The sequence below is a fragment of the Oncorhynchus mykiss genome, chromosome 15 (assembly GCF_057628025.1).
Source record: "Oncorhynchus mykiss isolate SJ-2025 chromosome 15, ASM5762802v1, whole genome shotgun sequence".
NCBI classification, from domain to species: domain Eukaryota; kingdom Metazoa; phylum Chordata; class Actinopteri; order Salmoniformes; family Salmonidae; genus Oncorhynchus; species Oncorhynchus mykiss.
The window spans coordinates 20,719,351-20,791,439 of NC_143036.1; the positions used below are offsets into that span (position 1 = coordinate 20,719,351).

A 72,089-nucleotide genomic window follows, 5' to 3' on the forward strand; every position below is an offset into this window, starting at 1 on the left:
CACTGTCAGAGCCGTGTTACTCTGTTTTGCTATGATAGGTGAAATAAACAATGGAATAGTGGACAAACTGATAAATATAATGTGACTGAAAATGAATGCTTTTCTAGAGGTACGTTTTGAAAATAATTATAGGAGAGTCAATATTTTCTTTGTTAGATTAGCCATTTTAAATGATTTATATTGGGTCGGGAAACTGGCTCCTGTATTCCTTGTATTGGAAAACGTTACTGTGAATTTCAATTTGTGTATCACAAACCCTTGTGGATTGAGAAACAAACAACCGGTATACATTATCTCAGTACAGTTCCACTTCATGCCAAGGACGGTATAATTATTTGGATGACCAATGATGTGATTTTTACAAAATAGTGGTTTAAAGCTAGAGCCCTTAATTGAAACAAAAACAAAGTCGTCACCTCACCTTCGTTTCGGGTAAAAGCTGAGGAATGGGCCTGGAGAAATGTAACCACTTTCAAATTCATAGACAATCTATGATATCAAAATTAAGTGTTTGTTTACATTTGCATTGTTTAAAAACAAACGTAGGTTGGGTTTTGATGGGGTACGACATTTGAACTAAGCACATGAGGCATTTATAAGTTATATTCTTCAAGAATCCATGGGTAGGCCTACCTATCATTAATTTAGAAGCCAAAAAATTATGTAGCAACTAAAGATTCTAAGGACTCAGCTATTGCGATGAGCGAGGTGCAATACCTCGCTTTCACATAGTATCTGCGCATGTGCATGGATTCGCTTTAAGCTGTAGGGCGTGGTGGGTACTGCACCAAAACAGCTGAGAAGTTTTGCCTTGCGCGTCAACGTTCTTTAGTTGTTGGTGCATTGCCGCGTTGAAAACAACTGGGAACTCGGAAATCTCTGACTTCCGACTTCAGTGTGTTCAAGACACATGGAACTCAGAAAAAAACGAGCACCAACTGGGAAACATCGTTTTCAGCGTTTACTACAATTAGGAAGCTGTGTTTTAAAATTTAGAAAAGTAAATCATCATTGCTTTCAAAACGGTTTTCGAAAAACATATGAAAAATAAGGTGCATGTCTGCATATCAGAGAAATAATATTTCAAATAAAAAATATACACTTACTGTAGCAGTTTTGCACAGATCCACAAGCGGCATGCCTTCAGTTGATGCACTACACTTCCTCCCCAGTTACACTTACACACAGGTGTTCGGAGAATGTTAGATCGCTAATTAACACAGGTGGCCGCCACTGAGGAGGTCTACATGCCCACTAATAATTAGATATCGAACTGACTATGGCAGTAGACAGATGATGCAATAGTCATGTAAATGCCTTTCTCTTTCTGAGCAATCTTTAGAATCATTAAAACAGTAAACACCTTAATCGGTGTTCCAGAAGTGTATTTGATCTGCGCATGTGCTAGCTAGCACCAGCCGAGCTAGCCTCCCTCTTTAGCTGTGTTCGGAACAGCTGAATGTATGCGTTTTATAAGTCATTTTCACACACAAACTTTATATGTCCGAACTCCGAAACAAATATACTTCAAAAAAATAAAATTTTCGCTGTGGTAGAATGTTTATTTTGATTGGTGATTTTCTGCATTTATCAGGTTGCCTGATTTCAGAGGTGTCCGTGTAAACAGGATTATTGGGGAAATTGTTATTCTTGCAAAGCATTTAAACGTTTTAAATGGAACTATTATATTAATCTGACAATCATCACATTATTGTGTGGAGGAAACCGCACTCTGTCTTCCATCTGTATTCAGTAAACAAGCCATGTAACATGGAGATATGACCCTGTGGGAAGACTAACATTATAAAAGGTGTGTAGTAGTTTAACCTTTTGTTGAAAAAAAATATTTATTGCTGATCTGAAATATGTTCCTTATGTTTCCAAAAACGTACAGAAAATGATGTTAATGTTTAGAGCCAGTGTTAGGGCTTTTAACAAAACTCCCCAGGTCAGGAGATAATTTCATCAATATGCACTAAAGAAGTTAGCCTCTAATGCAGTAGCATCTTTCTAAAGCTCCAAAGATCACTGACGTCATGATTTGACCTCGTTTTTCCCTCGTTCCCAGTTGTCTTGAAAGCACCAATTGACCCTCCGGAAACTCGGAAGAAAAGGAGCTCCGAAGGGGAAAAAATAGTTTTGAGCTGTCATCCAACTCGGAATTCCAATTCGGATATTCGGGCATCTTTCTAAAGGTCTGACCTGAAGATCACTGGCGCCATGATTTTACCCCGTTTTTTTCTCCATAGTTCCAAGTTGTCTTGAAAATGCCAATATAAATTTTAAAATTATTATTAAAAATCATTCAAACGTCGGGAACGAACTACACTTTTGTGCGAAATGGCTGGCAAACACTTACCTGAGGGAACCGAAGGCGCAGAGATAAGCCTGAAAGGTTGCCTAGGTATGCTGCTCTGTGGGTGACAAAATATGTAAAGAATAATAGCGCCATCTGGTGGCAGCGGGGCTATGATGAGGACTATTTTACTGGTATTTGGTTGACTACTTGTGTACTGTGTGCCATGCTAACGCAAATATAGAAGCCTGTGGTTTCGTCGGCCCCTGGTTAGCCTTGGTGGTAGGCCTCGACTCTGAAGACACACTCAGGCACGCGACAATAAGTCCCACAAACCATTGCGTTTCCACCCGACATCGTTGGTCTGTGTACGTTGCCAAGGAGAAGCGCCACACACCTTATCGGAACACTAAGGACGCCACTTGCATTTTATCTCAAGAAACTTCAGCGCTATCTACAAGCTCAGAAAACAGTGGGAGGAACAACACCCTAAAATGGTGAGTTCCGATAAAATATTTTTTAAAGACAGGCAGCCAAGAAGAAACGTTTTGGCCAAGAAAGAGGGACAGTTGAGAGGACTGTTATTATGGGCATATGTCAACACATGTCCACACATGACAGAACATATAACGTAACTGTTGTGTAGGTTAATTCTAAGCCAAAAATAGGCCTGTATAATAGGCTATAATAATTAAGAGACAGAAGTTTGTCAAATATAATATTATTCAAGGCATGAATATTCTTTATTTTTTAGAAATGTGAAACACTTGGTATCAGCATAGCTTCAATTTAAGGTTAGGTTCTAATATAATTTGAGTTTTATTCATTTGAAATGCAAGGCATCTTGACATATTGTGCCTGTGTCCAATTTTATCATGTCAGTGACAGTAGTTTTTTACCCAGAAAATACTGTCTCTCAATTCAAATCTCTAATTCCCTTGTGGTTGTTAGGTTATCCTAGCACTTTTGGTATCATAAAACGTGTGCATATTTCAGCTTCATCATCGACCTTCAGGAGCTTCTTAATGTCATGTGCCTTTAATACATCTTTGTAATTCCTCCTAAACCCCTCTCTAACAGATTACAATACTGCGAAAGCTTAGTGGACTCCAGCAATCTGTTACAGAGGCCCTTCCTTGCTCACCATTCCCTGCCTATTTTAGAGGCATATGGAAAGGGAGTTTTGCTATAGACTGGAGCAAGCAATTAAAATCATAGAGAAGATAGAACATAATACTTTTATGCAGTTTTCTCTGTTTTCAGTTATTTTATAAAGTGATTTAGGGCAGACTTTTGTCTACTACAAGAAGAGTGCAAAGTATTTTCAAAATATTATTTTCATATTTGATGGAGAGCAGTCTCTTTCCTGTCTTGAAATTCAATTGAGTAGACCAGTCTTATTTAATCCTAGAGAATAATCTAATTCCGTGGCTTTGAATCGACTAGCCTAAATACAGACAGTATACACATATAGTGGTATTATTATTTACCCTAGATGTGCCCATTTTTTTGTTCAAATATGGCTGTTTAGAAAGCTGTTGGCGATATGACTATTCAAATTTCCACTCAACAATGATCACCTATAACTGCATCTGAAATCAGAATTAGCCAAAGAGACCAAATGGCTTTGTCAATCCTACAGTGTCTAATTCAGATAAGAAATCTGGTTTGAGATGTCCATTTTAGTCTCCTTTATTGAACAAACTCTAGATTGAGGTAGACTTATATAGCCTCTCTGTCATTTTAGTCTTTTGATAATGGTTTGCTATATTTAGACTATATTGTATCGTCCCCTCAGAATATAACACAAAGCAACTGGGGTCATAGCCTACATGGGCAATGCTGTGTCTCTGTCGTAAGCATGACATGACATGTTTACCTTAAACAAACCTCTGTACTATAGCAGCCAACACTCTGATTACTGTTGCTGTGCCCCTTGAAATCCAATTGCCAGTCATGCAGGGTTGGGAGTTGGGAGCTTGGGATAGAGTGAGTGCTGGTAAGTGAGCATGGTGGTGATGTAATGCCCTATTTATATCCCAGTGGACCTAATCACCGGCAGGCCACGCCTGGCCACGGATGTGTCATGTCCCTGGGTAGTGTGACGACGGCGTCAGCTCAGGCTCAAGCCCTGCTGTCACACACTTAATCCACCTCCTCAACCTCTTTCTCAATGAGGAGGAAGAGAGGACGTTCTCTACTTCTTTACTTTCATTTAACAGCCCTTTCATTGAGATATTTAGGACTATAATTTGGGAGCTTCCACTACTGAAAGTCCTGTTTTGTTGTTGTCTTATGATTTCCTGTAGGCGACTGGTTACCTTAAAGTTGACAGTATTGTATTTTTTCCTGTGTTGTTGAAGATATGCCAGCATCAGGAAGGAGTGTAACATTTGGCTGACCTCCAGTGTGGCGATCAGGAGAGAGCAATGGCACCGTTCCTGTGTGACCTGTTGTGAATCCCACCAATGAAGAACATCACATATTGACATAGTGAGCGAGAAAGAGAGGACTGGTAGAACTATCATTTAGGAGAGAGAAGCACCCTGCAACTCCCCCAAGCCGATGATTCTGAGACAATGAATCGCTACACGCAGCTGAAGCAGTTGGGAGATGGCACCTATGGCAGCGTGCTGATGGGGAAAAGCAACGAGTCGGGAGAACTGGTGGCCATCAAGAGGTACGTATAGTCCTACACTGGTGGCCATCAACAGGTACGTATAGTCCTACACTGGTGGCCATCAACAGGTACGTGCGTATAGTACTAATAAACTAGTCAAGGGTCTGGGTGGTTTGTTTACTCACATGGCTTTGTTCTGAGAGGCTAAAGGTGTCAGTATGCTTCAGTTTGGCTTCAGCTAGGCGAAACCGAACGAGTGTGCTCACATACTCCCTTAAAAGACTTTTGCTTGAAAAACAAGAAAAAAGCAGCAATAGTACTGTTTGTCAATTTTGAAACGCCATAGCCAGTATACACTTCCTCAAAATAGTCAGAATTCATCTAATATAACTCAAGAAATCTGTCATTAATTTTGACGTTTTTGCAGAGGAGATCTTAGTCATGTAATTTTACATTAAATGTATGGTGCAGTATTTCTCAATTAAAAAATGTGCATGAAAACGAGTTGTCTCTTGTTGAAAGACTTAATTGAAGAATCCTTACTGTTGACCTATCATTGACGAAGGGGTGTCGACTTTGGCTACCGACTTCGGCTTGCCTCGAGAAAAAATGTTGTGTGCCCAAACAGCTGAAAAAACCCTTACCGAAGTCTAAAACTAACAAAAACATCACAAAATGTCACAAACTCTTCCGTACTGTTTCGGGAGGGAGGCATGCAGACTCCTTAAGTGTTCTCACAAGCGGCCATTTTGAAGCACATAAGTGCACTACCATCCTAAAATACACCTTCATGAGTCATGATGACTTAAACACCATGCCTGGCACAACGTAGTAACAAGGAAGTATATATTCAGCTGACAGAAAGGGAAGGGTTAAGCATAGGGATCAATATTGGTTAAGTTCAGGATTAATGTTAGGCTTAAGGTTAGGTTTAAGGTAACCACACTCCGGAACCATACACATTCTCTGGTTGTATAATGCCTAACTACAAACAAATCCGGCTGAAGTCTCACTTTAGGTTTCCCCATGACTAAGGCAAGCCAGCTTACAACTCTGCCTTTCATCATGGAGGGTAGGTTGAATAATGGATACGGGGAGGGGGGGGGGGGTTGAACGCTTCGTTACCATGCAAAGTGATAGCCATGGTGACGGTGAAAGGAGTGAAAGTAGTCTGCAGTGTTGTGTTGCTGCGGAGAGAGGCATTGACGGATGCACGGGAGGAGGAGGAGTGTGATATCTGCAGGTCCCAGTGTCCAGTTACATAATATCAGGTGGGAGTGTCAGAATAAAGGTCCTCGACGGATTAGGTTGTACTAGAGTGTCAGTTATACCAGGTGGTGGACCTACTATCTACCAAGCATAGCAACATGTATTAGCTGACACGTAATGGACACCTCCAATGTTAATTGGGAATAAGGTTTAATTTCATGTACAGTACATCTGTAAATGACGCCCCGACGATGCACTAACGCCTTGTTTTACAGTCCTTTTTCAGTTAGTGTTTACCTAGCATTTATTGAAAAGATGTGGTCACTATATAGATAGATACATTTTTGGCACTTTAACTGAAATAATTAGGCCTAATAATAATTAATATCTTAGCATTACAAATTTAGTAGGTGTGCTTGTATAGATTACAGAGAAACTGAAATGTAACGATTAGGATATTCTTATGCTATATATTAGTGTGGGATTTCTATGTAAATACTGGGCTGCAGAGTAAATAATAAATATAGTATGTTCCTGTAGAGTGAGAAAATGGTATTGAAACTGTAAACACCATGTTGTTTGTCTCGTTTTACAGAATGAAGAGGAAGTTTTATTCGTGGGAAGAGTGCATGAATCTGAGAGAAGTAAAGGTAAAGATTGGTACACAACACATGATTAACAGAATGTTTTAGGTACATTTCATGTTTCATACAGGATGGTATCAGCACCAACTGGAAGTGCTTACAATTATCACTAACAACAATGACATCCGTGTCTTGCTTATGGAATTTAATGATTCAATTTCAGTTGATATTTTATGATGATTATATTCTAGAGAATGTTTGTCACTATATTTCATTTAAAGACATAATCATACTTCATCATCTTGGTCCATCCCATGATGTATTTCCACAGTCCCTGAAGAAGCTGAATCATGCCAACGTGGTGAAGTTAAAGGAAGTCATCAGAGAAAACGACCACCTGTACTTTGTCTTTGAATACATGAAAGAAAATCTCTATCAGCTCATGAAGGACAGGTAAGGGCGTTTCATTTCAAACGACGAAACCCTGAAAATGGTTTAATAGATAATGCTTGTTGGGGAAGTAATTTATTTAAGAGTGGGAATCAACAGGATTGTGTTCATTTGGCACCAAACTGAAGAAATGTGAAAAAAGCTGTATTTTCGTTTTCCGTTACAAAACGTTTAAAAATGTTTTTCGTTCTGTGCCCTTATGAACACAACCCAACATTTACTTGAAGTTTCATATAGAGTCTTATCAGTTGACAATTCTATCAATTCTTCATTTGCAGAAATAAATTGTTCCCTGAATCAGCGATCAGAAACATAAGCTTTCAGATATTACAAGGCCTATCATTTATCCATAAACATGGTAGGTCTCCCGCATAAGAACCACTTGACTCTGTCCTCTGACACACCAAGGACAACTGGGGCTACAGAGGTCTCTGCTGTCACGGGCACTCCCATCATTCATAGAGTTGGCTATTGTCTGTAAACACTGACAAATATTTAGCCTTTCACACGCTAGCTAGCTAGCACCTGGCTGGCTGTCACCCTTGGTTAGACCTCCGTTGTCTTGCTGTTTCGGTGAACGGACATGTGGATACCTCACTTGTGCAACCCAGCGTTGAAAAGCACTTTAAACTTTGAGGTAAACAGGTTTCTAGTCCATCTGGCCTGTTAGAGCGTGAGTGACTTAGCAAGAGTTGTTCTTTTCTCACACCACGCTAACTCAGTCTGTGTTTGTCCAACACGGCCACGGTTTCCACTAGTCCTATGGGCTGCATGCATCCTGGGGGCTGTTTCCCTATCTCATCTCTCTCTCTTCTTATTTTGTCTCTTTTCTCCTCCCTCCTTTCTTTTTTTCCTCTTGTGTGCCTTTCCTTTGCGCTGCCAGGGAAAATAAGATGTTCACTGAGAATGAAATTAGGAACATCATGTTCCAAGTGCTGTCTGGTATGGCATTTGTGCACAAGCATGGTAAGATGCTTTGTCCTCCTGCTGCTCTTTTGTCTATTGTTTGCGTGACATTGCTTTTTGTAAATTAGCATACTACTCCATGTCGCAAAACCCCATATGATGCATATTAAAGGGATGGTTCACTCCATTGTCTTGGGATTAAAGGGATGGTTGGTTCAAAGTTAGTCTGATATTTTCCTCAAAAGTGGTCTCAAGTCAAGCAAAATCCTTATTGTATGCTTGTTGTGTGTAGATCCCAGTATATTAGAATCCATCTATAGATGTCAATCCCAAATAAATGTACTGAACTATCAATTTAAAGCCATTTGAATCTATTTTGACTGAATGATTCATGTACAACTAAAATCCATTACAGTAATCAAGTATGAAATGTGGTCTTCACCTAAACACTCCATGGTCAATATAAATATTTAAAACGTCCTTCTGGATGACCTGTGAAGAGGTTGAGCTGAGTGTTCTCCATGACCCCTTGTGTAGGATTCTTCCACCGGGATATGAAACCTGAAAACCTGCTCTGCATGGGCCCAGAGCTAGTCAAGATAGCCGACTTTGGATTGGCCAGAGAGATCCGCTCCCGCCCCCCATACACGGACTACGTGTCCACAAGATGGTGAGGTACCCTCCATAGTCTAGTGGGGACTTTTGGTCCCCTCTTATTTTAACAATGCATAACGAAGTTGAAAAAACGCTGCGCTGTCGTCGTGTCCAGGTATCGCGCCCCAGAGGTGCTGCTCAGGTCGTCCATCTACAGCTCTCCCATAGACATGTGGGCAGTGGGCTGCATCATGGCTGAGCTCTACACACTTAGGCCTCTATTCCCCGGGAACAGCGAGGTGGACGAGATCTTCAAGATCTGCCAGGTTCTGGGGACAGTCAAGAAGGTAAGAGAGGGAAGAGCAACCAATCCTCTGTCTACAGAGAGATATAGTACTAGTGTGTTATAGTTTAAATGATGGCCTGGTGAAAATGTGTGTGTTGGAAGTAATCCAGTAAACCAGCTATTCATGCTCATTTAAACTGATTAGAATAATACTGTTTTCTATTGACATTTGTGTAATGGGATCTGTTTATATTCCAAATCTATTACAATTAGCTCTAATGGGTTTGAATAGTTGACATACTGTATTGCTTCCAATATACACAGATATTGTGAAGCATTGAGAGAGTTAATGAAACGTCATGCAGTATTATTTCTCTAAAATAACTTTCCTCTCCTGTTCTACCAGTCTGACTGGCCGGAGGGATACCAGCTGGCCTCGGCCATGAACTTCCGCTTCCCTCAGTGTGTGCCCACCCACCTGAAGACCCTCATCCCCAACGCCAGCACAGAGGCCATCACCCTGATGAAGGACCTGCTCATGTGGGACCCTAAGAAAAGACCCACGGCCGTGCAGGTATTCAGTCATCACAGTGCTGTAGCCTGCTCCCAGATCTGTTTCAACTCCTATATGTAACTGATGGGGTATGATAAAAACTCATTCCTCAGCTTGAAATGTCTCTCCACGCCACCAAATTTCTAGCTATTTGGTGGCATAGCTGGCTAAGATGTTGTCAAAAGACTGAGGTTCTGAGTTCCAGTGTCTGTGTTAGCTGGTGAGGGAGGAAGAGGTACGGTTAAGCAGCACTGTAATGCCTGTTACATAGTCGTTGGCTAGGTGTGCAGTGAGTCATGCCCACTAAGACTGATTACCCCAAGAGCCTCATGGGGCTCTTCTGTGTGCTGCTTACGCAATGCCTGTTTATGGCTGGTCAACATATGTCCTTTATGTTCTGGAGTCATTAATGATAAGTAATTCATCCTATTCATATCCCCATTCTGTGTTCTAGGCTCTGCGGTACCCTTACTTCCAGGTGGGTCAGGTGTTGGGGCCTCGGCCCGGGAGTGAGATACGCAAGGCCACGGTGAGGACTCAATCCCGAGGCTCATCAGAGCCCAAAGGTGAGCTGCAGTCCTCTTCAGGAGACTCCTCTGCCCGGACGTCTCAGGGCAACCACCCCAAAGCTTCAAGCAGACACCACCAGGCCCCCCAACAGCCCCTCCAGCAGACAGACCATCAGATTGACCAGACATCTCCACATGGCCAAGTCATTAACTCCAATACGGTGGGTGGCAGGACTGTGTCCATGCAAAGAGATGTGAGGAAACATGGAATAGCTGCTAAACATGTTAAAAACAGTAGCAGTTATATAACAATTGTAACATTATTACACAGTCCCCCCTTGAAATCAAACTCAGAGACATCTGGGTATCTATTTGGACTTGGACATGTACAGTTGAAGTCGGAAGTTTGCATACACTTAGGTTGGAGTCATTAAAACTCGTTTTTCAACCACTCCACAAATGTATTGTTAACAAACTATAGTTTTGGCAAGTCGGTTAGGACATCTACTTTGTGCATGACACAAGTCATTTTTCCAACAATTGTTTACAGACAGATTATTTAATTTACAATTCACTGTATCACAATTCCAGTTTAAATACACTAAATTGACTGTGCCTTTAAACAGCTTGGAAAATTCCCGAAATGATGTCATGGCTTTAGAAGCTTCTGATAGGCTAATTGACATAATTTGAGTCAATTGGAGGTGTACCTGTGGATATATTTCATGGTCTACCTTCAAACTCAGTGCCTTTTTGCTTGACATCATAGGAAAATCGAAAGAAATCAGCCAAGACCTCAGAAAAACAAATGTAGACCTCCACAAGTCTGGTTCATCCTTGGGAGCAATTTCCAAATGCTGGAGGAAACAGGTACAAAAGTATCACTTCACAAAATAGATGGCTTCATGGGGGAGGAAAATTATGTGGATATATTGAAGCAACATCTCAAGACATCAGTCAGGATGTTAAAGCTTGATTGCAAATGAGTCTTCCAAATGGACAATGACCCCAAGCATACTTCCAAAGTTGTGGCAAAATGGCTGAAGGACAACAAAGTCAAGGTATTGGAGTGGCCATCACAAAGCCCTGACCTCAATCCCATAGAAAATGTGTGGGCAGAACTGAAAAAGCAGGTGCGAGCAAGGAGGCCTAGAAACCTGACTCAGTTACACCAGCTCTGTCAGGAGGAATGGGCCAAAATTCACCCAACTTATCATGGGAGGCTTGTGGAAGGCTTCCCAAAATGTTTGACCCAAGTTAAACAATTTAAAGGCAATGCTATCAAATACTAATTGAGTGCATGTAAACTTCTGACCCACTGGGAATGTGATGAAAGAAATAAAAGCTGAAATAAATCATTCTCTCTACTCTTATTCTGACATTTCACATTCTTAAAATAAAGTGGTGTTTCTAACTGACCTAAGACAGGGAATTTTTACTATGATTAAATGTCAGTAATTGTGAAAAACTGAGTTTAAATATATTTGGCTAAGGTGTATGTAAACTTCTGACTTCAACTGTAACTGAATTACTTATGTCCTATGAAATGTATTGCGTTTGGCAGAAGCCATCTGTCGTGGTGGGGACTGGGAGTGAGAACAGTGCAGCGGTGGGTGTGAAGAGCGGGCGGAGGCGCTGGGGCCAGACAGTGGTAAAGACAACAGAGAGCTGGGATGAGTCAGAACCTTCTGAGACCTCTGTGTCCCACTCCAAGAAACCCAGCCTTGGATCAGAGGAGGAGAAGGGCCCTAAGGACCATAGTAATGCGCAGTAAGATCAATGATTATATTACAGCAGGGGACCATTCTCCCCTTCCTCCCTGCATAGATGTCTCCTTGTATTGATTTACCTGTAACCTTATGTTTACATTTCATGTATTATGGCACAAACCAATTCCATTTCTGTGACAACCGTTATACTATTTGTGCAAACGATGAGAAAGAAAAGTGGCCTTTACAGTTAGCTACCCTGTTATAGGTTGATTTACCTGTAGGAGGTTCATATTCAATCTAACTGAAATATTTCATTGGCTGAGATTAATCGTCTTGAGTTGTTCCTACTGTTTGATTTTCTGCCTTTCTTATCTATCAGATCCAAAGAGCAAAAACCGATATACTCCTTCAGCACTGTTACTAAGTTACCAAGCAATATTAAGAAGGGCCAAATGGACTCCAGTCTCCCGGGCTCCTCAGCAAGACAACATTACCTTAGTCAATCAAGATATCTGCCTGGTAAGACCAATTGAAAATTAGCTTATTTGTTTGTTTGTTTTAAACAAGAAGAATGTGAGATAAGCAAGTCATTTGTAGGAAGTATATTTTCTCATGTATCAACTGGTCCTCTTATGTCCGTTTCAGCCATCCACATTTTCAGACCCAGATCTTCTTTCCTTTCAGGGTTGATCGGCAAGAACTCTGTAGACAAGGAGCCCAGTGGGCCGACACTCCGAGATCTGTGGGACAACTCCACCAATGTCAACAGTAAACCCCTCGGCCCCATTGGAGCTGGTTTGTCCGTCACCAGAGTCAACGCAGGTAACCCTTTGTCGCTTTATATTACACGCTTGCCCTCCTACTCTTATGCCCCGATATCACAAAGGGCCTACACGTCATATGCTTTAGTTCTACAATGCTCATTTTCTGATTCGCCCTGATCTTTTAGTGTTGGCTCGGCACAAAAAAGGCAACTGTTTGGAGTATGCTACTGTGCTTAAGCGTCTGGGCCACTTTGGAGACGGGAGCCTCCATTATTCATTTGTCATGTAGACAGACACACAATATGTGCCTCTGTGCTCTCTCTCTGCCCCCCACTTTCCTTATTCATGAGATTAGAGGACTATTAAGACAGTTGCTTAGGATCAAGTGTCTCCAAGCCCACCCTCCCACCCTGCATCTTGAGTTTATGGACTAGATGGCCCAATTTCTCGCAGAAATCTACAGTAGCCTTCCTCATCTTCATCTCTATTTCTGACTTATATTTCACTGTGCTTCTCTAATGGCTCGATAAATTGTTGCATCATTTCACCAATTTCTCTCCTTTCCGCTCTCTCTTTTCCCTCTGCTTTCATGTGTGTATTGTCTTATCCCCCTGTCATTAACTGTGGGAGCAGAAGACACTGATAACCCTTCTGATAAATCTACAGATAAATCTGTTCTAAAAGAAAGAATACCTGATTCAGCTAAAGGTACTTTAATTGTAAAGGCTTTTAGAATTGAATGTTCATGTCTTTGTATGTTCATGGATTCCTGCTGTTGACCTCTAAGATCTATAGTAAAAATGAATTGAAGTGGTTTATTATTAAGTATAATCATTAGCAATAATGCCCAATTTTCATAAACATTTAGTAACATGTTATTATGTATTTGTTTTATGCTGGATATACTAAAGTGAAATAAGTGTTTCTGCTTATGCAACCATTTTCCTAATACTGTGGGTGTGGGTTAACATGTTGATGAGCCCAGCCAATTATGACACAGCAGGAGAGGGAGCCCAAACACACAGTGCTACACGAGAACCACGCTCCAGATTACTAAATAGATTAAGGTTGCTGGAACCATGGTCATTTTTATGACCAAACTCTAAATAACAAATGAACTGCTGCTAAAGATGTACAAGTGAAGCGTTATTTGTTATGAATAAAGTTTGTCTGTATTAAATCATTCTTATGAATAACATTTGTCAACATTTAAATCAATTCGTTTTTTTGTCTTTCAGGAAACTTTGTCAGTACAAAGTACAATCTGTCTGGAGGTTATGTTCCCTCCTTTCAGAAGAAAGAGGTTGGCTCTGTGGGTCAAAGGATCCAGCTTGCTCCTCTTGCCGGCCAGCACACAAGTAAGATCCTATAGTTACCATTTTAATTGGCATAAAAATGCTCTGGTCTTTGGACTAGATGGCACAGCAGACACAGATAAGGCCACTTGGAAGGGATTTATACCATTACATGCTCTCTTTTTCTGACATTTCGTCATTTTTTACTCATTTTCTATTATTTATTTTTTTGCATTAAACTCATCTCTTGCTGTCCCTCTCAGTTGATCTTGCTACTCCTGATAACAAAAATGTCAAACCAAAACCTTCAAAGACAAAGTCCACTTCCACCACGCCCATGAGTGAAAACACTGAAGGTAATGCAGATGGTCTCCCAGGGATATCTGTCTCAAGCAGACAAGGGAGACAGTTACATTGAGGCTGGGCTAGACACGCTATATCCCTGTCCAGAAACAACCCCGTCATACCAGTAGACACTATATCCCTGTCCAGAAACAACCCCTTCATACCAGTAGACACACTATATCCCTGTCCAGAAACAACTCCCTCATACCAGTAGACACTATATCCCTGTCCAGAAACAACTCCCTCATACCAGTAGACACTATATCTCTGTTCAGAAACAACCTCCTCATGCCAGGGCACTTGCCTAGATCTGAAAGGATTGGACAGGTATAAAAATATCTGTTGCTCCACCCTGCCAACTGATAAATTGCGTAGAATATTGCATATACCTGCACAACACTCTGATCTACACACGTGCCTATATGGGTGGTAGGGGTGTTGTTTCAGGATTGTACCTGGGTGTCTGTTAATAGAGGGAGTCCTGTAAATATGGAATAGTAAATTCAGCACATGGAGGTGTCACTCACATAGATCTTTTTTCTTTTCAGATTACGACGGCTGGAAAAGGAGGGCGGACAAGCCTCAAATGAAAGGCCAGGACTATTCTGCCCTGGGGAAAACCTCTGGCAACCTTCTGACTAGAGGTCCACCTGTACAGCCAGTCCATGGGAGGGTAGACTGGGCATCCAAGTATGGAGGCAATCGGTAGTGCATCAAGAGATGCTATTAAACCAACTCACAGGTTTAGCCAGTCTTTGCGCTAAGGAAAACCTTTTGTTGCTCTGCTCTGAATTTAACTACCCTCAGTGTATGTACTTCTGAAAGACCTCCAATACATTATTACAACTAAGTAGCACATGTACTGGGATGTTCAAGGAGATATATACATGTTTGTTTTATACTGGCATCATTGGGTGATGTATGAAGGAAAGACATACGCCAGGAGGCCTGATCCCTGTAACTTCAACAGAAGACCCGGAGTCATCTATCGCAGTGTTTTCCAACTCCAGTCCTTCAGTAACCTCAACAGTACATACTGTTGTTGTAGCCCCGGACAAAAATACCTGATTCAACTTGAATCAGGTGTGCTAGTCTTGGGCCACAACAAATATGTACTTGAGGACCAGAGTTGGGAAACACTGATCTACTGTATGGTAATTGATGATAGACTGGCTGATAGGGCTGCTCTAAAGTATCCCTCAAAGATAACCATGTCCTGAAGCCCATTGGGTGTTGTCTGGATTGAGTCTGATGCCGAAAAATGACATTAGTCTTACAATCGGTTTTATGATACGATTAGAACCAATAATGGTGGATTTTGTATTTTAGATTTTTATAATGTTATATTCTGTTTCTATTTTTTAACTTTTGTTTACATTACTCAACTCCAATGAAATTATAAGGAAATGTTTCCTATCACTCATTGTAATCTCTTGAATAGGCACTTACTGTATCAGTGGCTAAAGAAGTGTTGACTTCAGTTATGTATTATGACAATCCACGCTTAAGATGCAGCTATTAAACACTGGCCATTTTTTTAAACCTTTTACACAACTTAACGGTTCATTCATGTAATGACAATCTGTGTAACAATATGAACAAAAACACATGCCATCCTTGTCATTTTATAAAGAAGATAAAATCCGTGTTCAATTATACATTTTTACAAAATAACATCCACATATGACTGATGACCGGTTGTGCCTGAATAATATAAGACAATGGAAAAGAAAGAGGATAATGATTTTTACATCAGTGTATTATGACTCCTGGGGCTTCTGCAGCAGCATTCCAACACTGAGCTTTCCCACCATAAGGATACTACAGAAAGTAGAGAAAATAAACACGTTAAGTACTGTAAGATCATGTACTGTATCATCTACATGCATACCTATGACCTATTCCTGAAATGCAGGAGTTGGTCATCTCAGCTACCTTGCTGCTGCCATCATTCCAGCAGGCATAATCTTCCTGGAGCCGTAGAATCTCTTTCCCATCACACCTGCCAGGGCTCCTGATGTGACTGATACAGGGGGAAATGACTCTCAGTACAGTATAGTAGGCCTATTGTAGACCTAATCAATAGGGGACCATCATGCTTGGCTGGTGCGTAAAACCCACAAATTCTGACAAACCTAATGGGTCCACACTCAAAGATGTTGCACGTCTGTGTATGCTATCCCCGACGCAGTGAAAATTACAATTGAAAAGGGAAGTAAGCTTTATGTAACATCTTTGAGTGCGGACCCATTACATCTTTTGTCTATTGTAAACCTAATCATCATGAGTATCTAGTTAGCGGTGATCAAAAGAGGTCTGGGCGATGGGAGGCCTGTTGCAAGTGTAACCGATGTGAAATGGCTAGCTAGTTAGCGGTGGTGCGCGCTAATAGTGTTTCAGTCGGTGACGTCACTCGCTCTGAGACCTGAAGTAGTTGTTCCTTGCTCTGCAAGGGCCGCAGCTTTTGTGGCGCGATGGGTAACGATGCTTCATGGGTGTCAGTTGTCGATGTGTGCAGAGGGTCCCTGGTTCGAACCCAGGTAGGGGAGAGGGAAGGAAGCTCAAAATACTGTTACATTGGTGCCGTGACTCTGATCACTGGTTGCTGCGGAAAAGGAGGTCAAAGGGTGGTGAGCGCTAATAGCATTTCAATTGGGTGACATCACTCGTTCTGGGACCTGAAGTAGTGTTCCCTTTGCTCTGCAAGGGTCGTGGCTTTTGTGGCGCGATGGGTAACGATGCTTCGTGAGTGACTGTTGTCGGTGTGTGCAGAGGGTCCCTGGTTCGGGGCGAGGAGAGGGAAGGAAGCTATACTATTACACAAGCATGCTTTCACATTCATAAAACAGTAAGGGCCAACACCTAAGTTCACCAACCTAGTGACACCCAAATATTTTTGGGATCTTGTGATATCTGGTAGGCACCAACCCCAGCTAGGCCTCCAAATAGAAGACCTGCTGCCAAAGAGGGGACACTGCCTGGGGACATAAAAATAAGTACAGGGTGAGTGGTAACTTGGTTACCAGTTCATTATCAAGTATGGGCAAGCACAAGAGTAGAAATATGATAGAATAAATTAAACTCACCTGTAAATGGCTGCATAACTATATAATTGAGTAAACCTGGATGGCACAATAATAAACTTACCTGCTTTGACATAGCCCATCGCTCCCCCGGATGCAATTAGGGCTGCATACCCATATCCAGCCCAATCAGTCATCTAGATTAGAACACATAACGAAGTAAATTAGGGAGAACGTTACTATCGCCATTCCCCACACACCCACTGCAGAACAATTGGCAGTGGGCACGTGCAGACGATACAAATGTAGCAAATTAGTAATAGAAGATTAAACGATCATTTTGTTGCGCTGTGCCTGTCATTTTTTTACATAGTTGCAAAACACATAAATGACTGTACATACAGTATGAATGTGGTAAAAAACAAAACGTGGGCAAATAAATGGTATCTGCAGCTAAACTGTTCTTCCATACAATAGCCTATCCTAGTTCAGCTGAATTCCTCAGGGGAACACGGTGGTTCATTTCCCCAACGTTGATCACATATTTGACTTTCTTCGGTACATTTTGTGTGTCGGTTGGGTAACTAGTAGGCTAAGCCAGTCCCACAAGAGTAAGTCAGAGCAACATAGCCTAGCATCAATGTTACGAGAGCAGTACACCACAGTAGCCTACATGCATACTAGAATCTCGACTAGCATGTATGTTTGCTACCGATATTAATTTATATGCAGATACGTTATCAAACTCTGAAAACATTTGGATACTAAAACACTCGTTTGTGTACAACCTTGCTGCTTTCGATACGTCCTTTACCGCTGCTTCGTAGTGACAACCGAGCCACCAATGATGGCGCACACAACGTAAATCGTAGCAATGACTCATTGCCAAATAACTGATGGGAAGTGGAGTTTTTCTCAACATGGCAGCCAGTATACCATCAGCTGTCTGGCACACAACTAGAACTCGTATCCCATTTAACCAAACCCAAAACGTTTTAAAAGTGACAACATAGAGAATTATAGAGGCCTCTGGTTGCCAAAAGGCCGATTTAGCATGGGCAGCGCCATTGAGGGCATCCACCATGCTTCCGCCATTTTAAAGTAGTCAAAGTAGTCAACTGGGTGAAGATTCTTGTGGGTTGTAGCCTCAATGGAGCTGCCCATGCTGTCACAGCCGCTATAATGGCACAGATATAAAGATGATGCTGCGTTCACGTGCTAGTCTGAACTAGGAAACTCTGAAAATTCACTGAAAATAAGGTTCCACATATATCTTCACTATCAGTTGTTTTTCAGCAATTAATTACAGTCCTTTCATTGTAGGGTTTCACAATTCATTGTAGACTTTTAACAGTCTCGTGTGACTTTAATGCTATTGGGCGCATTCCGGCAGATCACTTTTGTCAAGTCGGTGACATGGTCGGACTACTGCATTTGCGCCCACCCATAGTGAAGAGAGAGAAATGTGCAGTTTTATGATGCTATTCTACACATTTTGTCATAAGGCTAAGAGAAAATGTTGCAGTTTAAAATAAAATTTCCGCAATTCTACACTTTTTGCCATGGGGCAGGTATTTTTTGTTGTTGTGGTTTTATAGTTCATCTCTTGCTTTTGTTCATATTTTGCCATTAGGCTGATAAAACATTTTGCAGTTTCAAAGCAAATTTCCTGCTATTCTAAATATTTGCCCATGAGGTTGAGAGACAATTTTGCAGTTTTAAAGCAAATTTCCTGCAATTCCACACATTTTGCTGTCATGTGCTATCTGGGAACACTGCGTGCCCCTTCGGTAATCCGGCCCTGGTCAGTCACCACCTTTCAAAGTGTGTTGCTTTATGGGGATAAAAATTGTCCGATTTGCATCTACTGCAAGTTTCTGCAGTTGCTCTTCAATGACATCCTGCATCCATTGCCTGCATTGTGGGTGGCTTTATTGTCAACAAACATCATTTTTATTGTATTTTTAACTCACACGAACATGACCAAAGACATGATTGAAACATGAACCAACTTTGCTGTGAATCATGAAGTGGATACATAAGGCCTAATACTGACAAGAATATCCTCTGTCAGAGATACGGCCAATATGAGTTGAATTTGAGTGTTTGTAAGGTGTTTTAGATTGACATATTTTCAGAATGGAGCACTATAGCCAACTAGATCTTCTGCCAAAACAGAATAGGTCTATCAAGTACCTAAGTAAGTGAAATATGTAATAACTGTCCAGGTGAATTGACTACATTTTAGTTTGGGAGAGATATGGTCCTTTTAAATTGTATAATTTCAGCCACAAGATGGCGCAAGAGGATCAATTAAGATTTATGCCTGATTTATTGCTTGTTGATGTCTGTGTCCAGATTGGGCCAAATCTGAGATGATTATCATTATGAAGGATTTTAGGTTGAGATCAAAGGGTTAATTTGAAAGAAGAATATGTGTTCGATTCCAGTATAACGCATAAATCACTCTTATAGATTATTGATATAACATAAAGTTAATTTTGGCATATAGATAATTTTTTAAAATTGTATTATCCTTGCAGTGATATGAAAACTCATGTTGCGAACTGTACTGCACAGACCTGGTAGGCTTTTGGCTTACTATTTATTCCTGTATTTCCATTTGAGTACATTTGGTTTCAATTACAGTTGAATTTGAAACTTTTTTGCCTTTCTGCAGCGCTTTTCTTTCTTTTAGAACTTGATGGCGCCAGACCACAGTTTATTCTTCTGGGGATCATAATTTGAAAACCAACGATTGTTTCATCACTTGAAACGCATAGGGTAGGCCTACACAACCAGAAATCCAGAATGCATAACATTATGTGAGAGGCCTCTCTATAGATTTGCGGAGGAATATAATATAGGCAAATTCTGTGTAAATGATGTTTTACTCCTGGATAATGGTAAATACCTTGCAGCGGAGTGATTTTATAGTGCTTCAAACCATTATATATTTCTTTACTTAGCTATACGGATTAGCGTTTCATCACTCCTAACTTGTTAAATAATGAATAAAGTAATGCGCCAAAGTTTGGACAAATAAGAATTACGCACGAGGATGCGTTTCTCTAGCCATTGTAATATTTTATGACATGTCGTGTTTTGAAGTAGACCATTTATTTAGCGTAGCACTAATAATTCAGTAAACATCTGAAATACTACTACTATTACTAATAATAATAATAATAATAAATGTTAGATGTTATTGGAAAAATGCATTGCGCATTATCCTTGCTAAATTGTGAGATATATCAATGCCCAAAAGGTGCAACCAGTCGTTTCAGTATCGTTGCCTATTAAACATCTTGTACGGTTTTATGATGCTTAACTGAAATTGTGCCTGGGGCTCCTGGCAGGGGTGGAAGTGGTTGAAACCAAGCCTTAGACAAACAGGTTGGATATTCACATGGAAACGGATCCTGTCCAGAACTCTTTAACACACTTGCTCGCGTTCCCTGTGCACAGTACTGCAGTAAGCTACACCTTGTTGCTCTGAATATATGTTTTAGATTGTTCTATTTTATCTGTATTCCTGCCTGTACTTTTATTATTTTCAAATCGATTATCTTTGAAGACAAACATTGAGGGAATATTAAAGTTTCCCAAATATAGTACAAATATGTATAGAATACAAGTTTATAGACCGCACAGTTGCCAAACACAACAGTCAAATGCAAGACAAAAACAAATATGTAGTCTAAAATATTTCAATATTTGCCCAATTGTGTGACTGTAACTCAACTGAGCTGTGTTTTCTCAGGAAAGGGCCTGTTGCTTAAAATAGGCTATATATCTAGACTATATAGCTTACATAGTACAGTTGAATTTGAAAGGGAATACTTATCGTTATGGTTTGTTTGTCATATTTATATCAACTAAATAATACATCATAATTCAAGCCAGATATATCTTTCCATTCTGAAATTGACAGTGCTGTGCAGCCATATTGTGGAGCGCCCCATAGGTAGAGTCGACATGTGTCCCGTTAGAATTAGAAAGAAAATACTTTCCGACCATCATTACCATTAACACCTCGGTGAGCGCACGTGTTGCTCTTTTTATTTTTTGGTGTGCCTGGTGAAGAGCTGAGCTCATTCATTTCTGGCCTGAGGCGTCTTCATAAGTATGTATTAGAAATAAACAGATGATAAATAAACCATGACCCCAATACACGTAAGGGAACCTGGTAGATTGTGTTTAAGTAATGATGTTACAGTTAACCTTCAGATTTTATCTTGACACGGTTTAATTTTTAATGTGAATAAATATTTTATAATCAACTGATATTGACATGATGTTGATATTCAATAATAAATAGATTTTTCATTTACTTTTGTATTTTACATATATAAATGGTATGCAAATCATATTGTTATATTGTTGTATTCACAACAGTTAGCCCATGTGCGAAAGTTTCGTCCACACACTTTCCAGCCATATGTTCATTCACAGTTGAACGCAGTAAGCCCCAAAAGCATATTCACAAAAGAGCATTACCTCAACTTCAGGTAGGTTAACACATCCGGTCTATTGCGCATGTGCCACCAGGTGGCCCAGAGGGTTTTTATGGCCAGGTGAGCTGATCTCGTTCACCACAAGTAAAAGCAAAAATTGGCTTATGGACGGAAGCCTCAATGAGATAACACGACGTGTGATCTACCATATCCAGGCAAATTGAAGAAACAATGATGTCAATAATGGGCAAAATGGGGGATTGGCAGGTATGTGCTGTTTATTTCAAGACAAAGAACGTGTAGGCTACTAACTAGCCTACAGGAGTGTAATATATGTCGAATAATATGGCCACAATTGGTAAATGCATTGCCATCAACTTTTCATTGTAGAATTAGTAGGCAAGCACTATATTTAGCCTAAATATTATACAGTTATTCAATAGTTTTAATTATTTTTACTTTGACAGTGTTATTTTTTCTCGCAAAAGTCGATAATGTTCCTATTTACGCCTGATTAACAATAGCGCATTGGCTCTCGTAATAACTTGGGGAAAGCAGGTTTAACTTGCATAGAAGGCTACATCACTTTATATATCATGCAATTTAAGACTATAGAAAACCGTTCCTTATATAGAAGCAAATAATAGCCTATAGAGTATCCTTTAGGATATAAAATGTATTGTTTTGCTATAGGCTAGTGTTTATTGAAATGTGAATAAAATCAATAAAACATCACAAATCATACATAGTATGCTCCAACTTATCATTATAGATGTTAATTCGTCTATGATATGATAAATGGCATCTCATACTAAAGTTATAGCTCGCCCGGAAGTTGTGGTTCTTGTCATCTAAAATGTCAAAACAAATCTCTCCGATGTAGGCCTATTACTTTGGAGGGGTATGTTGGCCTAATGCAATTGATTTTTAAAGAATCATTTCATGTCGATTGTAAAACAGAACTTTCTAACGCGGTGAAACTGGAGTCGGTGAAACAATCCAAGCCATGGTGAGATTGAGCCTTTTCGTTTCACTCTCCAAAAGCACACAACCTCTAATATCCACACAGCAGCATATAGAAACACATACAGACCCACACACCCCACGATTTATTTTTTAAGGCACCTTTACCCCGCTGATAGTTGTCATTGTGATCTAGATTCATGGGCCCTCTCATTAATAACAACCGGTTGTAAAGGTACCCCACCAAAAATGTAAATCTGAACTAGGAGAGGCCAACGCCTAGGAGTTGGCGACCTGGTTCTTGACCCGCCCAAATACTTCAGACCCTCATTCACATTAAACAAGCTATGTTGTTGTGTTAATTATTTACATTACAAAAACGGCGCTCTTACATGTCGTCAATGGAGCTGTATACCTACTTTAGATTGTTTCTTCTTTTGCATGACAGTGACAGAATAGCTTTTCATGGTCTCAACTCTCAATACGTCTAAAACAACAGTTTACGAAAATCAGTTTGGCAACAAAGTATGAAGAGAGCACTAGATAGAGTATTTGCGTGTGGCACGCTCTTCAGAGCAAGTTAACCATCCTAAAATGTAAGAACAGACAGATTGTACCATAGGCCAATATATGGTGTGAGATGATGGAACTTGTTTTTATGAAACTGTTACATAAACAGTTATTTTTATGAAACCACATTTCCTAAAACGAATATGCACGACAAAGGAAGCAAATGAATACATAACATGTATTATCCAATTATTTGTTTTATCATAGCCATCAAATGAACGTTCACACCCCCAGGTGCAGGGTGTGTTGTTGCCTTTTTGTCATAGAGAATGCTTATAAAATGTACGCTCAATTCCTGCTGTATATTCTCATTGAATGTGGGAGAAGTAAATACATGTGAAATCTCGCTCCAGTGTTACCTGTGTTGTCCATTGGTGTTGGGCAGATGGGAATCAAGCGGCTGTTGATATGCTAATGAGGGAATGCGAATGTTATTACAGTGGTGCGCGAGCCTTTTACTTTCACCATTAGAGGGAGATCTCAGAGCGCAGACAGCCAAGCTCAACTAAAATAGTTTCCGCTAGAGCACAATTCACTGTGTAAAACAAGGAAAGGCGCTCTCAATATCCACCACAACTCATGAAAATGCTTTGGAAATTAACTGATAATATAAAATATGAAGATTGCGAGGTAAGAGGCTCATATTTGATTTATTGCTGTTTTCATGTAATTAATGGGGTATACTGCTTTATTTTCATTTTGTCAATCTCTAATTGTTTTGACAGTTGTCTGGGAACATATTTAATTCATTGAAGGATATACAGATGCATATTGGTTTATTTCATATGTTAGATATTTTGCTATTTTGCTATGGAATAATGCAATTTTTAATTGTGTAGAAAAATACATTTTACACAGTTTCAATATTAACAGTGAAAATAAAGTAATAGCAATAATAATAATACATTTTCACATCAATAAATTAAAGTAATACATGGCAAACCCATAGGAAAACATGTATTTATTTATACCATTTTAAACGTAATTGTATAAAATAGGATTTCAAAACTCACTGCTGAAACATGCTAAATGTACATAGAAAGTAAGAGAGTGTACATAGGGAGACATACCCAAAATGCATGTGTTGACTGTATCATCGAAAAAGAAGTATGTTTAAAATAATGTGTTTAAATAATAGGATGCCTATCCCTTACATTCTTATAAAATAAATCGGTGCATTTCGATCCCTTAGTGGTGTGTGTGCACTGCACACGCTGTGTGATTGTTATTATAGAATAGAAAGTTTGGCAGTCATATCAGGGAGTTGTTTAGGAGTGGTGCAGCCAGTTGAACGTGTTTTAACCGCGTCTGGAGAATACGCATGCAAAGAGCAGGGAAGAAACGCTGGGCTGGATTTCGCCGCCCGTGCTTGAATTTGTGATTCTCTCATTCAAGTTTAGTTTACGGTTAGGCTAATAGACCTGTTTCTGTTTTTATCGAAATCAGTGTTAACTACCGTGTTTTCATAATGGTTACTCTTTTGCTGTTTTGTCAAAATGGTCGCGTGCAAATAGGTTAGAAGTGGAAAGTGGATGTCTTAAGCTTGCGTATCCGTATAATAACTTTTGAATATATTTGCTCGGAGTGAAAGTTAGCTCGGCTGGCGTAGTTTGAATTCAAATAACCGTGGATTAATTCATTCGAGAGACTGGGGAAGGGCCATGGAAAGCGAGGCGTCGGAAACTGAAGTGAAAAACAAAGGGACATGGCGAGCAGACAACCGCCCTCTGAACAGTAAAAATGTGCCAGCCGAGATGCCCTCAGCGTTTGCTGGATTTTCACACGAATCAGAGGTGCACATTGTTTCCGTCCATGGCTCTTCCTCTATCTCTGGTCCCCCCTTCATTCTGCCTTTCTTTCACTTGTGCTTGCCTTCGAACCTTTTAAAATGTTCCCCCCTCTCTCTGATTCGTCAGACGCAAGAGAATGTCCCTCTTTTTGTCTCCCTCTCTCTCTCCCCTCCTCACTCACTCCCTCTTTCTCTCCCCATCTCTGATTAGATAGATATACTGATTCCTCATTCAATGGACGTCATTTAGTGCAGACTCTGCCTTGAGTTGCTTCCTCGCTTCACGCTCGATTTCCGACCATTCTTCCCTTATTAAGAATTCGTGTAATATTAATAGTCATGAATATCTGCTATTAGGAGTCCAAGGAAAGAAGCAGCTCTTTGCTAATATGAGCTCAGTCGAGGGAACAGCACAGTGATAGAGACAGAAGACGGAACAGGGATACAGGAAACTTTAAACATAAATCCGCAAGACCAAACATTGCATTTTAGAATCGAATGAAGGGCAGTGGGAATTTAACCAAATTCTGATGGATTATCGTTCTTCGGTGGTGCTTATCTGAACATTGGGCTCCGTGATCTTTCAATAGTGTTGTTGCTGGCATTATTTTGTTTGCTCGTACATTTTCGTTGTGTTATATCAACGTTTTTCTTCTGAAAATTCTCTTTTGAATCGCTCGAAAATCTTCGCAGATGTTAGTGCACAGCTTTTCCGCGATGGTAAGTTGGACTCGGTGGCAAAGACAGTTATAGCCTACTTCGTGCAGCAATCAGACTCCGATTATTGCCTTTTTTAGTCAAATAGTTTTGCTGAACTATCATACAAAAAAAGAAAAAGAATGCAAGATTGCTCTCACATTTAATTTCAGTAGGCCTATCTAAATATTTCAACTGTAATCATTTTCCCCCTGAAAATGATCAAATAGGCCTACGAGTGTGTTATTAGCCTACAGTAATTATCACTGTTATTATTGTTAGCATTATTATTATTATTAGGCTATTATTGCTGCGTTCAACAGATAAATGCTGTTGATTTTATTTCAACCAACGACTTTGAATAGACATTCAATTATGGTAGGTGACAGTCCATAAAAGCCCCGGTGAAAACGGGTAAAATGGAGGGTTGGTGTATAGGTTTAATTTCTCCGATTCTTTTTTCCTGCAGGATCGTCACGACGGTACCAGCAATGGGACAGCCAGGCTACCTCAGCTGGGAGGCGTGGGCCAGTCTCCATATAGCGCCCCTCCACTCTCCCATACCCCAAACTCCGACTTCCAGCCACCGTACTTTCCTCCGCCCTACCAGCCAATCTACCCCCAGTCTCAGGACCCATACTCGCACGTCAACGACCCCTACTCCCTCAACTCCCTGCACGCTCAGCCGCAGCCACAACACCCTGGCTGGCCGGGCCAGAGGCAAAGTCAGGAGAGCAGTTTGCTGCACCAGCATCGTGGCTTGCCCCATCAGCTCTGTAGGGAGTACCGTAGAGAAGTGCTCCTGCCGTCGGGCCACGGAATCGATACGGGACTCTCAGATTCTATCCCAATCCATGGAATACCTCACTCTTTAGAAGATGTTCAGGTAATTCAGCATTATTTGGTAATTATATTATTATTACTATTACATTTTTACTATTACATTGTTGTCGTTATTATAATAATAATTGTTGTTGTTTTTATTTTTCTTATTATTATTTTGAAATTATTATTAGGCCTACACACGTAGCCTTCTATAGCCTAAGTGTTTGTTGCTGTAAATTGTCAGCTCTGTATGAAATGTCACGGCCTACATGTAATGACTCAGTGCATGGCATGCAATTTTATAAATGCAGAAATGTTCCAAGATTATGGCCATAACCATTGCATTGAATTGACAGAGACCTTTTTATGTAAATGTTCCAACAGACATTACATTTTACAAACGGCTCTCGAGTGAAACACTGTATAAAAGCCTATTTGCATGGATTATTCAGTCTATATTCTCGAGCTGTGTTTGCACTTTATTAGCCGTATTATTTTGTTGACCCCCTCCCTCCACTGAAAAGATGCATAGTGTTATAAACACTTGCCTTAAGCAAATAGATCAAAGCTGAAGCTCTGAGAACTATAATATGATCTGCAACCCCTCTCACAAAATGGATGGTATACCGCGCTTGTTGATTAATATTCCCTGTCATTTTTGGACATGATTCTGGATATCCTCCCTTCATCTTTAATTTAATTGTGCTCATTGAAAATACTCAAGTCCCGATATGAGCGGGAGGCTGAGAGCAATAATAAAATGTCCACTCGGGAGTTTTGCACATGCAGGCACACTATGAGCACCATGTTTTAGATTAAGTTCCATCGCTCTGCAGGTAATACGAATACATCAAATAAGTAAAGGCCTGTACAATGACGCGTTTTTTTCTAAAACAAATGCCTAGTCCCCAATTAGCGTGCACGACGTGTATTACCACCTTTATTCCGAATACAATTTGGATTCATAGTTATTCATAAGTATCCACTCTGCGGATGGAATGAGGTCACGATTATTGGGCGACAGAGCTTCATTATTTAAGTCTGATACGCACTGCCCAACAGCTATAGCCAATATCACCCTCATTGAAAATAATAACAGGCCCATCATATATTTGGATTGTGGGCTACATGCCAGTCTTTTGCAAACAGCATGACATGTAAAATTAATTTCATTGTATTCCATATTAAAGAGTGTATTTTGCATCTGTGTGTTGCAGCATGTTGAGGATCAAGGAATTCACATCCCAGATCAGACTGTAATTAAAAAAGGTAAGCAATTTCCTTCGAGATGCCATGTATGTTTCCACAAGCTGCACACCACACCTCTGCTCCGGAGCTTGTGCGGTAGTCACAGCGCCTCACTGAACCAAGTGGATTAATGCGCAGTGTTTCTTATTACGTGAGCTCGAGTGCATCAAACTAACTGCATGCACCTTTTCATCAATTAATGCCAATGTCAGCATTTCAGAGTAGGCATAGTCAGATGCGAATATGCCCTATATAGGCTATGCTGTTTAGGCTATTGGTTTTAATGTGTTGACGCATCTTTTCGCTATATATCGTAAATATAGGCCCGTTCGGGAGCAAATCTAAAATGGCAGTTGGTAATGCTCTATGTATTAAGTATCAGGATGATACCAGATCCTGCATCAAAGGTGGAAAAAAATATACGCTGCAAAAATAGGCAAGGTCTTTAAACCATTTATAGTCTCATTCCATCAGTGTTTGGCTTCGGTTGATTATGGAATAATGCGTTCAGTGTTGCATTATCATATATGGGCCTAGCATAATTGCGTGTGAATTCGATTGTTTACTCCTACAAGACCATTTCTGGCGTGCTAGGCCTACTTCATGGTCAGGTTGAACGTTACCCCTCTCGCCATGTGGAGTCTTTTGTCAGTTCAAATTAGATGCGCAGGGGATAAATCTTGAGAGATGCTCTTTCCGCATCAACATGATAATTGGCTCTTATATTAGTAATCTCAAGAGTTCGTTTAACTCCTATCGTCTCTATTAGCCTCCCCTGGGCTATTAATGTCACAAGTGATCTATCCAAAAGCGCTAGTCCCTTTGTCTCCGGTTACAGCACACAAAACGGTAACCCCTGCAAAGTGAAATCACACGCGCGACTGTATTTTTGGGGAGACCATGGATATTTGAAAAAAGGCTTCTCTTCGCGTGCTGTGTGTGTGTGTGTGTTTTAAGTATTGCAACATGTGTGCGCGCGCGTCTGCAAAAGCGTGCGATGTTTCAGAGCTCAAATTGCATAGATAGCCTACCCTAAACAAATATTGGGCCTATACGAGGCCTACAATATGGTACAACATTTTGCAATGGTTAGGCCTTTGTGCGTAGGCCTAATAACCAAAATAAGAAAACAATAAATAGGCCTATATTATCATTATTAATGTTTATTATTCGTGTTAATATTATTATTATTATTTGATTATTATTATCATACCCTATGCCAATTGTTTTAATTGTGTGTAGGCCTCTACACCCACACCGCGTTTAAAATGAATGTCATCTGATTAATGGTCTACATTGAATAAGATTCACAGAAATTGTTCTCCTTCTTCCTTAGGTCCAGTTTCTTTATCCAAGAACAACAACGTCTCCGCCATTCCGATAAATAAGGATGGTCTTTTTGGCGGTGTGGTAAACCCCAACGAGGTGTTCTGCTCTGTTCCGGGTCGCCTGTCTCTGCTCAGCTCCACATCAAAATACAAGGTCACGGTGGCGGAAGTGCAGAGACGCCTTTCGCCGCCTGAGTGCCTCAACGCGTCACTGCTGGGCGGGGTGCTGAGAAGGTGAGCCGGACTTTAATGTCGCTCCTCATTCTTTATCCCAGGTATAATTAAAATCGACCAAGCGTGATACCTCCTGCATTTAAAACAGCCTAAAAGGCAGACTGTTAAATTCCATATTAACTTTACACTCACAATGTAGCCCACAAATTAATGTAGGCCTTTTGGCCTTACCCTCAACCCTGTAGGACTAGGTTACGCACATCATATTTCGGCCTACACCAACAACAGTAAACTTCTTCAGTGTTTAGTCTATAGATTCCAACCTCGACACAAAGGCAGTATTTTGGGTACACACTGTGCATTCAAATAAAGTAGTTTCAGTGATTTGAAAATACATAGCCTATATTGACACACACATAGGCCTGTAGACACCGATAGTGTTATAGAAGTGTATGGAAGGAAGACGATGCTATTATGGCATTGTTGTTTTTTAAATCAAGATAGCTACCTAATCTTTGATTCAATAATATGATTAATAACATACTTATTCATTCAGACCTTTTTGGATCAGATAGTGTGTAACAATGATGGTACAAATGTTTTTTTTTTTAAACATGCCATTTTACAAATTAGCCTATTCATACAACCTATTTTTCTGTTCTTGTCACAGGGCCAAGTCTAAGAATGGCGGAAGGTCCCTCAGAGAGAAATTGGATAAAATCGGATTAAATCTACCTGCAGGTAGACGCAAAGCCGCAAACGTTACCCTGCTGACGTCACTAGTCGAAGGTAAGTTGCATTGTAAATGATCTGAGTTCCGGTTCCCGGGATAGCAGGTGCTTTGAACGGTTTTAGGGGGGACATTCGAAATCAGTATATGCGCTCATCCATGTAATTTGGACTGACTTTGCCTTGCAAACCAGTCATGCATGAAGGATATATGTGTGTTTTTGAGAGAGAGGATGATGGTAATAATTTTAAAAGGCTTTTCGCAACATTGGCCTGTGTATTTAGCCTTCGTGTGTGCAATCGTGAAAGTGGTCCTAGAATAGACTACTACAGTGTGAGGTGGGTTCGGTAAGCCTGACTGGCCTAGTTTGTACCAGATGAACTAGGCTCCTTGTTGAAGCAGGGTTATGGGCATTTGCTTATTTATTGTCTAGCGTGAGTTTGGAGCTGTTTCACCTCTGGCAGAGGTGGATCGATTGATTTATTAACCCTATAGTGGCTTGTTATCATGATCATTATTATAAGGCCTATATTAGGCTAGTAGTAGTAGTAGTAGTAGTAGTAGTCGTAGTAATAATCATAGTTATAGTAATAGTAGTAGTAATAGGAGTAATAGTAGTCGTAGTAATAATCATAGTTATAGTAATAGTAGTAGTAATAGTAGTCGTATTAATAATCATAGTTGTAGTAGTAGTAATCATTGTTATAGTAATAGTAGTAGTAGTTGCAGTAATAATCATAGTTATAGTTGTATTAGTAGTAGTAATAATCATAGTTATAGTAATAGTAGTAATAATCATAGTTATAGTAGTATTAGTAGTAATAATCATAGTTATAGTAACAGTAGCAATAGTAGTAATTAATCATAGTTATAGTAGTATTAGTAGTAGTAGTAATAATCATAGTTATAGTAATAGTAGTAATAGTAGTAATACTCATAGTTATAGTAATAGTAGTAAATGTAGTAATAATCATAGTAATAGTAGTAATAGTAGTAATAATCATAGTTATAGTAATAGTAGTAATAATCATAGTTATAGTAATAGTAGTAATAATCATAGTTATAGTAATAGTAGTAAAAGTAGTAATAATCATAGTTATAGTAATACTAGTAGTAGTAGTAATAATCATAGTTATAGTAATAGTAGTAATAATCATAGTAATAGTAGTAATAGTAGTAATAATCATAGTTATAGTAATAGTAGTAATAATCATAGTTATAGTAATACTAGTAGTAGTAGGACCACTAGCCAACAGCTACAGCTACTGTTATTAGACTTCTATTATTCACACATGCAGGGACACTTTCTGTTTCTCTGTGATTGAAGTGGAAGTGACCTATGGAAGATCTATATGTTGTGAGACTATTAAATAATAAATTAGGTAATTGTGGCACACTATGAGGATGCCATTGCTATTGAATAAATCCATTTTGCTTGCAAAGTTGAACCTTATTATTCAGTGCGGTGGTATTTGGTGAGCTGTGGATTTTAAAGGTGAAAGCCTGGGACGGTTCATTGGTTCCTGTTAATCATTACAGCCGTGGAGCGAATGCAATATTCATTGTACTTCATTGAAATTGGGTGCTGTATGGTAATGAGGTGGAAGAAATATATGATTCTTTGCGATAAAGTGTGTGTGTGTGTGGGGGGGGGGGGGGGGGGGGGGTATGAAGACACTCGGTTATTTAGTGAAGAGACACTGCGTTTTTCTGAAGTGCTGTTATTGTTTATGATCCGCTCCATTTTATGGAAACGAGTTTACTGGACTTGAGCTTTGATGCTAATTGGCGCATGCGTTCTTCCGGAGTTGAGGCTTATGGCAGGAAGCCCCGCAGTAAAAACCCAACTGTTTCAGGAAATTAAAACCAAAGACTTGAAAAAATCTACAAAAAAAGGCAGACCTCAATGGAGTGAACCTATAATTCTCATGGCTAAAGTTTGTAGGAGCGAGATTTGCATATAGCCTTTTAAAATTGCTTTCGTTGTATGATCTGCTGGTCGTTCAATAATGTTTAGGAATGGCTAAGCAATGACATGGTGATATGCATGACGCTACTTATGGCATTTTATATTGCTTCCCTGATATTTAACTCTTCTCACGGAATGGGGGCCTGACTCTTATTGATAACAGGTAGCCTAGCGGTTATGGGCGTTGGGCCAGTAACCGAAAGGTTGCTGGTTCGAATTCCCGGGCAGACAAGGTGAAAAATATGTAGATGTTCTCTTGAGCAAGGCACTTAACCCAAATGTCTCTCTGCGTAACAGCGTCTGCTAAATGACAACAACAAAAATAAAATAATCCATCATGTGATGGAAGGTACAAGTGCTAGCCTATAGCCTACTGATTTAGAATTTGATGCAAAGACAAGGCCTTCTCTTTGGCAGAGGACGTTCATTAGATGAATCATGTGTTAAATGGAAGTGTTAATTGGTCTATATTTAATGTCCAATTTAGAGCAATATAGTATACTCAATCCATTCTTTCCTTCTCAGGCGAAGCCGTGCATCTTGCCAGAGATTTTGGTTACGTATGCGAGACTGAGTTTCCAGCCAAGGCAGTAGCTGAATATACAAACCGTCAGCATTCCGACCCAAACGAACAAGTCCAGAGGAAAAACATGTTATTGGCAACGAAGTAAGTGTTATATTATCACATTTCATATGTAAAAAAAAAATGTGATTCTCGTGTTTACATTGACAGTGTTTGAAACACAAATGGATGGTCGTGGTCAATTCTATAAATTCGTTTTTTATATTTTTTTGTAGGCTTTTTGATGCATTTTTAAAGTGTTGATTTATGGACTCGTTATTTGTGTTACATTGCAGTAGGCTATTGAATGGATGTGGCATTAAAACTGACAAAAAAATTATTGGATACAAATTAATCGACAAATGTCCAATTATTTGTCCTTCTAATAAGCCAAATAGGTCATCAAGTGATGTTATGCACACGACAAAATGCCACAATGAACAAACACTTCTTGAATTCGACACTTTCAACTAATATTAGATGTACTGAATTTGATATCCATGCTCTGTATTCGATTCATGCCAAGCATTTTGGCGTTGCGTAAGCATTGAATAAAACACGTGCACGAATAGCCTATCGGAGACTATCCAATATGGAGTTTACTGTAATTGGTTGATTGAACAGGCCTCAGATTCATCCATATGCAACCATTTTGTTTGCTGTGATTGGGATTACATTGAAACATAGTTGGTTTTACTCCAACGTCAACCTTTCCCCACTGCATTTTAACATTTAGACATAGTACGACACTATACTTATACGTCCCTTTGAGCAAATATGCGATAGGCCACATTCTAATGTTGTGGTACTAACTACATAAAATTAATAGGATCTTTGAACATGTCTTGTATAGGCCTACACGTCATATTAGGGGCAGACTGTTTATGATTGTAATTAACATATATATTGTCTCCCCATTTTAGGCAAATCTGCAAAGAATTCACAGACCTGCTTTCCCAGGACCGTACGCCCTTGGGGAATTCTCGACCACAACCTATTCTTGAGCCAGGGATTCAGAGTTGCTTGACCCATTTCAGTCTCATTTCTCACGGATTCGGGACCCCGGCCATGTGCGCGGCCCTCACCGCTCTCCAGAACTATCTGACCGAGGCGATTAAAGCCATGGACAAAATGTACCTGAACAACAACAGTCACTCAGACAGCGGCACTAAAGGCGGAGACAAAGACGAGAAGCACAGAAAGTGATTCCCACCTGAAAGCCCAATATAAATATTATAAATACATATAAATACTATTGATCAAGTTAACGTGCCACTTCCTGATCTCGCGATGATTTTACATGTTTGTTTTTAATACCATTCAACTTTGGATTCACGGGAAGTGATGCGCAAGATCCCCACAATAATTAAAAAGAAAAAAATGCTGAAAGGCGCAAAGAACAGATCCAGAGAGGGAAAGATCTCTGCCACATCTATGACTTTTTATGTACTCCCTCTTTTTATGAGCTGCAACGGACTGAAATCGAGCGACCCTTATATCTCTCAATTTACGATTGTAGCCATGTGACAAAAAGAAGCGAAAAGAGGATGAATTATTATCAGTATTGTGAATAATAAACTTGAAAAAAATCCACAGAGTTCCATGTCATGACTTCAGTTGTAGACTCTCACTCCAAGCGACCAACTTGAACTTTGAATTTCAACACGATTCACGGTTATATAAGGGAATCTGTGTTCATGTATGTATATATTTATTTATGTGTAATTTAATGGGAATTGTAAATATGGTGCGTCTGTTGAAACTTCTTTTTTATTTATCTGGTGCCTCCTGTTTTAGTGGGTTTAAATATTCGGTTAGTTCTTCATGTGGTTTTATGGTTATTAGAAAACAGAAGTTTGGGGTATTTTTTCTCTGGGATATTTCAATTCAGCCCTCTTGTAGCATGTTGAGGCGACATTGAAGCAAGTAAACAAATTTATTAGAAATAAACCTCCATTTCTCTCTAGCTATATCATCCTTATTCCATTCAGTTTTTTAATTGAAAAGTGCATAATCGAGACCCCGAAGAGAACTGTTTTGTGTTTCTACTTTCTTGTTTTTATACAAGCTTTTATGTGTTGTGCCAATCAGAATACGTTTCACTTGTTCTTCCCTTGAAGCACCATAAAAGCAATAAATGGATATTGTCTTTTGATTATTTTTTTTATGTTCGAAGTAATTCTAAGCATTTGGGACCATCTGATATCTTGTATGTCCAATGTCCAAATTGGAGGCGGTTTTAGCTGTATTGTATAGACTTGTGCTGGCAATAGTTCCCATGCCTGTCAATGTATTATAGTCCTTTGTTGCCCAGAAAAAAATAAACATTTGATACGCTTCATGTTGATTTTTATTCATATATTTTCATTTTTTATTCAGTGGTTGAGACGCCCGGGTGTATTTTCGTTCTTGGCCATTTTTTCTATTCAGCACGGTTACAGTAATTGAGTTTAACTCTCCCCTGACGAGTGTTCCTTGCAATAAGCAGCTGAACCCATTGTTTCCCTCAAGTATAATAAAACAACTTATACTTTCAACTCATAGTTCAGAGCACAGGATCATTCAAAACCGGAGCCGAGCTTTTTTACCATGCCAAATGACACAGAAAACAATGAATTCTTTGGTGTTTGAAGTGTGTGTGTGAAGCGCCAGCCCTCAAGCAAAACCGTTCTTTAAAATCAGTGAGATCTATATGGCTGTGTTGAAGGTTATTACATTTGCCTTTCCCTACCACTCTATTGTTTTCTTTATTTCGTTTTTGTTAAAGCTTTTTTAAGACATGCATCAAATATTTGTTATTACTAGCCTGTCTGTAATTATTGGTGTTGTTTGACAGTATTCAGTTGGAATAAAATGTGGGAAACCTATTTCAACTGCATTCAGTTAAATGATATGACAAATACGTTTACCTGTGGATATCTCTTATATTTGCTCACATCTCTACCCATATTCTTCGTTGTAGTCATGTCGATGCAAATGATCATGTATGCTTCTAACACACCTGCTGTAGCCTTGTTTTGCGTGCCTAAAGCCACGGGGACGATGCATTACATAAGCGAATTCAAATGGAGTTTTGATTGTGTATTGATGGCATGCACCTCGAAATCAATCTCTACTGAAGCATGGTGGAGTGGAGTCGGTGGATGTATATGCATATCCTGTGTCTGTGCTCTGTTCTATTTTCCACTCTCTGGTTCTAGTCGAGAGCGTTGTGGCATGGGGATGTTGTGACATCGAGATAGATTTAGGCCTACTGAGCAACTTTTCTTCACCCCCCCTTTTCTTTTACATTTTTCCAAAATAGCGGTTATTTATTATCTGCATACTTTAAGCCCAGACGGTCTGTTTTATTCCGAAGCAGTTGTTTTCAAATAAGGTGAATGAAGCCTAACTGTACATGTCCTTGGCATAATTGCGGTGCAGTGCTGTAGCAGGTGAAGCGAGCCATTGTCTGTCAGGGCTGTTTTTGTTGGCTGCATCTCAGATTGTGTGTGGGATCCTAACCCCAGGCACAATAGCTCACTCATAAAGAGGAATACCCGGCTGCTCCTTCCATTAAAAAAAAGCATAAATAGTCACTTTAAAGGAAACAATCGTATTAAATAGCATTCAGTGGTATTAGGAAGCCCCTCACGTGTGTCATTAATGCTAATGTTATTTAATAAATGTATCGGGGGTAAATGAAAGCGTTTTTTGAGAGCGAGACGAAAGCATTATACATGTCTATCACAATGGCAGCTATCGAAAGCACGTGAAGGCTATAGGCCTATCAAGGAACGAACATGCAATGCCATTGCCCCATTTCTGAAGAGAAAAAAACAAATTTTCTTTGGTTTGTTTACTTTGATACAAACCTGTAATTTACATAGGCTACTGTTTTATACGACATTTTTAATTTGGCGATAATTTGATCTTAAACAGGTAGAACTAGTTTTACATAATGCCTTACAGCTAAAGTAATTTGCAATAACGAAGAGGCCTGAAATTTGAAGAGCCAGTCAGCAATACCCAACTGAATTTGGCTAATTCAATCCGTAACCCCTGGTTTCAGCTACATCAATTACACTTGATTCCACTATAATAATTAATACGTGCGTCTGTTGTGTACTGTTCCCCGAGTTGTTATTAAATAGCCTATTCTTAAATGTTAGGCTACAATTTACTTTTTTGAAAATCTGATCTTCCCATGCATCAGCATACCCTTGATTGCATACACACGAATATGCAGAGATGCATGCGCTCAGGCACGCATAGCCTACACTCCACACGCATCATTCATTATCTGATCGTAGTCCGAAACTATTTTGATGAGATGTTGTTGGGAGCTTTGGTTGGTGAGCTGATTTCACTACACCACGATCCGTTCTTCAAAATAGACCAGACCAAACTCACAACATCCAACATTTTTAATGGCAATACAATACTTTGAACCGGCAGATTTGGCAATAGACTAAATACTGTTACTAGTGGCTATATATAGCGTTGGTTTGATGTGCAGTGCTGGGTCAATTCCATTTCGATACCAGTCAATGCATGAAATAACAGAAATGTAATTAATTGAGTGTGAATGGCCCCAAATACAACGTCAAGGGTTAACAAAAATGAAAATGATGAAATAGACTAACACAGACCTAAAATAATAGAAATTGCATTTAATGCCATTGCATCAGAATGGCTAGCTAACTAAAAAAATGTTTTTTAAATTAGTCACGTGCAACTATAGCTTTGATCCATGCAGTTTCCATAAAGATGGAATACTAGATACGTTTTTGTCATGTGCTGTGTACACAAGTAACCTTATAATATTGACCTCGGGACTGAAAACCGGTTGTGTCAAGCATGCATACAGTGTAACCTTTCATCTGCAACATGCAAACGATGTATAGGCTATTTGGAGAGTATACCATGTAAATCTTTATTTTATTTTGTATTCAAGCTACTTTTAGTTCCTGCATGGACACATCTGTTTACCAAATTGCTAATTTCTTTATATCTTATTATTGACGAATTGAAAACTGCAGGACATTCTACAAGTAGAGAAATATGTGTTCTATGCATATAGGGTTCACTCAAATGACAATTGAAACGCGGACTGGTGAAATCGAATTATGTGACTCTATAAGTTTGCAATGAAGCGCAAAATAGCTAATTGTCGTCAAGTCTGACATCAACCCTCATTTCGGTCTCGACACCCTTCCACTGACCTCCCCCCACTGTGCGAGCCGGGGCTCAAAAGCCACGAAAGGTCAACGACTCCACCAAATCGTTCTTGATTACTTGGGACATCAGGTAATCGATTAGAAAACATTAACTGAATAAACAAAAGGACTCACAAGTAAGCTGAGAAGTCGATAATTCCAACGCGATATGGGTCATTCCAAAATAATGCTAGGTGTTGGATGAGTCTTGGGGTGACAACTTTGGAACCACATACACCCACATAACATCTGAAGTATATATATATATATAGGCCTAGGCTATATGTGCACAGGCTACCACTGATTTCTTCTTTAATGTGAAGGGAAAAAATCTCACCCAGAATTAGATTATCCAATTAATTTATGTACACAAAATTGTCAGAGATTACATCAATTTAACATCAAAAGACAATATTTCGACTAGATGGCCTTATCTTGGCTTATAAACATTCATGTTGTTTTCAGACCAATAATGGCCTAATAAGCCTACATGATATTGATTACGTTTTGTTAAGTTTAAAATAATATCATGTTTATATGGTGTCATCTGGGCATGTATTTACTTTGTATCTTAAAAAATGTTAGTGGTGTGATGACTGCTCATGCTCATCACAATTCATAGGCTGCAAGGTTCCATCACCTGTCAAAAGCGGAGGTCGACTCATTTCATGGGTTTGTGTCTCCCAAATATACAAAAAGAGGGGATTAAAAATGTTGTTAATGTTTCCCCTGTCGGTTTATATAGTTTATATTCTAGTTTTCAGTCTCTCTGTCTCTCTCTCTCCCCGCATTCTCTGAAGGCAGCCGGGGGGAGTGTCGCCCCGGGCCAAACATATGCTTCTTTCCATTGCACTAATCCAAATTCAGCGTGGAGGAATAATTGCTCGAGTGGCCATGGCTTCGCGGGGCTTTGTCCCTCGCTGGCTCCCGTCAGCCCGGCACACGCCATTTCAATCAAACGCCTTTTGAGGGCTGTCTCTTTTCTATCAAACCTTAGACCTCGAAAATGATGCGAACATTTAACCAAACGGCTTCACGCTCCATAAACAACACCCCCAAAAGACTATTCATTTGTTGATTAATTTATTAATCTATCAATTTATTTATTTATTGGTCTCATGCAGTCTGTTCCCCTTTAGTTATTGTGTCATTATGTTGGTCATTCGATCACATGACGTTCGTCACAGATTTTTGGGGACCCGTAGAACGACTTGTCTGTGTAGGTCACCTAGTTGGTGAACTTGGTCAAAGTGAGGAGTGGTAGGCCTATCTATTTTATTGCGCATCTTAATTATGCATTATACATATAGAAACCTAGCCCACAATGTATATTTATTTGGTCAATGAAAATTTTGAATTTTATCACACTCAATGAAATTAGATAACACACACGAAATTCCATCAATTTGCCTCATAAAGTTCTGGCTTCAGGAGCATCAGCTATTGGGTTATAAGTAAATATTAACATAACATTAGAAAAAGCTACGAATGATTTGTATTGAGAAACAGTTTTTTACCCAAACGAACAGTTGCACCAAGACTTGGTGTGTGCAATCTGAAGATATACAACTTTTTAAAAGGACCAAAGCCTTAAGCGATGCTGACCCCATAACATGCTTTGGGGTTCTCGTTGGCTTATACCATGGTAACACGTCCTATATGTCCAAAACAAGTGGAAATCTTTCTCATGCTCAAAACTGCTTGCTAAAATGATACCATATGATCGAAGTTGGTGTTATTGGTGTAATAATATTAATAACAATAATATCAGGCAAAATTACCTAATAATAATAGAATAATGTTTACATGTGTTATATTCTTTTCATACCAAAAAACGTATATGCCTATATCTAAATCAAAGTAATAGCCTATTGGTGTATTTTTTATGGAGTGAAAAAATTATCAAATTTCATTGCGAAGCAAACTTATTTTAGACTATAATATTACCATAGTGACATTACTACGAAAGTATATAAATACACAAATAACTATTAATGCTTTATAACTATTACACCTGGTTTGTTGATCATATTGACAATTTACAGCAGCAACCTCCGCCTACATCTATTAATTGAGATACATGAATTCACAAGATAACGAGGTTATTCGATAAGCACTCTCTATTGCCTATTTTTCTGTGATGAATTTATGACATAGCCTTCAATGTGAACGAGTCCAGCAAATTCGAAAAGATAATGACAAAATGCATCATATGTTTTGTTACAGTTTAAAGGCTCCCTGTACTGGGTCTTCAACGAAGCTGCCCTTTTTTGAAGCTCACAGCCCCCAGCCTTATTTTCTGTGAATCAACGATGAAAAATTACTTGAGTAAAATGGACCATTTGCTAGAAAATCGCATATTTTCACGGATAAGGAATGGAATAAGAGAGAGAGTGGAAGAGAGGGGAGAGACGCTGATGTCTGACTGAATTAATAGACATGATTATTTCACACCAAAGAAGAACACTATTTCATCTAAGCTGCTATCGGTTCCATCACAAAGGGTCACCGCGCAGCTGTGGCGAACCCAGCGTTATTATGAAGTTTGATGATAGGATCCCGTTTGCTATCCTAGTACCTTGCTCGAGGCAAGCAATAGCTCGAGGCAACGCCAGTGCCGCCCGGTGATAAAGGACTTACTCTGTGCGCAAAGAAAGAGAGCAGCTTTCACTTGAGACTAATCAACTCGCAGGCTTGGCCTATACTGCTTTTCGGTTTTTCCCCCCTCTATCCTTTTTTCATAATACAGCTAACTTTTAGCTTATTGCACATTTCCTGGATATTTCCTTATTTATCCTGCTAAAGAAAGGAGTGGATTTGAGGGATATAGAAATGATGTAAGGGTGCATTTGCTCACAAACCGTTAGAATCCACAACAATTGTTTTAAAATACATTTATTTAGAAATACAATAATGAAATAGTGCAGTTGTTAAGCAAGTTACAAGACACACGAAGACTTGATGGAAGGAACGGAACCATTCTGTCTACAGCTCATTTGAGCATCTGCCTTTAAGGTTGATAGTTTAAACTTTATCCAGTAAGGTAGGCCTATATCACGTTTACAAAGTAATTTCCACTCTAAATGCCAATAAGAAGTGTATATTGATGCATTGCACTGATGTTTTCCCCAATTGTCTTTTTCCACTTTTCCAATGTCTTTTATTTCCTGCTGTTTGGAACATTTTTATAAATGTTTGTGTGTCTGTGTTGAGCCAAAGATGAATTCCCACTTTAATCTGAATGGACACTAAAGCTGTGAATTGCAATGCACTGACACTCCAAATGTCTCTCTACCTGAGCTGTCTGAAGCAGTGGACTCTAAGCCCCAGGTGTTGCAGTGTGTGTGTGTGTGTGTGTGTGTGTGTGTGTGTGTGTGTGTGTGTGTGTGTGTGTGTGTGTGTGTGTGTGTGTGTCTAGCCCTCCCATGTGTATGTTGTGAAGACTGAACTATGCTGTCTAAATAGAACCTGTTCACAATAACACCTTCACATTAACACCATATTCATCATCATCATCATCATCATCATCATCATCATCATCATCATCATCACTATCCTCATCAACATCATCATCATGCTGATCATCATTCTCATGGTCATCATTATGAATCCTGTCTGTACAGATAAAGATGCTATGGCCGTCTAGTTCCCTATAGGCGGAGGATGTGGTCCTGTGTGGCTCAGTTGGTAGAGCATGGCAACGCCAGTGTTGTGGATTCAATTCCTATGTGGGATCAGTACCAAATATGCATGCACTCACTACTGTAAGTCGTTCTGGATAAGAGCTTCTGCTAAATGACAAAAAATGTAAATATAAAAAAATTGATGCCCAGAAGAAGTGAGTTTAGCTCTAGGACAGAATAGCTTATGTCTGACTAAAAGTTGAAAGGAGGCCTGACTGAGTCACTTGGATAGTAACGTTTGGTGACCTACTCCTAAAAATCCCTTACGATAATAAGAAATGTACTTATAACAAATTTCAATTGTTTATGACTTGATATAAATATTGCCTGAAATGTCATTTTCAGTACACGGGAAAGGGGTAGATCATGTGTAATAACTTTTCATGATGAATTGCTACATTATTAACTTATTAGAGGAAACCTATTGGGGAGGGGAGATTGCTTCGACCTCTCGAGTGTGAGAAGAAACAGTTAGATCTAACCACAGGCTAAACACTTCCAACAGGACTTGACATTGCAGAACAATTTCCCAATTACCTTTTGACATGCATATTGACACAAACGTGCAAAACTGTAATTTTCTCTCTGAATTTGTTAGCTTGAGGGGATCGCTTTCATGCCAGTGAATTGTCAGATGTATTTCTTTCTTGCTCCTGCTAGTCTGACTGACTGTGACAGTCAGAGTTCACTGACAACCATTGCTAAAGGGAGAGGCCATTTTCAAAATGGCGGAGATTTATTTTTGCAAAAAACAGACAACTTTGATTTTCCCATTCTTTAGATGGAGGAACACCATGTCAATACTATTTGGAGTGAAACAATGAATATGACTGTAGGGTAATCAAGGTAATGAAAAAAATAGCATTTACCATGTAAACAGAAAGGGTAATCACAATGAATCATCAAATTGGATGTGTGTATTGTGTTTCGTTATTAAGAAATGTTGTTGTGTGCTAATAGTGTGCTGTATTCTCTGTCCTGAAAAAGGAAGTAAGCTTATGCGACATCTTTTTGAGTGCGGACCATTTTGTTTGTCTGTTTCACCCCTACCCAATAAACTTCCCAAACTTCTTAAACAATTGTTGTCACAAACACGTGCTGTTGTCTCAGCCAATCATGCACTATCCAACCTAGTCTGCCAGTTGACATTGAAATGCCATGGCCATCGAGACATCATCCTGTCTTTGACATAGCCAGGCAGTGAGAGGAGAGGGAGCTCTCTAGCCATGTCATCACAAACTTGTCATCCCATCCGGGTTGATTGGCACGTGCTAACCCAGTTCACGGCAGCTAGCATTGACGGAAGAGGGTTTCCCTGATTCCCTAACAGACCCAGGAGCCTCATGACAGGATCCTCAGCAAAGTGGGTCAGTTGGGCCTCGTCTGGCTCTTGGGGCCCCCTGCTTTGGCTCCAGCCCCATACCCAGCTTCAGCCCCATTCCCAGCCCATGCAGCCTCATACTCAGCCCTTGCCCGCACATGCTCCAGTCACAGCCCACACCTCCAGCATTATGCCCTGAGTGAGAGGCTGGAGGTAGCCTAGTGGTTAGAGCGCGTGACCTGACCTGACAAGGTAGAAATCTGTCGTTCTTCCCCAGAACAAGGCAGTTAACCCACTGTTCCCTGGTAGGCCACCATTGTAAACAATAATTTGTTATTAACTGACTTGCCTAGTCAAATAAAGGTTAAAAAAATATATACTAATTGCCAAGCCTGCATCGCCACGCTCCTCAAAGTGTGAGGTGGGCTGTTGGTGTGCACAATCTGTCACCAAAACCTGTTTTCTACTGGTTGGTGGAAGGTATTGAGTGGAGAAAGGAGCTGAGTGGGTATGGTCTGATGCTAGCTAGCTAAACCAGGAAGTACTCATGTTGTGAGTGGGACTGGTGGACTAGTGTCAATCATTCAGTCAATTCAATCCTTCAGTTAGTTAGAAAGGGTTCAAACTGTTCATGGTACGTGAAACTAGATAGAGGTGAAAATGCATGTTTGGAACTGGTCACAGAAGGTTAAATGCTGGTCTCCACAGCATACTATACATTCAAAACCACGTAGACAGTATCTGACGACAGTCTGACTACTCCTGCAGCCTTGAGTTTGACCGTGACAGAACGGTGACACCATCCGTGGTTGTCCTCATTCACATACTGTCACTCCTTTCGTCACACGGTGGCCACATATCTCATACCACACCACAGCCTCCAACCACATTCACCACAGCCTGCATTATTAACATTCACCACAGCCTCCAACCACATTCACCACAGCCCCCAACCACATTCACCACAGCCTCCAACCACATTCACCACAGCCCCCAACCACATTCACCACAGCCTCCAACCACATTCACCACAGCCTCCAACCACATTCACCACAGCCTCCAACCACATTCACCACAGTCTGCATTAACATTCACCACAGCCTCCAATCACATTCACAGCAGCCCCCAACCACATTCACAGCAGCCCCCAACCACATTCACTACAGCCTCCAACCACATTCACCACTGTCTCCAACCACATTCACCACTGTCTCCAACCACATTCACCACAGCCTCGAACCACATTCACCACAGCCTCTAACCACATTCACCACAGCCCCCAACCACATTCAAAAGTCTTTGCGGTGAAATGAGCAAAATGAGCCTCCGCTCCTTCTAATCACCCAAATTAGCATGGCAGCCTCAACTGGTGGGGACGAAACGCCAGCATCTAGCGAGCAGCAGCACTGTGTTTAACACAAGTTCCATTAAAAGAGCCCATTACTATTACTGAGGGGAAACAGTGCCCCGGGGTTCTCAAAGTGTTGCAAAAAACCTCATTGATAATTAAGTGTTGGTTACCCCGGTATGCATCACTTCCAAACGTTGCTTACCAATCACAGGTCTCTCTCTCTCTCTCTTTCTCTCTGTCTCTCTCACTCTCTCTCATTTATCATAGAATCACGTGGGCCCTCTAATAAGCGTCAATTAGAGCGACGGGAGGCCGGGGTTAATTATGCCTCAACACATTTTGATTGAACGTCATTAGAATGTACAGTGTTTGGGAGGAACGATGACAAGGGGTAACGGTAGATAACACGTTCGTCTTCATGTGTGTACACCACTCACTTCCTCCCCCCCTTCCTGTCGCATTGGTAAATACTGACACGTAAAAGCCCCCATGACAAAACCACTGCTATTTATTTGATCAAGCCCTGTGGTTTTGCACGTGTTATTCAAAATGAGTGCTTTGCATGCACACAATGGCTGGTACCTTTGTGTTGAGTGTTTATGCAGACTAGATAGCAGGAAAAACCCTGTTGGAAGATGAAAGACAAGCAGTTGCTATTAATCATTTGTGTTGTTGATAGAATTACTCACAAGTTACCAACCCAAATGCCCCCTAATGTGGAGGCTTTTCTGTAGCCAAACAAACAGAAAAATCATTGTCTTTGCAGAGATGTGCTTTCAAGTGAAACAGATTCCACCATCAACAACATAACACAATATGTGCCTCGATACCAAAATACAGAGTCAAGGAGGGAATCATCATTCCACTGTAAACACTTGCAGTGAAAGAAACTTGAAGACAAAAAGGCACAATGAATGCTAGGTATCTTGATTGAGGCCCAGCAAATGGATAGCAATCATTATCCCAAATAATAACGCTTCGTTTGCGAGACAGCGAAGCAAAGACATAAAAGTAACTTCAAAATTAAGCTCTTGACAGCCCGTTAATGGATCGCTGTAGGCCCATCTGGTTCATTGCAAATAGAAATGGGGTTTGATTTCGTGAACTGTTACCACTGTCACTGTAAACAATAATTGTCAAACATATTTACCCGCAATCGCTTTAGCAGATGTTCCGGTTTTTGTTTTGCTCGGCTTTTGTGTATCTCCCCTCTGCAGACGCGCCACATGCCCTCCCCTACCCTCCTCCCTATCCCCTCTGTACTAGAATATTGAGCAGGTATTTGCTGAAGGTGCTTCAGGGCACAGGGGGAGAGGGGTGAGGGGAGGAGAAGGAGAGATTATCTGGCCCCCTCATCAGCGGTGCTGGGCCCACTCCCCTCTACCCTCTGCCCGGGGCCTGTGGGGGGGGGGGGGGGGGGGGGGGGGGGGCTTGCCTCGCAGCCATGCAACCTCTTTATCACCCTAATCTGTTAATTGTAGGCGCTCAATTGGCACATGGTGGATTTTTATTAGAGCTTCCCCACATTAACTAGACAGAGAATGCAGACAAGCTGGTGTGGCCCTCTGTTTTTTCTCTGTCTTTTTTTGTTAACCCCTTGATGTTTGGCCTCATAATGGAGACTGGGCCCTTTCAGTAGCTACAGAGACGCCCCTCACTGTAGCCAACTGATCTGATCTCAGGTGCTCTCCATACCTTCTCCTCCTCCTCCCATTTATTCTCCTCCCTCTGTCTTTGTCGAGCTTCTTACCGTCAACCAAGCCCTTCATCTAAAGGGCTACAGCGGCCACCTTCCCGGTTCAGGCTAGTTTGTGGACTGCTCTTTTTTCTCTCTTTGTCAGGCCAGCCTGCGTCCTATAACATTATTACACACACACACACACACACACACACACACACACACACACACACACACACACACACACACACACACACACACACACACACACACACACACACACACACACAAAAATCCGTTGCTGGGCCTTCCTGGCCAAAACAGACTGTGTTTGTTGTCAAAAGAGTGATTAAGAAAAATGACCCCTCCCTGCTTGGAGTAGCAATTAGAAAGGTCAACAGAAGTTAAACTCAGATTTTTTTTAAAGCTGGTGGTTTTGTTTAGCATAACTGAATCACACACTATCAAACTCCAGCAAAAAGGGGTCTGTTGAAAGGGTGCAGTTAAAAAGGAGTCAACCTGTAAGCACCATAGAGTGCAGACAGGGTCCACGTTTGTAATTCAAAGCGGAGAAATATTGGAATGCACTCTTAACCGAGAACCAAATTAGAGAAGTCGTGCAAGAGGGCAAATTCAAAGGAGATTGAGCTGGGGTTAATCAGCTCTCCAATTATTTCAATGCACTCAAAGATGAGTGAGATGTGACTGCACGGTGATCATGACGAATGCAAAACGTAGCATCTTCGGTAAAAACAGAAGCAAAGTTTTTAACTGAAAAAAAATGTGGACCTGTAACTTGGTGGCAGGACAATAGAATGAGTGAGTTATGCCAAGCTATTAAAGGCTCCTGCTTTCAGCCATGGCAAACATGTTTTTTTTTCTCAAATCAGTTCAAAATAAAAATCCTAGTATTTTTCGACAGAAGATATCAAGATAACAACTCTTGGTAGTCAGGAGCTCTTGGTACATAGCCTGCTCTGCAAGCACCCAAATCCTGGGACAGTAACAGTCCCTCTGACCCTGTTCCGCCATTAAACAATGCACTTCACGACATGCAGCGGCCGGTTTACAAAGATCTCATTGACCACTCATTGGGTGTGAATCACTCCATCTAATTCTTTTGATAAATTACACAAACTCAATCTCGAGCCAAATCTAATTTGTTATCATGCCGCTTTTTTCACACCTTCATCAAGATCAGTACATACACTTGAAATAGTCAGTAGTCAGAAAAAGAGGTCTATATTCTCTTATTAAGGTCAAATCATTCCAACATCGACCCACTTTTCATTCTCTTTCTAAGGAGAAACCCACACTCAGTCAGGGTCACACTTAAGTCGCACACAATCAAAGGCCACCTTGTGTCCAGACTCCAGCTTTCGTAATGTCCCTGCGTCAACATTCGTGTCACATTTACAGTACCGATCTTGATGAAGGTGTGAAAAAAGCGGCATGATAACAAATTAGATTTGGCTCGAGATTGAGTTTGTGTAATTTATCAAAAGAATTAGATGGAGTGATTCACACCCAATGAGTGGTCAATGAGATCTTTGTAAACCGGCCGCTGCATGTCGTGAAGTGCATTGTTTAATGGCGGAACAGGGTCAGAGGGACTGTTACTGTCCCAGGATTTGGGTGCTTGCAGAGCAGGCTATGTACCAAGAGCTCCTGACTACCAAGAGTTGTTATCTTGATATCTTCAGGCCTTAGTCACAAGGACTCATGTGGTGCCTACAGCAGTCCAGACAACAAAACAGATGCATGATAATGAAGCATGGATATATCTGTAACAAGCATGCCACAATCACATTGGTTAGCTCTAAGTCTCAACTCAAACATATAAACAGTTTCAAAAAGGCTGAGGATGACCCATTTGTTTGGACTTTAGAAGTCGGTAAAACAGCTGTTTTAGGCTCACTCTAAAGATTTTCAGTTATAATCACATGCAAATACATATGCAAAGTTGAACTAAGTCAAGATACCATTTTCTTTGCAAATGTGAGGGCAGTATATGCTGAGTTTGGTAGCAGAGTTGATGCAAACACAGGCATCATCCAGAATAGTTGTAGATATCTAGCTAACATGCAGACAAGATCCACTTCCCCAGTGTTGCCCCTGTTCATCAAAGCAGTGACAGACACAACTGAGCATCGCTGCTAACGCTAACGTAGCACGTTGAAGTAGCTTGTGTCACTTGTGTCATGTTGAAGTAGCTTGTTCTTGTGTCACTCAGGACCCACAATCTCTGCTTGTTTAACTTGCTTGGTGGGGAGATAAACATGTCTTCACTCTGTGGGCTTAGCCTCTGTTAGCCTCTGCTAGCCTAGCGCATGGCTTTTATAGTGACTTTTCATCAGGGTAAATGGGGATACATTTTATCATAATGTTTAGGGGAGCCCTCAGCCCGGGTGTTGAATAGGCCAACACAAGGCAGTACAGGGGCTTTACAACTTAAATAAGTATTTTACCCGGGGCTCTGTTTTATTACGACTACTGTTTACATCTGACAATACATCCTAAGTATTCTATTATTAAGTTTGGACAAATCATTTGCCCCGGGTTGAAGGTAGTATGCCATTGAAATGTAATCCTTCTGTTGATCTTATTACTGCCAAACCTAACAAGAAGAAATCAATTTCAGGGGGAAAGGAAAAGGGGGAGAAAAAAAACAGGAAAGGAAATTAGATAAAAAAGACAAGGTGGTGGCAGGAAGTAAATGTATATGCTCCACTGTGAGTCTGGTTGACGCCCCAACAAGTCGACAAATAGTGCGTCGTAATTTTTCGAGACGTTAAAATATGGTGCCTCTCGACACTTTTTTCCCTTGCCCCCAAGGTGAAAGCAGACACCTCGGATTAGTTCATTGTGGAGCCCACATTGTCTTAGCACTTACTCCTCACCGTGAGAAAGTGTGCAGGAGCAGCTTGGAACGTAACACTACCTGCAGCCCTATACCGACTTCTCTGACAGACAGGCCATGAAAAACCATTTCAAGGTTTTTATACCAATTCGTCAATTGAGTTGAACTGAAATGTACTAGTCTACCATTGTTGTCGTGAATGTGCCCTTGTTATTTTAAAGCAAAGTTGAGATACTCTTTCCAGACATCTCAAGTATTAGCACCACTATACCTTGCTATGGACAGTTTGTTAGTATGAACCCAGACAAACTAATCCCAGATGAATTAGAGATATTTCATACAGACCAATGATATAGAAATGGATTAGACAGCGTAGACCTGCAACTGAAGCAAACCTTTACAGCGTGAAGTAGGCCTATCTCTAACTCAGTCCGATTAGCAAAAGCACTTAGTTGTGGTGTAAAGTATACTAATGTAGCTTAGTCAGCATGCTACTAGGTCCACAAACACTAAGGGGTCACCAAGCATACTATCACTGATCTCTACCACACTACCACTGAACTCTACCCCACTACCATGGAACTCTACCCCACTACCACTGAACTCCACCACACTACCACTAAACTCAACCACACTACCACTGATCTCTACCACACCACCACTGAACTCAACCACATTACCACTGAACTCCACCACACAACCACTGAACTCTACCACACTACCACTGAACTCAACCACACAACCACTGAACTCTACCCCACTACCACTGAACTCCACCACACTACCACTAAACTCAACCACACTATCACTGATCTCTACCACACTACCACTGAACTCTACCCCACTACCACTGAACTCAACCACACTACCACTGAACGCAACCACACCACCACTGCACTCTACCCCACTAGCATACTACCACTGTACTCTGCCACACTAGCATACTACCACTGTACTCTGCCACACTAGCATACTACCACTGTACTCTGCCACACTAGCATACTACCACTGTACTCTGCCACACTAGCATACTACCACTGTACTCTGCCACACTAGCATACTACCACTGCACTCTACCCCACTACCATACTAACACTGTACTCTGCCACACTAGCACTGAACTTCACCCAACCACCACTACACACTAACACACTACCACTGTACTATACAATACTACCACTGTACTCTATCACACTACCACTGTACTATACAACACTACCACTGAACTCTACCCCACCACCACTGAACTCTACCCCACCACCACTGCACACTACCACACTACCACTGCACACTACCACACTACAACTGAACTCTACCACACTACAACTGAACACTACCACACTACAACTGAACACTACCACACTACCACTGCACTCTACCCCACTAACACACTGCCACTGTACTCTATTACACTAGCACTGAACTCTACCCAACCACCACTACACATTAACACACTACCACTGAATTCTACCCAACCACCACTACACACTAACACACTACCACTGAACTCTACCCAACCACCACTACACACTAACAGACTACCACTGAACTCTACCCAACCACCACTACACACTAACAGACTACCACTGAACTCTACCCAACCACCACTACACACTAACACACTACCACTGTACTCTACCACACTACCACTGTACTATACAACACTACCACTGCACACTACCACACTACCACTGCACTCTACCGCGCAACAAATGTACTCTACCACACTACAAATGTACTCTACCACACTACAACTGTACTCTACCACACTACAACTGAACTCTACCACACTACAACTGAACTCTACCACACTACAACTGAACTATACAACACTACCACTGAACTATACAACACTACCACTGAACTATACAACACTACCACTGTACTATACAACACTACAACTGTACTATACAACACTACCACTGTACTATACAACACTACAACTGAACTATACAACACTACCACTGAACTATACAACACTACCACGGAACTATACAACACTACCACTGTACTATACAACACTGACACTGCACGCTACCACACTACAAATGTACTCTACCACACTACAAATGTACTCTACCACACTACAAATGTACTCTACCACACTACAACTGAACTCTACCACACTACAAATGTACTCTACCACACTACAACTGAACTCTACCACACTACAAATGTACTCTACCACACTACAAATGTACTCTACCACACTACAACTGAACTGTACCACACTACCACTGTACTATACAACACTACCACTGTACTATACAACACTACCACTGTACTATACAACACTACCACTGTACTATACAACACTACCACTGTACTATACAACACTACCGCTGAACTGTACCACACTACCACTGTACTATACAACACTACCACTGTACTATACAACACTACCACTGTACTATACAACACTACCACTGTACTATACAACACTACCACTGCACACTACCATACTACCACTGTACTATACAACACTACCACTGTACTATACAACACTACCACTGTACTATACAACACTACCACTGTACTATACAACACTACCACTGTACTATACAACACTACCACTGTACTATACAACACTACCACTGTACTGTACAACACTACCACTGTACTATACAACACTACCACTGCACACTACCATACTACCACTGAACTGTACCACACTACCACTGTACTATACAACACTACCACTGAACTGTACCACACTACCACTGTACTATACAACACTACCACTGTACTATACAACACTACCACTGTACTATACAACACTACCACTGTACTATACAACACTACCACTGTACTATACAACACTACCACTGTACTATACAACACTACCACTGAACTGTACCACACTACCACTGTACTATACAACACTACCACTGTACTATACAACACTACCACTGTACTATACAACACTACCACTGTACTATACAACACTACCACTGTACTATACAACACTACCACTGTACTATACAACACTACCACTGTACTATACAACACTACCACTGTACTATACAACACTACCACTGTACTATACAACACTACCACTGTACCACTGCACTCTACCCCACTACCATACTAACACTGTACTCTGCCACACTAGCACTGAACTTCACCCAACCACCACTACACACTAACACACTACCACTGTACTATACAATACTACCACTGTACTCTATCACACTACCACTGTACTATACAACACTACCACTGAACTCTACCCCACCACCACTGAACTCTACCCCACCACCACTGCACACTACCACACTACCACTGCACACTACCACACTACAACTGAACTCTACCACACTACAACTGAACACTACCACACTACAACTGAACACTACCACACTACCACTGCACTCTACCCCACTAACACACTGCCACTGTACTCTATTACACTAGCACTGAACTCTACCCAACCACCACTACACATTAACACACTACCACTGAATTCTACCCAACCACCACTACACACTAACACACTACCACTGAACTCTACCCAACCACCACTACACACTAACAGACTACCACTGAACTCTACCCAACCACCACTACACACTAACACACTACCACTGTACTCTACCACACTACCACTGTACTATACAACACTACCACTGCACACTACCACACTACCACTGCACTCTACCGCGCAACAAATGTACTCTACCACACTACAACTGAACTCTACCACACTACAACTGAACTATACAACACTACCACTGAACTATACAACACTACCACTGAACTATACAACACTACCACTGTACTATACAACACTGACACTGCACGCTACCACACTACAAATGTACTCTACCACACTACAAATGTACTCTACCACACTACAAATGTACTCTACCACACTACAACTGAACTCTACCACACTACAAATGTACTCTACCACACTACAACTGAACTCTACCACACTACAAATGTACTCTACCACACTACAAATGTACTCTACCACACTACAACTGAACTGTACCACACTACCACTGTACTATACAACACTACCACTGTACTATACAACACTACCACTGTACTATACAACACTACCACTGTACTATACAACACTACCACTGTACTATACAACACTACCGCTGAACTGTACCACACTACCACTGTACTATACAACACTACCACTGTACTATACAACACTACCACTGTACTATACAACACTACCACTGTACTATACAACACTACCACTGTACTATACAACACTACCACTGTACTATACAACACTACCACTGTACTATACAACACTACCACTGTACTATACAACACTACCACTGTACTATACAACACTACCACTGTACTGTACAACACTACCACTGTACTATACAACACTACCACTGCACACTACCATACTACCACTGAACTGTACCACACTACCACTGTACTATACAACACTACCACTGAACTGTACCACACTACCACTGTACTATACAACACTACCACTGTACTATACAACACTACCACTGTACTATACAACACTACCACTGTACTATACAACACTACCACTGTACTATACAACACTACCACTGTACTATACAACACTACCACTGAACTGTACCACACTACCACTGTACTATACAACACTACCACTGTACTATACAACACTACCACTGTACTATACAACACTACCACTGTACTATACAACACTACCACTGTACTATACAACACTACCACTGTACTATACAACACTACCACTGTACTATACAACACTACCACTGTACTATACAACACTACCACTGTACTATACAACACTACCACTGTACTATACAACACTACCACTGCACACTACCATACTACCACTGAACTGTACCACACTACCACTGAACTCTACCACTGTACTCTGCCACACTAGCACTGAACTCCACCCAACCACCACTACACACTAACACACTACCACTGAAATCAACCACACTACCACTGTTCGATACAACACTACCTCTGAACTCTACCCCACTACCACACTACCACTGAACTCTACCCAACCACCAATGTACTCTACCACACTACAACTGAACTCTACCATATTACCACTCAACTATACAACACCATCATTTAACTCTACCACACTACCACTGATCTCTACCCCACTACCACTCAACTATACCATACTACCACTGAACTCTACCACACTATCACTGTACTCCACCACACTACCACTGAACTCAACCCCACTACCAATGAACTCAACTACACAACCACTGAACTCTACCACACTACCACTGTACTATACAACACTACCGCTGAACTCTACCCCACCACCACTGAACTCTACCACACTACCACTGCACTCTACTGCACAACAAACAAACTCTACCACACTACCACTGACCTCTACCCCACTACCACTGCACTCTACTACACTACAACTGAACTCTACCACACTACAACTGAACTCTAACCCACTACCAATAAACTCTACCACACTACCACTGAACTCTACCCCACTACCACATTACCACTGAACTCCACCCCACTATGACTGATCTCTACCACACAACCACTGCACTCCACCACACAACCACTGAACTCTACCCCACTACCACTGAACTATATCATACTACCACTGAACTCTACCACACTACCACTGAATTGTACAACACTATCACTGAACTATATCCCAGTACCACTAAACTCTACCACACAACCACTGCACTCCACCACACAACCACTGAACTCTACCCCACTACCACTGAACTCTACCACACTACTACTGAACTCTACCACACTACCACTGAACTCTACCCGACTACCACTGAACTCTACCACACTACCACTCAACTCTACGGCACCACCACCGCACTCTACCACACTACACACTGAACTCTACCCGACAAGCACCAAACTCTGCCCGACTAGCACAGAACTCTACCACACTACCACTAAACTCTACCACTTTACCACTGTACTCTACCCACTACCACACTACCACTGAAATATACTACACTATCACTGATCTCTACCACACTACCACTGAACTCTAGCACATTACCACTCAACAATACAACACCACCATTGAACTCTACCACACTACCACTGAACTCTACCACACTATCACTGAACTCTACCACACTACCACTGAACTCTACCACACTACCACTGACCTCTACCACACCACCACTGAACTCTACCACACCACCACTGAACTCTACCACACCACCACTGCACTCTAGCCCACTACCACTGAACTCCACCACACTACTACTGAACTCTACCACACTACCACTGAACTCTACCCGACTACCACTGAACTCTACCACACTACCACTGAACTCTACCACATTACCACTGAACTAAACACAAATACTACTCAACTCTACGGCACCACCACTGCACTCTACCACACTACAACTGAACTCTACCACACTAGCACTAAACTCTACCACACTACCACTGACCTCTACCACACTACCACTGAACTCTACCCGACCAGCACAGAACTCTACCCCAAAACCACTAAACTCTACCACATTACCACTGTACTCTACCCACTACCAAACTACCCCTGAACTCTACTACACTACCACTGATCTCTACCACACTACCACTGAACTCTACCCGACCAGCACAGAACTCTACCCCACTACCACTAAACTCTACCACATTACCACTGTACTCTACCCACTACCACACTACCACTGAACTCTACCCTCTATCACTGTACTCTACCACACTACCACTGAACTCAACCAAACTACCAAAGAACTCAACCCCACTACCACTAAACTCTACCATACTACCACTGATCTCTAACACACGACCACTGCACTCTAGCCCACTACCACTGATCTCTACCACGCTACCACTAAATTCTACCCCACTACCACTGAAATGTACCCCACTACCACTGAACTCAACCACACTACCAAAGAACTCAACCCCACTACCACTGATCTCTACCACGCTACCACTAAATTCTACCCCACTACCACTGAAATGTACCCCACTACCACTGAACTCAACCACACTACCAAAGAACTCAACCCCACTACCACTGAACTCAACCCCACTACCATTGAACTCAACTCCACTACCACTAAATTCTACCCCACTACCACTGAAATGTACCCCACTACCACTGAACTCAACCACACTACCAAAGAACTCAACCCCACTACCACTGAACTCAACCCCACTACCACTGAACTCAACCCCACTACCACTGAACTCAACCACATTACCACTGAACTCTACCCCACTACCACACAACCACTGAACTCTACCACAATACCATTGAAATCTACCACTGTACTCTACCACACAACCACTGAACTCAATCACACTACCACTGAACTCAACCGCATTACCACTGCACTCTACCCAACTACCATACTACCACTGAACTGTACCACACTACCACTGAACTCTACCACCGTACTCTGCCACACTAGCACTGAACTCCACCCAACCACCACTACACACTAACACACAACCACTGTACTCTAACACACTACCACTGTACTCTAACACACTACCACTGGACTCTACCACACTACCACTGTTCGATACAACACTACCACTGAACTCTACCCCACTATCACACTACCACTGAACTCTACCCAGCCACCACTGCACTCTACCACACTACCACTGAACTCTACCACACTACAAATGTACTCTACCACACTACAAATGAACTCTACCCCACTACCACTGCACTCTACTACACACCCACTCAACTCAACCACACTACAACTGAACTCTAACCCACTACCAATAAACTCTACCACACTACCACTGAACTCTACTCAACTACCATATTACCACTGAACTACACCCCACTACGACTGATCTCTACCAAACAACCACTGCACTCCATCACACAACCACTGAAATCTACCCCACTACCACTGAACTCTACCGCACCAGCTCTGCACTCGAGCCCACTACCACTGAACTCTACTCAACTACTACTGAACTACCACTTAACTCTACCACTTAGCTCTACCACACTACCACTGAACTGTACCCCAATACCACTAAACTCAACGGCACCACCACTGCACTCTACCACTGAACTAACACACTACAACTGTACTCTACCACACTACCACTGAACTCTACCACACCACTACTGAACTCTACCACACTACTACTGAACTCGACCCCACTACCACTGAACTCTACCACACCACTACTGAACTCTACCACACTACTACTGAACTCTACCCCACTACCACTGAACTCTACCACACCACTACTGAACTCTACCACACTACTACTGATCTCTACCCCACTACCACTGAACTCTACCACACCACTACTGAACTCTACCACACTACTACTGATCTCTACCCCACTACCACTGAACTCTACCCCACTACCACTGAACTCTACCCCACTACCACTGAACTCTACCCCACTACCACTGAACTCTACCCCACTACCACTGAACTCTACCACACCACTACTGAACTCTACCACACTACCACTGTACGGTAACAGTACGATTTCAATACCATGTACGATTTCAATACCATTGAAATCTACCACTGTACTCTACCACACTGCCACTGAACTCTACCACACCACTAATGAACTCTACCACACTACCACTGAACTCTACCACACCACTACTGAACTCTACCCCACTACCACTGAACTCTACCACACTACCACTGTACTCTACCACACTACCACTGAACTCAATCACACTACCACTGAATTCAACCGCATTACCACTGCACTCTACCCCACTACCATACTACCACTGAACTGTACCACACTACCACTGAACTCTACCACCGTACTCTGCCACACTAGCACTGAACTCTACCCAACCACCACTGCACTCTACCACACTACCACTGCACAACAAATGTACTCTACCACACTACAAATGTACTCTACCACACTACAAATGTACTCTACCACACTACAAATGAACTCTACCACACTACCACTGCACTCCACTACACCCCACTCAACTCAACCACTGATCTCTACCCTGCTACCACTAAACTCTACCCCACTACCACTGAACTCTACCCCACTACGACTAAACTCTACCACACTACCACTAAACTCTACAACACTACCACTGCCCTCTACCCCACTACCACATCACTACTGAACTCCACCCCACTACCCCTGATCTCTACCACACTACCACTAAACTCTACCACACAACCACTGATCTCTTCCACACTACCACTGAACTCTACCACACTACCACTGATCTCTACCACACTACTACTGAACTCTACCACACTACCACTCAACTATACCACACTACCACTGATCTCTACCCCACTACCATTAAACTCTACCCCACTACCACTGAACTCTACCCCACTACCACTGAACTCTACCACACTACCACTGATCTTTACCACACTACCACTGAACTCTACCCCACTACCACTGATCTCTACCACACTACCACTGAACTCTACCACACTACCACTGAACTCTACCACACTACCACTGATCTCTACCACACTACTACTGAACTCTACCACACTACCACTGAACTCTACCACACTACCACTGAACTCTACCACATTACCACTGATCTCTACCCCACTACCACTCAACTATACCACACTACCACTGATCTCTACCCCACTACCATTAAACTCTACCCCACTACCACTGAACTCTACCCCACTACCACTGAACTCTACCACACTACCACTGATCTTTACCACACTACCACTGAACTCTACCCCACTACCACTGATCTCTACCACACTACCACTGAACTCTACCACACTACCACTGAACTCTATCACACTACCACTGAACTCTACCACACTACCACTGAACTCTATCACACTACCACTGACCTCTACCACACTACCACTGATCTTTACCACACTACCACTGATCTCTACCCACTAGCACTAAATTCTACCCCACTAGCACTAAACTCCTGCACATTTAGGAGTGGTGGATGCTCACACCCTGGAAAAAAGTGGGACAAGTGAACAACTAACCAAAGAAGTGATAAATTAGCCCTGGGAAGAAATATGAAGCAGAGTGTCTGGCAAGACGCCACATGGAACCCCAATAAAACCTGCAACGCGTTCTCTCTCTCCCACATCGCCTTGCTTTGAGTGACAACAGGGGAGAGGAGGAAAAGAGAGAACAGACACGTTAATGGGGTTAATGCCTGACGAGTGATGTCATGGAAAAGTTGCTGATCACCAACACCCGCCCCTCTCTACCACCTCGTTGGGCCACGTGGGGGGGATGAATGGCCGTTCCCAAGTCTTCCATTTCCACTGACTACACACACACACACACACACACACACTAAGGATTTCCATGTGTTTCACTCCTGATATAAGTTAATCAGGCTCACATTTTAAACAGAGTAGTCATATAGTCCTCAGTTTGCTCATAACACAACACTTGTGTGTGTGTGTGTGTTTGTGTGTGTGTTTGAGATGGAGGGCATCAGCGATGCGTATGAACACTTCAGAGTGCACACTACCCTACGTCCAATAGGACCAGACAAGTACACGTGAAAATTCTACTTTTCTAACCTATAAAAAAAGAACTATTAAATATTAAAACAAACTAGGTCATTTATTCTCATCCACATGAATGAACTTGGGGAGCAACGTTCGATTAAAACACATCTGGCATATGCCTTAAAGATCATACATATTTCAAATATGTTAATAGGCCCGGGAATATTTGCAACATGAAGTTACAAAATGCACATTAGAAAGCCGTGCTTTGGAGCTTATGAAAAAACATACTGCTCCCTAATTATTCTGGAAAATAATCAATTGCAAAACAGCTTCTCGCATTCAAAATATAGCTGTGAAACTCTCTGTTGGGAGGCTTCAGTGTGTCGTGTTTTGAGCTGCGGTCGGCCATGCATCTCAACCAACCAGAATTTCCTGCGACTTTCGTCTTCTTTCATCATGTTGCCGCGGCGATAATGAGCACAGAACTCTCCCTCTCTATAAGCAGATCTGTGGAATGTTGATACCAAAGACAGACACAAACACACACAAACACACATCAATTGCACACAAATGCACACACAGGCACACACAGGCACACACATTTTTATTCAGGTGTGGAGTGAGGCGTAGGAGCAGGAAAGACAGCTAGGGCAGATCAGAGAACACCAGAGGGATGGCTGATTTACAGTGAAAACAAGTAATTTTTTCTGTGAACAACTACAGCTATTTACGGGTCTAAACTGCAATTACAGGATAAGTATTTGTAAATTTAGCTAATCCATTATTGAAATAGTGTGATATCTAATGGAGATAATTGCGATTGCATGCTTTGTTCATTTACTTTAATAGCTGTCAATATAAAATTTGCCCTGTCAATCAAATACACTGTATGCAATGACTTGAATCTGTTTAGCAGGATCGCCAAGTCTTAGTGGTGGTTTGGGGTTTAGATCTTCCTCTGCAATGGCACGCCTTTGATATGCTTAGAGATAGGTGGAGGACAGTAGTGACCTATTGTCAGGCCAGTCAGACAGTCAACTAAAATCTGAATGGCACTATAAACGGTCAATAACAATGATGACAGAGAATCCCTTGGGCCAGCTATGACACTTCTCAATTGTAAAAGGAGCATTATACACGTTTACACTGAATAACTAACACTTTAATGCCTCTAATACTTTAAGAGAGAACTAAATGGATTAAACAATATTTCCTGTCAAGAATGAAGTACTACGAGCTATAGTAAACAAATATTGATCTTAACGTCTTCAAAAAGAGACAGGGATCCTGGCATTAAAAACAGAAGCATAGCTCTAGCAGACTACTCTGTTAACAATGATCAAGCCAGAAGAGACAACTTTCATGATGAGAGACAGACAAGACATTAAAAACACTATAAAGAGGGTGAATGTTTAGAGTAATTTTTTTCATGCATCAGGCCCTGCTGTTTCTGGTACGTTGTTCTAAAGCAGTGAATAGATTCAACACACACACACACACACACACACACACACACACACACACACACACACACACACACACACACACACACACACACACACACACACACACACACACACACACACACACACACACACACACACACACACACACACACACACACACACACACACACTTAAAGATGTAGGATGACAAGACAAAGAGCTGGGGGAGAGAGAGAAATGGCCCTGGGCGCCAGTGCTTCCAGTCATGCCATTTCCCTTGGTGGCAGCCCAGGCAGTCAGCCCCTAAATAAGTGACTTATAAGTATTTATTGATGCACAAGTGTGGCATCTGTTCCCGAGGTCTGTGGCTCTGGATGTAATTAGCTCTGAACCTTACACTTCAATCAGGCGACACACTTAAAGAGAAAGACTAAAGCCCCCCTCTTCCTCCTTCGCTCCCTCCTTCGTTCCCTCCTTTGCTCCCTCCTTTGTTCCCTCCTTTGCTCCCTCCCTCTCTATCCGCCTGTTTGTTCCAAATCCACACTGTATGGCTCCTCGATGAGTGGTAATTATGAATTATTCCATCATTACCTTCATCATCATTATCGTTACCCCCGCCACATTTCCCACAACGTCGGGGCCAATGGTTCATAGTAAAAGGCAAAGGGAAAACACTAAAGCAATGGCATTGACGTTAACAAACAAACAAGCAAACAAACTATCCAGCGGTTGATTGTTGTTGCCCATTTCATGGCCTAGCTTAAAACGCTTCCTGAAATGCTCTGAGTAGTGTGTGTGTGTGTTTGTGCAAATTGGGTGTATGTGCATCCATGAGTTTTCACATATGCGTGTGTGCATTCGTGCAGTGTGACTGAAATTAAATTTGATTAATTTCAGCCGGATTTGAAAATATAAACTATTCATTTTGTTTGGGGAGAACACAAGAGGAGGTTTAAACCTAGCCCAGGGGTTGGAGGCTTTGTTCAGCCTCTCCTTTGATATTACGGAGGGCTTTTTTATTGAGCGCTTGACAAGACAGATAAACCATACAGTGGATTGAATAGCCTCCTCTTGCAGCACACAGTAAATGTCATTTGCCATTAACAATGCTGCAGTGAGGTACATAAAACCATTAATACACCCCTTTACGACCGCACGGCCTAACTGAGCATGTCTCCCATGCAACCCTCAATCTGATGGACGTGCTAGCCACGGCCTTGCTGCAATACCCCCACAACAGCATTTAATTGCCACCAAGCAGATGAGAAGACAGACATTATCTTTTTAAGGCCCGTCGTAAAAAGGAAGATGGAATGAAACACACAAGGCTGAGCACACCTATCTTGAGAGAAGTTGCCACCAATAAAAATACACATTGTGAATAATGAGGTGTAGTTTCTGCATACTCGGACAATCCCAGAAACAACAAGAACAATACGAGCATGGATGGACTCGGGGGGGGGGGACAGACAACGGCCACTTTTAGGACACTTGGCCAGGAGAAGGGGCGAGGGGTAGGGGTGGAGGGGTGACAGGCTATCAGTCAAAAATGAGTGGTCCACCCACAGAGCCCTGTGGTGCCCCCGTAAAGCCAGGCCCAGACCAACAGGGGCTTTGGCCATAGATCATCACTAGGGGCCCATCGGGGCCCGGGATGTGACTAAAGCGGGGCATGCGTGGAAACAATGGCCCATAGTCTGGAGAACGAGCTTAAGCAGCTGGGCGTCACTGGCTTTAATGGGGGGGCAGACTCCCCACTCCCCTCCAGACGACCCACAATGCATTGTCTGTTCCCCCAGCACAGAAAAGGTGGTTTCTCCAGGGCCCTGCTACTATCATGTGGTGGCTTTTTCACCCTGTGAGAAGCCGCTGCCAGCTGAATAGGGCTGGGACGAGTGGTGGGCTAGGGCCCTACATGTTTCTGTGCGTGTGTATGTGTGTGTGGAGAGAAAGGGGAGGCTTTGAAAGAAAGCGGCCCATTGAGGGCCATTTTGAGGCGGGGAACACACACGGCATATCACAAGGGAGCATCTGGGCCCTGTGGAATGTGTACATGATGTCAAATGATGTCCTAAAGATAGGCTCCATGAAAACACTTGGAGAGGGTGATGATAGGATACCACCCACCCCAGCTCCCCACTTGCCATATAAGTCAGCTGAAGAGAGGGTGTTTGTGTTGCCTGGATGGAGTTTTGCTAGTGGGACCCACTGACGATGCGTTACCAGATAGGGAGGTCTGCTGCCGTCGTCTCGTGACACATGAGTAGGAATGTTCTGACTCAAATCCTGTTTTGGCTGTGTTGCTGGGGTACTACACGACACAACCCCCCCCCCCCTCAAGTGTGTATTTCTGGAGTTAAACTTTGAGAGCACACACAAATCCTCTCTGAGCCGTCCCACAGAATACACACTTTCCCATCAGCCTGGGCGAAGCGTGCCCAGACTCGTGCATGTCATTACAGTCCTGCAGACGCCTGCTAGTTTGGAGCCATCTGATTATTGTCATTTCCATTAAATCTCTACCTGCACGCACATAGGCAGTTAAAGGAGGAGTAGTTGTTACAATTACAGGTTAGGTTAGTTAGCTGTCATAGGGCCCAGGACCTTCACAGGCTTTACTACTGGGTTTCCAATTGATTAATTTAATGGCAGGTATACCGCAATAGACACACCCCCATCGAGGTGTGCTTTGAAATGGGTTGGTGCAATCAGACCTCAATTATTTCCATAAGATGATATTTAGTTTGACTATACGTATCTTGTCAGATTGGCCTCCTCAAAAGTTTCTCCACACTAAAACCATTTCTGACTGAGGTCCAAGTAGGTCAAAAGTCAGCCACTGCCACACACACACACACACACACACACACACACACACACACACACACACACACACACACACACACACACACACACACACACACACACACACACACACACACACACACACACACACACACACACGTATGAGTTGACCAGAGGAAGCGAGGGGATCAAGAAGTCATTTATCATGCACTTGTCACATCCTGACCTCATTACAATTAGCAGCCAGATGTCTGTGCACCGCAAACCTGCGCTCATACTCCGAGGGGCACTTTTCAGTTTGTCTCACAAGCACAGACACACACACGGCCGCATGCAAGGACACACACAAACACACACATTTACACCCTCAAAAATCCCAGCCTCTCATTTCGCCTCAATGGCTCTGTCAGTGAGGATGGGACTTAGGGGACAAGAACTAAGTGGTGGTAGTGAGAGTGTGTGTGTGTGTATGTGCGTGTGTTGGGGGGTTCAACCCAGGGGGGACCAGGCATTCAACTCTCCTACACTACTGGACCCCCTGGTTGACTGACCCATCCACCCCTCTCTCTTTCTTTCCTCCCCTGGGGGGACTGGTAGGGGTGATGGTGTTGGACTGCTCTGGCCCTCAGGGAACCCTTACTATGGCAGCCTTGGTATTACCTGTGGAGTGAGCTGTCACACTCAGCCACCTGCACTGGGGAGGTACACCCGGGCCAGGACACCCTGGGGGTGGGGGGGGTGTCAAGGGACTGACGGTATGAGAGGAGTGCATACAATCACTCAGGGCCAACACCGGCTATGGCTACCTCTTTGGAATCCCGACCTGGAAGGAGGGTGGAGGTCACCAAATCGTCGCAGGGGGCTCTTGTGGATTTAGGTGAGAGAGAGGGGGACCCTGGGAAGGATCTGTGAGGAGGAAGTGGTGGAGGAAGAGATGAACTGCTGGTGGTCAACATGGTCTTCTAATTACCTCCCATGATGGGCTTCTCTCTCTCTCTATAGCATATCTCCTGTGAGCCCCCACACCCCTACTGTGAGCCCCCGCACCCCTTCGTCTGTGCCCCCACACCCCTCCGTCTGTGCCCCCCTGCCACACATGCAATATGTTGACCCACCACCACAGACCTCCTACCCCCCTACCCTAACAGCTAACACTCCAGCCTATCCGTCACAGCCTGGTGCCACTGTACCCTACACGGTCGCGCCACGTTGAGGGGAACAATGAGGAAGTTGAGGAAGCCGCCAGGCGGCTAATTCAATGAGATGGGCCCTGTCGGTGATCTAGGGATCAGGGATCAATGTTCTTTTGGGCTCTTCAACCTCCTACAGTTAGCTAGCCGTATAGGCTACCACTACCCAGGGGACCGCCGCTACAGCTGCTGTAACTTCATTAAATGTCATTAAATGCAAACGCTGTGCATACGGGGCCCAAGGCAGACAGGGCTGAGGTGAGACTGGCACAAAGGCAGCCATTGTGGCTCAGGATGTGGGACAGGGAAGTGGAAACACACTGACACATGCCCCTTTCCCACACTTATCAATGAAACTGTGGTCCGCAAATGATGTCACAGGTTAGAAATAGTGGTGATGAGTTGACAGCAATGACAATGGGAGTGAGGGAGCATTGTTTGACCAGGGAGAATAGCGTACTCAATATACTGTACTTGCTTAAATGTTTGCCTATTGTGACTCATACATACGTGATAGGTAGAAGTTATTCTTAACATTGCTGGTTAATAATGTAAGAAATGATCCCCTATGTCCGCAGACGTCAAGCCAGCAGTTGTATTCTGAGCAGACAGATGAAGCAAGAGCACAAACTGACAGGCAAACCCAATGCTGTTTTGAATAAAGCTGCTGCCTGTGTAGCGATTTGGCACCCTGGTAGAGTGGATTGACCACTGCCCCTCCAGTGGAAGGGAAAAATAGGAAGAAAACAATCTTCTGCTTGTTTCTGCTTTACCTCTCCTGACACGGGCTGACCTCCTCATCGATCTTCACTCCGCAAAATAGGTTTCGTCCTCGGGAAGAATAGACTGTGTGTGTGTGTGTGTGTGTGTCTTTGTGTCCTCGTTTATAACAACATATTTTAGGCCCACAAAGACTCTACTCTCCAAGGTCTCTTCTTGAGGGTCTGATATTAATGCTAATAAAAAACATGTTTTATTGCTGTTTATTCTGTGTTGTTTTAGTCAGAGGTTAGGCTATATACTGCATCATATTTCCTAATGATTATAGAAATATACGGGTATTGCTTATTCCTTCCATTTGTAATCACCTATTAAAACCTATTAAAACCACTACCTTGTGATTATTTAATTATTTTTTTTAACCTTTATTTAACAAGGCAAGTCAGTTAAGAACAAATTCTTATTTTCAATGACGGCCTAGGAACAGAGGGTTAACTGCCTGTTCAGGGGCAAAACGACTGGCTTTTACCTTGTCAGCTCAGGAATTTGATCTCGCAACTTTTCAGTTACAAGTCCAATGCTCTAACCACTAGGCTACCTGCCGCCTATTAAAGTAACTGTCCTGTATTTTCCAGATTTCTATGAAATACAACCTATAATTACATGACTGAAATAGCTTTCCTTCCAAATTGTTTTTTAATTAAGTATGTTAAAAAGCATATTTTCTGTGTTGGAATGGTGTGGGCGTACACCAAGAACAGAATGGTGTGGGAGTATACTAGTCATTAAAAATATGAACACAAGTAGACCGCTGACTGGCCAGCTCATCCTCCTCAGAAGTATGACATCATACACTATGAGGAAATAGCAAGGATTTTTTTTAAACGGTCTGTTTGAGATGTTTGATGTGGGATTTTTGAAGTGTCCCCCCCCACCCCCAATTTATGCTTTGGCCACAAATACGAATATAGGACGAGTCAACAACATTATTTGGGTATGACTTAACAGAATAGGAACTTTTAAAAGTGAGATTTTCACTGGACAAAAAGTACTTGAATTTATTCAGTTAATTTCAGAAGATATGAGTAGGTCCTTGCTTAATGTATATCTACATAAATGGCAAAGCTGCAAGCTGAATCAACAGTTCTAATGTCATGTGGAGACCGGCCTGTTTTCTGTGTATTTATTACTTTATTCTTGAAAACATATCTTTATTAGCATCCATTATTTTGCCTTTGCATATCCTTTGGTTTTCTGTACCAATATTCTATGTGTCTCCTAATTATAGTCTCCTCCCTTTTGGCTGGTCTCCACGGTGGTCGGCACTCCTCTAATTGACAGACCTGAGGCTAATACCCTCACTTCTGCAGCTGGTGAGAACAACTACAGATACCACGCCACGATACAATGCTGCCGTCTTCGTCGTCAGATGACCTCCACCAGAACCTAGCCATGCTGCCGCCTGGAGGTGGGATGGAGGGCAGAGCCAAACCAACAAGTGCTATGATGCACAATGCCTGGACGGTCTTTCCTGAACTGAGTGAGTGAAGAAAGTGTCCTGCAGAGAGAATGCTCCCCCCTGATCCCTGCTCTGTTCTTTCCCCCTGCGCCAGTGGTAATTCAGCACATGCCAATGAGCAGGTCCCGTTTCTAGCTTTTTGGGGGCCACGCGGGCAAAACATTTTAGTGGCCCCCCTCTTGGCAGCAGAGAGAAACATTTGCAGTTTCAAAGTTAATGACCTGCAATTCTACACATTTTGCCATGATTTATGCCATGTTCATTTGAGTGCAAGTACCTGCAATGACCGTTTTTGCACTAACTCTCTTGCACTGACTCTGCACACACACTGCACTCTACCCACACACTCAAACATACTGACACCCCAACAAACACATACACACTACATATGCCCACACATGTATAGGCTGCTACTGTCTATCTATCCTGTTGCCTTACCCCTAATTTCTTATTGACAGATTCTCGTGGACAGATAAAATGGTGAGAATCTGTCAAGGCTCACAAATAATTATTTGATTACGAGCAGCAGTAGTACCTGGTTTGGGGTTTCCGTCATTGATATTTGGACGAATCAGGATTGGGCGAAGGTGGTGCTTAAACTGGTGCAGTGATTTTCAAGCCCGTGTGAGGATGATAAACGGTTTACACTAGATTCCACAGCAACAAGTAAAGCATTCATGAAAACAAAAATGTGCTTTTTGGCCATGATAAACCAGGGAAATTAACGGAAGGGAGGGGTTTGGCCAAGAGTTTCCGTTTGCGAGGGAGGAGACTTTGCTTCCTTCCTTTGCACAAAGGTAATCAAGAATAATAATATAAAATCAAATCAAATGTATTTGTCACATACACATGGTTAGCAGATGTTAATGCGAGTGTAGCGAAATGCTTGTGCTTCTAGTTCCGACAATGAAGTAATAACCAACGAGTAATCTAACCTAACAATTCCAAAACTACTACCTTATTTATCGCTTTCTCACAAGTGTAAAGGGATAAAGAATATGTTCATAAAGATATATGAATGAGTGATGGTACAGAACGGCATAGGCAAGATGCAGTAGATGGTATCGAGTACAGTATATATATATGATAGTTGTAACTGTTCATGGCATTCCCCCCCAGAAGTAAAACAGGAAATTACAAACTGTTGAGAGATAATTGTATTTCTTGGTAACCAAGATTACTTTACCCCTACCTATATGTACATACTCAATTACCTCGTACATCGACTCGGTACTGGTACTCCCTGTATATGTCATGTTGTTTTCTACTCCCTGTATATAGCCATGTTGTTTTCTACTTCCTGTATATAGCCATGTTGTTTTATTTGTTTATTTTTTTTATTTTTTGTTTTGAATTTTACCCCTTTTTCTCCCCAATTTCGTGGTATCCAATTGTTGTAGTAGCTACTATCTTGTCTCATTGCTACAACTCCCGTACGGGCTCGGGAGAGACGAAGGCTGAATGTCATGCGTCCTCCGATACACAACCCAACCAGCCGTACTGCTTCTTAACACAGCGCGCATCCAACCCGGAAGCCAGCGTGTCGGAGGCTACACCGTGCACCTGGCAACCTTGGCTAGCGCGCACTGCGCCCGGCCCGCCACAGGAGTCACTGGTGAGACAAGGAGATCCCTACCGACCAATCCCTCCCTAACCCTGACGACGCTAGGCCAATTGTGCGTCGCCCCACGGACCTCCCGGTCGCGGTCGGTTACGACAGAGCCTGGGCGCGAACCCAGGGACTCTGATGGCACAGCTGGCGCTGCAGTACAGCACCCTTAACCACTGCGCCACCAGGGAGGCCCCCATGGTGTTTTCTACTCCCTGTATATAGCCATGTTGTTTTCTACTTCCTGTATATAGCCATGTTGTTTTCTACTCCCTGTATATAGCCATGTTGTTTTCTACTTCCTGTATACAGCCATGTTGTTTTCTACTTCCTGTATACAGCCATGTTGTTTTCTACTTCCTGTATACAGCCATGTTGTTTTCTATTCCCTGTATACAACCATGTTGTTTTCTACTTCCTGTATACAGCCATGTTGTTTTCTACTCCCTGTATACAGCCATGTTGTTTTCTACTTCCTGTATACAGCCATGTTGTTTTCTACTTCCTGTATACAGCCATGTTGTTTTCTACTCCCTGTATACAGCCATGTTGTTTTCTACTCCCTGTATACAGCCATGTTGTTTTCTACTCCCTGTATATAGCCATGTTGTTTTCTACTTCCTGTATACAGCCATGTTGTTTTCTACTTCCTGTATACAGCCATGTTGTTTTCTACTTCCTGTATACAGCCATGTTGTTTTCTATTCCCTGTATACAACCATGTTGTTTTCTACTTCCTGTATACAGCCATGTTGTTTTCTACTCCCTGTATACAGCCATGTTGTTTTCTACTTCCTGTATACAGCCATGTTGTTTTCTACTTCCTGTATACAGCCATGTTGTTTTCTACTCCCTGTATACAGCCATGTTGTTTTCTACTCCCTGTATACAGCCATGTTGTTTTCTACTTCCTGTATACAGCCATGTTGTTTTCTACTCCCTGTATACAGCCATGTTGTTTTCTACTCCCTGTATACAGCCATGTTGTTTTCTACTCCCTGTATACAGCCATGTTGTTTTCTACTCCCTGTATACAGCCATGTTGTTTTCTATTCCCTGTATACAACCATGTTGTTTTCTACTTCCTGTATACAGCCATGTTGTTTTCTACTCCCTGTATACAGCCATGTTGTTTTCTACTTCCTGTATACAGCCATGTTGTTTTCTACTTCCTGTATACAGCCATGTTGTTTTCTACTCCCTGTATACAGCCATGTTGTTTTCTACTCCCTGTATACAGCCATGTTGTTTTCTACTTCCTGTATACAGCCATGTTGTTTTCTACTCCCTGTATACAGCCATGTTGTTTTCTACTCCCTGTATACAGCCATGTTGTTTTCTACTCCCTGTATACAGCCATGTTGTTTTCTACTCCCTGTATACAGCCATGTTGTTTTCTACTCCCTGTATACAGCCATGTTGTTTTCTACTCCCTGTATACAGCCATGTTGTTTTCTACTCCCTGTATACAGCCATGTTGTTTTCTACTTCCTGTATACAGCCATGTTGTTTTATACTCCCTGTATACAGCCATGTTGTTTTCTACTTCCTGTATACAGCCATGTTGTTGTATACTTCCTGTATACAGCCATGTTGTTTTCTACTTCCTGTATACAGCCATGTTGTTTTCTACTTCCTGTATACAGCCATGTTGTTTTCTACTTCCTGTATACAGCCATGTTGTTTTCTACTCCCTGTATACAGCCATGTTGTTTTCTACTTCCTGTATATAGCCATGTTGTTTTCTACTCCCTGTATACAGCCATGTTGTTTTCTACTTCCTGTATACAGCCATGTTGTTTTCTACTCCCTGTATACAGCCATGTTGTTTTCTACTTCCTGTATACAGCCATGTTGTTTTATACTCCCTGTATACAGCCATGTTGTTTTCTACTTCCTGTATACAGCCATGTTGTTGTATACTTCCTGTATACAGCCATGTTGTTTTCTACTTCCTGTATACAGCCATGTTGTTTTCTACTCCCTGTATACAGCCATGTTGTTTTCTACTCCCTGTATACAGCCATGTTGTTTTCTACTTCCTGTATACAGCCATGTTGTTTTATACTCCCTGTATACAGCCATGTTGTTTTCTACTTCCTGTATACAGCCATGTTGTTGTATACTTCCTGTATACAGCCATTTTGTTTTCTACTTCCTGTATACAGCCATGTTGTTTTCTACTTCCTGTATACAGCCATGTTGTTTTCTACTTCCTGTATACAGCCATGTTGTTTTCTACTTCTATTCCTCATGTCACTATTTCTATTTGTGTCTTTAACTCTGCATTGTTGGAAATGGACCCTTCAGTAATACTTCACTGTTAGTCTACACCTGTTGTTTACCAAGAATGTGATAAATACAATTTTATTTGAGTGACTAACAAAATCAATGGTGGCCCCCTGGAGGTAAGGGCCCCTGGGCATGTGCCTTGCGTGCCCGGTCAGTAATTCGGCCATGGTTACTACAAGGTTAAGATAGCTGGCTAGATTAATTTACCTAGCAATCTATAAAATGTCAGCTGGGCTAATTGAGTGACTGTCAGTGACAGAAATAACAAGAGAAACTGAAGATGCACTACCAAATCTAAAAAATTGCATGTTGTGACCCCGAATTACTTCCTGGTTGGGGGCCTCCTAGCGGCCACGGGGCCCTAAGCGACCACTTATGTCACTTATGCCTAGATATGGCACTGGCAACAAGTGACCAGATGGGCAACTATGGACCAACAAACAACGGACAGACATGGACAGTGGCGTCGGGCATTTTGTTCTACCTAACCAGCAGCTGGAACTTAGTCTTGGAACTGAGTGTCTGTGTGCCGTTGTGTTCAATTTTTGTAAACCCCTGAGACCTCAAGGAGAGATAATCTAAACTCTTATCAAAAAGTTGTCTATGTGTTGGCCTGGGATTGTACTTACCTGTTTCTGACACTAACAACACACAAGCACCACAGGCACTGATGTTAAAGGTAAATACAACATGCAACGTATTGCACTAGGAGTAAAACCCAGAACCTTACAAAAGAAGATAAAATAAACACAAAAAGGAAGGATTTGATTTTTTTTAAGCTCCAGGAGATGGTCTGGGGGAGTGGCTTCAGATAAGAATAACAAGTCACACGGCAGAGGACAGATCTGGGCGCTTCTCCTCTGCCCCGAGGCCTGGGCCTGCACAGCGCCACTGAGGCGAGGGAGGGGAGAGGGGGACGTTTCTTAGCAGAAGATAGAGAGGGGTAGGGAGAGAGAGAAAAAGGCCTTGTGTTTGATGTATGAGCTCTGGCTTGCCATTGTGAGTCACCACCCCCTCAAATCAGCTGCAGGCAAAACAAAAATATTTTGTGATTAATTAGAAAAAAAAATGACAATTATGAATTGACTGCACAAAAGCCAGTGTATATGGTAATATAAATAGTAAATGAATCCCACACAATGCCATGCAAGTGTGTGAAATCACAAGGAGAGAGACTTTTTTAGACTTGGTCCTACAACTGGTGTTGTATTGAATAAACCAGCATCTCTGTGCTGTCATTGTTTTGGGGTATATTCCCTTAATATACTGATACACTTTGAGCTGCGTTTTTGGTGGAACTCCTATATTTTCAGTAGTACCACAGGAGAGACCTGAACGTCAACTGTCTGTCTAAGAATTTTTTTTAATACATACACTGAGCATCACTGTTTTGAATATGGGTTGACCACATGACCAGGAAAAACTATTTTAACTCCCAACTCCTGGCCCTAACTATTAGTGCACTCAGTGTGGGAGCCAGCCAGACATTTGTAATGGCAAACTATCCATTGTCATGTGA

At 41.7% G+C, this 72,089-nt stretch overlaps 3 protein-coding genes across 30 annotated transcripts; 2 read left to right on the forward strand and 1 right to left on the reverse strand.

The window, feature by feature from the left end:
* The first annotated feature begins 2,081 nt into the window (after nucleotides 1-2,081).
* Nucleotides 2,082-15,672, forward strand: mak (male germ cell-associated kinase). Of its 21 annotated transcripts, none has more exons than XM_021562634.3 (16): nucleotides 2,082-2,793; nucleotides 4,660-4,976; nucleotides 6,721-6,775; nucleotides 7,041-7,162; nucleotides 7,438-7,517; nucleotides 8,603-8,735; nucleotides 8,835-9,006; nucleotides 9,352-9,519; nucleotides 9,953-10,228; nucleotides 11,572-11,777; nucleotides 12,099-12,238; nucleotides 12,404-12,541; nucleotides 13,117-13,191; nucleotides 13,722-13,841; nucleotides 14,042-14,134; nucleotides 14,672-15,672. In XM_021562634.3, the coding sequence occupies exons 2-16, from the start codon at nucleotides 4,876-4,878 to the stop codon at nucleotides 14,830-14,832; spliced, it is 2,040 nt and encodes a 679-aa protein (XP_021418309.1). In that variant the 5' UTR covers nucleotides 2,082-2,793; nucleotides 4,660-4,875; the 3' UTR covers nucleotides 14,833-15,672. The 21 variants fall into 21 exon arrangements, with proteins under 21 accessions (XP_021418309.1, XP_090055665.1, XP_090055662.1 ...); XM_021562633.3 differs by lacking the exon at nucleotides 7,438-7,517 and adding an exon at nucleotides 8,043-8,125 and having other exon boundaries at nucleotides 2,555-2,793; XM_090199539.1 differs by lacking the exon at nucleotides 14,042-14,134.
* Nucleotides 15,673-15,732: 60 nt separating this feature from the next.
* On the reverse strand, nucleotides 15,733-18,045 carry tmem14ca (transmembrane protein 14Ca). The gene is made up of 5 exons (XM_021562641.3): nucleotides 17,935-18,045; nucleotides 17,271-17,343; nucleotides 17,000-17,101; nucleotides 16,059-16,146; nucleotides 15,733-15,944 (listed from the first exon to the last, which is right to left on the reverse strand). Exons 2-5 carry the CDS (start codon nucleotides 17,341-17,343, stop codon nucleotides 15,884-15,886), a joined length of 324 nt encoding a protein of 107 aa, XP_021418316.1. The 5' UTR covers nucleotides 17,935-18,045; the 3' UTR covers nucleotides 15,733-15,883.
* Nucleotides 18,046-21,659: 3,614 nt separating this feature from the next.
* On the forward strand, nucleotides 21,660-34,795 carry tfap2a (transcription factor AP-2 alpha). Of its 8 annotated transcripts, none has more exons than XM_021562647.3 (7): nucleotides 21,660-21,870; nucleotides 26,091-26,507; nucleotides 27,664-27,715; nucleotides 29,031-29,256; nucleotides 29,867-29,985; nucleotides 32,421-32,562; nucleotides 33,381-34,795. In XM_021562647.3, the coding sequence occupies exons 1-7, from the start codon at nucleotides 21,835-21,837 to the stop codon at nucleotides 33,661-33,663; spliced, it is 1,275 nt and encodes a 424-aa protein (XP_021418322.1). In that variant the 5' UTR covers nucleotides 21,660-21,834; the 3' UTR covers nucleotides 33,664-34,795. The 8 variants fall into 8 exon arrangements, with proteins under 8 accessions (XP_021418322.1, XP_021418318.1, XP_021418319.1 ...); XM_021562643.3 differs by having other exon boundaries at nucleotides 21,696-21,870; nucleotides 26,091-26,525; XM_021562644.3 differs by lacking the exon at nucleotides 21,660-21,870 and adding an exon at nucleotides 23,437-23,766.
* The last annotated feature ends 37,294 nt before the right edge of the window (nucleotides 34,796-72,089 follow it).

Coding starts and splice junctions, on each gene's coding strand:
- mak (XM_021562633.3), top strand. CDS start 4,876: ATGAATCGCTACACGCAGCTGAAGCAGTTGGGAGATGGCACCTATGGC. Junction 9,007..9,351: donor TTCTGGGGACAGTCAAGAAG/GTAAGAGAGGGA, acceptor CTGTTCTACCAG/TCTGACTGGCCGGAGGGATA. Junction 13,192..13,721: donor AATACCTGATTCAGCTAAAG/GTACTTTAATTG, acceptor TTTGTCTTTCAG/GAAACTTTGTCAGTACAAAG.
- tmem14ca (XM_021562641.3), bottom strand. CDS start 17,343: ATGACTGATTGGGCTGGATATGGGTATGCAGCCCTAATTGCATCCGGG. Junction 16,147..16,999: donor AAATATTTGGGTGTCACTAG/GTTGGTGAACTT, acceptor CCCCTGTATCAG/TCACATCAGGAGCCCTGGCA. Junction 15,945..16,058: donor GGAATGATGGCAGCAGCAAG/GTAGCTGAGATG, acceptor TACTTTCTGTAG/TATCCTTATGGTGGGAAAGC.
- tfap2a (XM_090199548.1), top strand. CDS start 24,798: ATGGAAAGCGAGGCGTCGGAAACTGAAGTGAAAAACAAAGGGACATGG. Junction 26,526..27,663: donor AGGTAATTCAGCATTATTTG/GTAATTATATTA, acceptor TGTGTGTTGCAG/CATGTTGAGGATCAAGGAAT. Junction 27,716..29,030: donor TCAGACTGTAATTAAAAAAG/GTAAGCAATTTC, acceptor CTTCTTCCTTAG/GTCCAGTTTCTTTATCCAAG.